General features: G+C 42.2%; 4 protein-coding genes across 5 annotated transcripts; 3 read left to right on the plus strand and 1 right to left on the minus strand.

Moving 5' to 3' along the window:
• Positions 1-4,472: 4,472 nt before the first annotated feature.
• On the plus strand, positions 4,473-6,656 carry JUNB (JunB proto-oncogene, AP-1 transcription factor subunit). The gene has a single exon (XM_051971623.1). It carries the CDS (start codon positions 4,936-4,938, stop codon positions 6,016-6,018), a length of 1,083 nt encoding a protein of 360 aa, XP_051827583.1. The 5' UTR covers positions 4,473-4,935; the 3' UTR covers positions 6,019-6,656.
• Positions 6,657-9,006: 2,350 nt separating this feature from the next.
• Positions 9,007-12,099, minus strand: PRDX2 (peroxiredoxin 2). Its single transcript, XM_051971627.1, has 6 exons — positions 11,959-12,099; positions 11,117-11,221; positions 10,806-10,959; positions 10,038-10,160; positions 9,457-9,587; positions 9,007-9,282 (listed from the first exon to the last, which is right to left on the minus strand). Exons 2-6 carry the CDS (start codon positions 11,217-11,219, stop codon positions 9,197-9,199), a joined length of 597 nt encoding a protein of 198 aa, XP_051827587.1. The 5' UTR covers positions 11,220-11,221; positions 11,959-12,099; the 3' UTR covers positions 9,007-9,196.
• Positions 12,100-13,256: 1,157 nt separating this feature from the next.
• Positions 13,257-22,503, plus strand: RNASEH2A (ribonuclease H2 subunit A). Of its 2 annotated transcripts, none has more exons than XM_051971626.1 (8): positions 13,257-13,346; positions 16,472-16,543; positions 16,659-16,785; positions 18,187-18,274; positions 18,357-18,494; positions 18,620-18,707; positions 21,862-21,985; positions 22,219-22,503. In XM_051971626.1, the coding sequence occupies exons 2-8, from the start codon at positions 16,477-16,479 to the stop codon at positions 22,376-22,378; spliced, it is 792 nt and encodes a 263-aa protein (XP_051827586.1). In that variant the 5' UTR covers positions 13,257-13,346; positions 16,472-16,476; the 3' UTR covers positions 22,379-22,503. The 2 variants fall into 2 exon arrangements, with proteins under 2 accessions (XP_051827586.1, XP_051827585.1); XM_051971625.1 differs by lacking the exon at positions 13,257-13,346 and adding an exon at positions 15,726-16,088.
• A 22,872-nt stretch (positions 22,504-45,375) lies between these two features.
• LOC127540677 (V-type proton ATPase subunit d 1-like) lies at positions 45,376-47,429 on the plus strand. The gene has a single exon (XM_051965515.1). It carries the CDS (start codon positions 45,548-45,550, stop codon positions 46,607-46,609), a length of 1,062 nt encoding a protein of 353 aa, XP_051821475.1. The 5' UTR covers positions 45,376-45,547; the 3' UTR covers positions 46,610-47,429.
• The last annotated feature ends 22,420 nt before the right edge of the window (positions 47,430-69,849 follow it).

Consider the following 69,849-nt stretch of genomic DNA (forward strand, 5'->3'; position numbering starts at 1 on the left):
TGTCTTTATAAATAATATATAATACAATCTCTAGACATAAAAAGATCTGTGGATCTTCATTTCTCCAATTTTTCTGTACGTTTCTGTATATTTTTTTGATGGTGTTGCATAGAATTTCTGAGGAGATCAGAGTGTCTCTCAGTTCCTTTCCTGTCTGTCTGCATCTGTACTACTGTAACTATTCTCTAACTCCCTCTATCTCAGTTTTTATCCCGAAAACAGAAATCTTAGTTGTAAGGGACCTTAGAAGTGAAGTAATAATTCTCCATCTTGGTATTTTTTGTCTCTATTTCTCTCTGTCCCTCTCTTTCCCTCCTTCCCTCCCTCTTCTCCTTTTTCTTTGCCATTGAGTCTTTTCCCACCTTTCTTCCTATCTTTACTTTTGTCTTTAGATCTTAGTCTGTTTTAGTTCTTTCCCTGTTTCCCATCCTTTCAACCTGATATCTGTCTCTTTAGCTGACCAAAGCCTGATGTGAGAGTTGAGTCACCAAAACCTCTGGTCCCTGCCCACCCCCAGCCATGGCTTGGAGGGGGGTGGTGGTTGAACTCCTGGGAGCAGGGGGTGGATAGTTTGAAAAGAGGACCTGGGTTAGCCAGTGAATGAGAGTCTGTACCCCTCCCCCAGCATTCATTTTACCCATCCTCTCTGTTGCTTTCCTCCACCCCCACCCTCTCCCTTCTCTCTATCATGGGAAAGCCCCTGCAGAGGCCCTGGCCTCCCCCAGCCCAATGGTCTTGCCAGGTGTCAGTCAAGGAGTCATTAGCATGGGCGGGAGACAGGGAGACTGGCAAAGTGCCGGCCAGACAGAGCCCAGCTTCCCCCCCCACTACCCTTAGATTCACCCCATCCCTCCTGGCTAGCCAGCCATAGCCTGGGATATATCCCAAAAGATAGAGACCAGGATGAGGGAGGGAATGGAGAAAGGGACCAAGTTGGGAAGAGTTGGGGAGGAGAGGCAAAGGAGGGGAAAACGTGAGGCTCTGGGCTGAGGTCCAGGTTGAGGGAACAGAGGTAACCCTGGGAATAGACATACCTAAACTAGACAAAGAAGTTGGGAGCTCAGAGTTGAGGACAGGGCCTTTGTCATCTTTTTTAATCTTCCTCATTACATTCTCCTGCTTCCTTCTCCCCCCTCCCATATGTATTCATTTCATTTTTTTTTTATCCTGTCTTTAACTCTGTATATATATCTGGTTCACTTAGTCTCAGTTTCTCTTTCTTTCCCCTCTTTCATTTTCTTACTCCACACATAAGCAGTCCTCTTCCTTTGGTTCCTCTGTTTGCCTGCATCTCCACCTCTCACTGTTTTTTTTTTTCCATCTGTCTGTTTCTATGTGCCCCTCCAGCTCTTTCTCCATCCCTGTCCCTTTGTGCATCCATCTCTGTGTGTGTGTCTCTGTTTCTGTCTGTCTCTGTCTCTCTCTTTAGCTTTCTATGCCTGCCCTCTCTTTCTGAACTTTTCTGTATGTGATCAGAAATTATTACCTAATTCTACTCTTTACAAATAAGGAAACAAAGACCCACAAAAGGAAAGTCATTTGCCCAATGTAGGAGCCGTGTCTTTATCTCTGTTTAAAGTATCAGTATTGTAAAGATGTCATCTTGTTCAGATCCTGTACTTTATTAATGGGGAAATCAGGACCCTCAGACGGGAGAGAGTCAGTCTTAGATTAATAAGTGGCAGAAATGGGTCAAAAAAACTCGACCTGAATCTGAGACAAGATTTCTTTCCTTGCAGAAGTCCTCTCTGGGTAAAAGTGGGGGCTGGACAGCTCCCTCCAAGTCATCTCAGCTTTTGCCCCTGGCTGCAGCCCTGGGCCTCTCTGGAAGGGAAGTGAGACTTCCTTTTTGTTCCAGACGCACACCCTGGCATCTGGGAAGTTCCACCGCTAGTCTGACACGATGCCTCACCATCCCAGTCCTACCCAATAATTCCAGCTGTCCTAAGAAATGGGTATTGTCACTCAATCCCTCCTCATTTAAAGCCCAAGGCTCCTCCGCGCCCCGGACCTTGTCCTCCTAGCTGCTTTGTTCCCTTCCCACTCACCCCAACCTCCGCCCCAGGATGGGGTGAAGTCTGGCCCAAGCCTGGCTGTGCTCCCCGGAATCCTGCCTCAGGGCAAGGGGACAGGACCTGGCTGGGTAGGGCGGGGTGGGGCAGGACAAAGCTGAAGGCCCAGGGGCGGATAAGGGGGGGCTGTCCGGGGGCGGTGGCCGGGGCTGGTTGGAACTAGCCAGAGAGGGGCCCGACTTGGCCCCTCCTTAGGACCTGGCAGGAACCGGGGCTTCGGGCTCCGAGCCCCGCCCCTTCCTGTGACCTTATTTGGATTTAGGGCAGAGACTAGGAAGGCGGGACCAGATAGATTGAATGGGGGGAGGGAGACAGGACCTAGGAGGACCAGCGGGGGAGACCCGGAGTCTGCGAGCCCAAGCTGGTGCTGGGGATGGAGTTTGAATCTGCCGGGACTAAGACTTAAAACACTAAGGGGAAGGGGCGGGGGGAGGGGATGAAATCTGATCTAGCAAGGACCAGAGAAGGCCGGAGGAAAACGACTCAAAGGAAAGATCTATGGGCCACTACGGGACAAAGATTCCAAGGCAGGGATGGGGAGTGAGTGCTCAGAATCCTGAAACTGGGAATTTTGAGGACAAAGATTTAGAGACCGAAGAATTCTACGGTGAAAGGGTCTCAAGGACTAGAAAGGAGATCTAGAAGTACAGGAAGAATAAGAACACCCGATGGGGCAGAGGTTTAATGGCCTGCAAGAAGGTCAGACTTTTGGAGAGGCAGGAGAATCTATTCGGGTCGCACTGTCCCTTCTCAGTCCCCCTCTTTCCTGGGAGCCAGGGGCAGACAATATGCTAAAGCCCCCTTCGGTTACTATAGAGACGCTGACAAGAGCTCTGCCACCCCGCCCCCATCTTCTCTCTGGTATTATATCACCCTAATCAGTGCTGTATTGGAAACCCCCTTAAAGCGATCCCATGACTAGAGAGGCCGTTTAGAGCCAGTCTCCTGCACCGTTTCCATCCGTGACTTAAGAAATGGATAAGAGTTGGGAGAGGGAAATGATCTCACAGGTGAATTAAACTGTACAATCAATCGATTTTGCTCTTCTCTCCCTTTCTCAAACTAGCCAATGGTGCAAGAGACTATAGATGAAGACAAAGGTGCTATGTAGCTCTCTGCTCTTCCCCCAAGTCCAGACCTTGTGCATCCCTCCAGCCCCATGAGATGCTTAGATATCTTGGAAATACTTAATAGTCTGACTATTGGGGATGCTTAGAGAAAGGTCTCACTGACTTTCAGAGACAGGTCTGAACCTGTTCTTGTGGGGAAGAAAGGTGGCTCTATCCCTGCCCTTGCTTTGGGAGAGCAGATCTGGAGGCAGGACATGTGCCCACTCCCTCAGCTCCTATCGTGTCCCAGTCCTTCAGAACCGTTGCCACATTTCCGGTTGTTAGCCCTTTCTTAAGCAGGTTTCCTAGGAAGAGAGTAAGGGACTGGAATCACCATGGGGAGTTGCCCGGATATCAACCAGATCCCAAGGGGAAGGAAGTAAGCTGAAAAGGTGCCCTAGGCTTGGAGTCAGGAAACCTGGACTCTAGACAGATCTCAGCTTCTTACTACCTTTGGACCTTTCTCTTTCAGCACCTCCTTTTGTAGAATATGGCAAATGAACTCAATGATTATTTCTAAAATGCCTTCTGGCTCTGATAATCTGTGACTCTGTGGGTGTGCTTCCATAGACTCATAGACTAGGAGAAGAACCTAAGCATCCTGCTCTTCCCTATCAGACCGTCTACTAGGGGAGTAAACAAGTCTGGGATTGGGAGATAGGAATGAAGAGGTCTAGATCCATGATAACCAGCCTCATTACCTCTCACCTGCCTGTTTCCCAGTTCTAGATCTTCTGGTAAACTAATATATGGCAAGTAGATAGGGGGTTCTGGATTGTGAGTAGTATGTTAGGGTCAAGCAGGATCTTCATTGATTACGCAGTGTGTGTGTGGAGGGAGGTATAGTAGGAAGTGGGGTGGCTCCAGGTGTCGGGAGCAGAGGGGTCGGTGAACTCCCTCGGGGATTTGTCACAGCAGCTTCTCGATTCAGGGATCGCCCTCAGTCCCCATCTCATATTTCAGACCTGGATATACTAGGCCCTCCTTTTCCCTGCTGTTTCCCAAGTTCTGTCTCTCAGCCGCCCGGTCTCCAGCCCCCTACTCCGGCCCCCAGTTTCCCTGTCTTTCTGGCCCATCCCAGTATAGTGCCGGCCCAGCCCTGTCCTTGCCCGGCCCTGTCCCGCCGCCGCTGTTTACAAGGACACGCGCTTCCTGGCAGTGACGCCAGCCTCCTCCTCCCCTTCCCCACGCCGAGCCCCGGCTTACAGGGCGGGGAGGGGGAGAGTGGGGTGCGGGAGGAGGCGGGGGCCTGGTTCTCTGGAACGACCAATCAGCGATCGCTTACGCAGCCACTGCCGTATAAAGGCTCCGGGGTACGCAGCGAGGCCGGCAAAGAAGCGGGGAGTCCGAAGGCTGTGGGTTCGGAACGGGAGCTTGAGTAGGACAAGCAGCCATAGAGCCTTGATCGCCCGAGCCAGCTAGCAAACAGGGTGCGGCGCAAAAGAGACCAGCTGAACCGAGCCAGGACTTGGGATCCGGCTGTCAGATCTGCCTCACTGATTCAAGAGCCTTGCCACTGTTTTCTGGAGACTTGGAGGGCTGGGGGCGGTCATTGAAGACTGAGTTCGAGAAGAGTGGGACACAGCAAGGGTACCCATCGAGGTGCGTTCCGGAGGCCAGTAGCGGCTGGTCTGACCTGAGCTTTCCAAAGCGTACCCCGAGGACACCTGGGCATCCGAGCTCGAGTGTCTCAGGGGTCTCCTCCTCCCTCTCAGGGAGCGCCGGTACTGCCGGCTGGGCGCGCGGGCGCCTGGATGTGCACGAAGATGGAGCAACCTTTCTACCACGATGATTCGTACCCGGCGGCAGCTTATGGCCGGGGAGGTGCCAGCGCATTGGGACTGCACGATTACAAGCTGCTAAAACAGAACTTGGCGCTCAATCTTGCCGCTGCCACTGACCCCTACCGCGGCCTCAAGGCGCCAGGGCACGGTAGGGGACCGGGGCCAGAGGACGCGAGTGGCGCCTACTTTTCGGGACCGCCAGCTCCCCCTCAGAACGAGGCCCCGGCTGGGCCGGCAGGCTCCTTAAAGCTCGCGTCTCCGGAGCTGGAGCGCCTCATAGCGCAAAACAGCAACGGGCTCATCACCACAACGCCCACGCCGCCGGGCCAGTACTTCTACTCGCGCAGTGTGACGGAGGAGCAGGAGGGTTTCGCTGATGGCTTCGTCAAAGCGCTTGACGACCTGCACAAGATGAACCACGTGACGCCCCCCAACGTGTCACTGAGCAGCGGCAGTGGCAGCTCCGGGACCGCAGGCCCCCCAGCACCTCCTAGTAGCGTTTATGGTCCTTCGGCCCTGGGCCCCGAACCACCTCCTGTCTACACCAACCTCACCAGTTACAGCGCCAGTGGAGGTAGTGGGGGCGCGGGCGCCGGAGCCGCAGGCGGCTACCCTACTGCCACCATCAGCTACCTCCCCCATGGACCGCCCTTTGCCGGGGGCCACCCGGCTTCCGTGGGACTGAGCGCCCGAGGTGCTGGAGGCGGGGGGCCGCTGGCGGCCTTCAAGGAGGAACCACAGACGGTGCCCGAGGCGCGTAGCAGGGACGGGACTCCCCCCGTGTCGCCCATCAACATGGAGGACCAAGAGCGCATCAAGGTGGAGAGGAAACGACTGCGGAACCGGTTGGCGGCCACTAAGTGCCGCAAACGGAAATTGGAGCGCATCGCGCGACTCGAGGACAAGGTGAAGACACTCAAGTCCGAAAACGCTGGGCTGTCGAACACCGCCAGTCTGCTCCGTGAACAGGTGGCGCAGCTCAAGCAGAAGGTGCTGAGCCACGTCAACAGCGGCTGCCAGCTGCTGCTGGCCGTCAAGATGCAGAACTTCTGAGCCCACGCGCGGCCCACCCACGGACCCGGCTGCGTGACTGACTCTCCCCCTCACGCCCCCGCCGCGCGTGATTCTGCCCGGGTATGGGCGGGCCGCAGACTCAGAGACGCGGGAGGAGGGCAGGGCCACCTGAAGGGCACTGGACTAGACTGAGGGGACCCGCCCAGCACGCCTGTCGGCTCGCTCTCTTCCTTCCCTACTCACCCTCTAGTTCCAATCTCGAAGTTTACAAGCCCCACCTTGGTCTGGGCCCCCACACCTCTGGGGTGACCCTCTGTACTTCCTGTTTTGTACGTTTTTTTGTTTTTGTTTTGTTTTTTTTTCTGCTGGAAACAGACACGATTCATATTGAATATAATATATTTGTGTATTTAAGAAAGAAGTTCTATCCCCGCGGCGGAGCTGGCCCCGCCGCCCGCACATGGCCCCAGCGGTGGCGGGGAAGGGGTTGGAGGGAGTCCCTAGGAAGGGATGCTCCGTGCCTGCCTACCCTGCCTGCCCCGAGGGTTCCATCGGGTTGTGTCTCCCGAAGCACTTGGGTTTTAAAATTTATTTTATCATTTTTGTGTATGTGTTTTTGTTGTTCTGACTTTTTATTGAATTTATTTAAGTAAAAAAAGACTGTTTATTATTTATTACTCCTGGCGTCTTAATTAAAAGGTGGGGGAGGGAATGCGAGGGGGAGGGAGAGCTAATTTGAACCTACCTTTTTACTGACTGCCTCCTGAAGCTTCCTATTATGGTTGTCTCTATCCCTATGCCTGGATGTCTCTGGCTCGCCAATCTCTGCCTGTTTCTCTCTGTTTCTAGGAATCTCTGGCTCTTTCCCGTCTCTGTCCCTTAGATCTAATTCCCTTTTCTCTCTGTTTCTCAGTCTCGGTAGCTACTCTGTGTATCTCTCCAGTATATCTGCTTTTAGGCTCTTCAATTAATCTCTTGGAGTGTCTCTGTTCCGGCAGTCTGTAGCCCGGAGCCGTTCTAGCCCAGAGGGACTGGCTATGACGTCGCCGGGACTTTTTCTAGCTTTGAAGCTGGACCCATACCTTTCTTTTGCCGAGAAAAAGACCCTACGGGGGAGCTGGAGCGGGCCTAGACTGCGCAAGCGCAGTTCCTCGCGCCAGGGGGCTTTTCCCGGTGACGCACAGGAAGCCATGCCCATATTTGGGCCGTTTCTGCCCAGTGACGCGCCGGCGGTCAGGCCTATTCCGGGAATCCCCTCCCACGTTGCCCGGCTGACCCTGAGCACCGGGAAGAGGGGCCGGGATTTTCCCAGAGCAAGAAGTGGGGCGGTGGCCCAACCCCGGGCCGAGCCCAGGCCAGGAAACCCCCCTCCCCTGTGGCAATGGGCGGGAAACAGAGCTGGGAAGCCAGAGCCTGTGGTATTACACGCGGTGTCCCGAGGACCAAACTCGGGACCCACAAAGCCAGAGAACCTGTTAGGTTCTGTGGCAAAGCTGCCCAGTCTGTTCTCCTCCCCCGCCCCCAGCCTGGCGCCTTAATCTTTGTGCCAGAACAGACCCTGAAGCCAGCCTGGGATTGGGGGAGGGGAGGCGGGGCTCTCCAATGCCCGGCTGACCAGGAAGGGTGGTGATTGCCTCCAGTCTACACTCCTTCCCACACCCGCCTTAGTCCCAGGTGGTGGGTGGTGCCAGCTTCCCATGCCAGGGCGTCCAGGTCTGGTCATGCCCTGTCGGCTCCTCACTGCCCCACCAGCGACAGGCGCCGCTGCAGCCTCGCCCACTCCCCCAGCCTGGGGCTCAGGCAGGGCAGGCCCAGCACCTGGGATGGGGGGAGGAGGAAAAGGGAACCCAATAGACTAGACACACAGGCGGCTACACATCTTCCCCAGGATTGTGCCCCGGGGGCGCACCAACCCTCTCCCTTCCCCCCAACCCCTGGGACTCAGACAAGGGTCTGGCACTTAATGTTGGCTAGGGAAAGAGACATCATCAGTCGGGAAGCATGCAGTTCAGGAAGCGATTGGGGGCAGTCTCTTCCCCCTGTGCCAGTGGACTATTGGCCTGGTCAGGTTACTCACTATCTTCACTCCACCAAGCCTTTGATTCCTTTTACAGATACCAGTCACAGGAGGGTATGGTAGACACATTGCTGGCGCTTCAGAGATTTAGGGGGCAGTTACATTTCCTCCAAGAACCCCCCCCCAAAAAAAAATCCCTGCCCCCATCTCAGTAAAGTGTGTGGGGCAGGATTACCACTTAGAAATGTGGCCTCAGAGATCTTTAGGAAGGCTTTAAACCAAAGCCCCATTACCTCTTCAGCTGAAGGAACAACTTTTAAGACTTGGGCTGGTGCCTTCTACACATAATTACTTGCCAACTACAGCATCTCCTTGAGTTTCTCCCTTTCCTTTCAAGTGTACCAGAAGTAGAGATAGGACGGGCACACTGCAGAAGGGTGTATATGAGGATTTTTCTCAGGGAGAACAAGGCTGTGGAGGTAATTCTCCCTTTTCTCTTATGATGAAGCCAGTCCTAAAATTTATCATTTCATTCCAGAGTCCAAACTAATGGTACCAATTAGATATATGCTGCCCTGGCCAAATAGTTTCCCACCCTGCCCCACCATCTCATCTTTTTTTCTTTTTTTTTAAGTCTATAAAACAAGGATGGCAAAATCACAAATATTCCTCTTAACTCTCCTTCCCCAAGCTTTGCCATTCTATGAAGCTCCTCCCGGAAAGTCATTTTTTCCCAGACCTCCCTCAGCTGTGGGAGCTTGAGACAAGGCCACCACCTGGTGGTAAATGAGAGAGCTGCATAAATCAGGTGTCTAAAGGCCTTGCCCTTCTTTAGTCACATGGGGTCAGGATGCACAGAAAAAGATGAAGGCCTGGCAGTTGTAAACTCCCTTTTCCTCTGGCCTTTGGGCATAATTCCAGGCCCACAGTAGTGCAACGGCTTATACATTTAACTGTCTTCTAAACTAAGGAACAAAGAAATCAGAGACCAACTCCACAAGACTCAATGGTATGTTTGATTTTCCCAGAGGTTTATTAGATGTAGACCTTTTTCTTCTCTTCTATACATGCCCCCTCCCTAAAGGGAAAAGAGACTAAGAGGGGATTTGGGGCAAGGGCCACTACCCAGGAGGGGCAGAAGCCTCCTTCAACATATCAAGGTTTGCCAGCGGGGCAAAGAAAGCAACAGCAATAGCTTTCTTAGTTGTTCTTAGAGAAATATTCCTTGCTGTCTTCTACATTGGGCTTGATAGTGTCTCCTCCAGGCCTCCAGCCGGCTGGGCATACTGTGAGGGTGAGAAAAAGGAAACAGAAGTGGTAAGGAGCAGGAGACAGGTATCCCAGCCCTTTGTCCTAGGAAGACCAACTCAAGTCTCAGGGGTAGGGTGGCCACCTAAGGGGGAAGGAAGTATAAAACATGACCTAAGGGTGGGATGGGATGGGGAACATGCAAGGCTCACCTTCTCCATGCTCATCTGTGAACTGGAATGCTTGCACTAGTCGCAAAGCCTCGTCCACTGAGCGACCCACAGGCAGGTCATTGACAGTGATTTGCCGGACAAGGCCCTTAGCATCAATGATAAAGAGGCCCCTGAATGAATAGAAAGGGAGTAGTTGAGACCCTGGAAGCCACCAGGCCTGGATAATACCTTGTTCAGTAGAAACAAGACTGGAATTTTATTTCAAACTCATTCTGCTACATCTATAAGGCTGCAATTTATTTTCTGTTAGGGTAGTCTCTGGATCCTAATAATTTTTACCCTAATCCCTCTACCCTAAGCCTGATTCTGGATCTGTACTTTTTACTTGTGGGACTTTATACATGTCCTTTCATTCCTCTCAGCTTCAGTTTTTACCCTTACAAAATGAGATTTGATAATATAATCTCCAAGGTCTTTTCTAGTTCTAAAGCTTTCCAACCCCCAGCTGTTGCTACATAGTCTTTTGCTACAAAAACTAAGGACAGTTCCAAAAGGGTGACTCCTAAATTGAAGATCAGGGACATAAAATGACACACTTATAGAGGGTCCCCCAGTTATACCTGTAAGCAATGCCTTCATCCTCCTTCAGTACCCCATAGTCTCGAGCTAGGTTTCTGGTTACATCGGCCAGCAGGGGGATTTTCAGAGGACCCAAGCCACCCTCTTTTCGAGGGGTGTTGATCCTTTTTAGGGAGAGTGAGAAAGAAGTTTCAATGTTACTTTATACCCCTTCTCCCAATCAGGAGCCATCTCTCCCAGTCTCCAAGGAAAGAAGGCCTCTCAATTTTGCTAAGAAGGCTCCTCCTCCCTTCCCCTCCAGGGGCTTGAGCAGGAGATAAGGACAGCTTCAAGGGGCCAGAGCAGGTGATAAAGGGGTGGTAGGCAGGGCTGTCAAAGCTCAAACCTACCACACCCAGGAGGGAGTGGTAAGACAGGAAGAGGAGGATGCTGTTCTATATTTCTGAGGAAGATGGAACAGAAAGTACAGCCTAGTATGGAAGAAAAAGCAACAACTAGACCTAGAATATGAAGCTCGAAGTTCAAATACCAGCTGGTACTTGGTGAATCAGCTGAATTGCTCTTAACCTCTCTAGATCTATTATCTTCTTTTTAATATGATGGGGGCTGAGTGAAATGTCTTCCTAAGCCCTTTCCAGTTCTAATTGCCACAGAGAGACTCTGGCAACCCAACTTTGGGAACACTTTTGTCCTTATTCAAGAGTAGTTACAGGGGCATGGGATATTGCATAGAAAAAAAAAAAGGAGGCCAATGGGAGAAGCAGAAAGTCACAGTCCCTCCCTCATCCTCCTCCTAGTCAAAACCATACCAGGCCAGATGGGTGAACTGGGAATCCACAGACACACCAAGGACTTCGCAGCCCAGCTTTTGGAAATCAGAGACCCGATCACTGAAGGCGATGATCTCAGTAGGGCACACAAAAGTGAAGTCCAAAGGATAGAAAAATATGACTAGATACTTCCCTACAACAATAAGAACAAAAGGAATAAGGAACAGGTGCTAAATAGGACCCCTCTTCCCACTCTCCAGGTGATAGGATCATCTCTCGGCTCCCTGACTTCCATCCTCCAGCAAAGGGGAAGATCCCAGTACCTCTGACCTCTAAGGCTGTTATCTCACCTTTATAGTCCGACAGCTTCACCTCCTTGAAAGCTCCATCGACCACGGCAGTGGCATGGAAGTCGGGGGCCGGTTTTCCGATGTGAGCATTTCCAGAGGACATGACTGGAAAAAAAAGATTTCCCCTTAGGGTCAATTAGGGCACCTGATCGGCACTTCACCCGGCTGTGCAACTCAGCACCACTTCCCCTCCCCCACACCCTTCCCGAGGCTAGGCTGGGCACGTGGGTCAGACAAAGATGGTCACATGCAGCCCCCCTACCCCTCCCTCCAAGGGCCGAAAACAGAGACTAAGGCACACAGGCCAGACTAGGCTGGACCAGCAGGAAAGGGCTTCCGCACACAGGCCAGACTAGGCTGGACCGGCAGGAAAGGGACAATTCAGATTCAGCCCTCCTGCCTCCCCCGCAGCACTCCCACCCCACCAGGGAAACAGGTCTGGGCACCCGGGCAAAGGCTGCAGGCTCTTCCACCTCCTCCCAGGTCCCGATGCAGGCTGAGTTAAGGCCTCTAGAGCAGGAACAAAGGTGCCTAGATTCCTCTCAAGCTCTATCTCCGCTGAGTGGGGGACAGGTGGAGGAAAATTCACCTGGGAGCAGTTCCTAATCGCCTACTACCAAACAAAGGCAGGGAACCAGAGGAGGGGGGCGGGGTTGCTTGCTGCTTGCCAGGGGAAGAGCCGGCAGAGTCGCAGACTAGGCTACAACACAGCCTGCCTGGAAAGTGGGATTCGCAGGCTGCCTCCATTGCTTCCCAGTCCCTCAGCCTACATCTGGACTGGCCCGGGTGCGCTGTCTCGTTTTGGACCTTACCGCGCCGTGCCGCACTGCACCGTACTGTACCTGCAAGGAGGGCGGGCTCCAAGCCTACAAAGACAGGTAGCGCGTGCTCCCTGACCGCAACAGTAGCAGTCGGGAAACCAAAAGTAGTATCCCAGTGGCCTCCGCCCGCTCCTTTTATCCGCGGCCTGTACCACCTACAGCCAGACTGTGGGGGGGTGGGGGAGAAGAGGAGGAGGAGTTGGGAGGGACGTACGGGAGCGCGCCTGGGGGCGGACGCGACACTCTTGGGCGGGCCTGCTGACGGCGTCGTAAGGGGGTGTGGGATGGGGGCTAGAGGGCTGAAGACTCCGAAGCTGGAGAGGAGACCTTTTCTTTCCCCCTTATCCCCTCCCCTCGCTTGACTCTTCTGACAAGCTGCTGGGATAACGGGGCTCCGGGAGAATGCTTGGACCAGCGACTAAGGGCGGTTAAGGGGGCGGTGACCGTGGATGGCCAGACCGCAGCTGAGGCTGCTTCTGCTCTTCCTACTGGCCTGGCCCCGAACCTGCCTAGGACCGGACTATCACTATTTCGGAGAGCGAGGCTCGGGAGATTCTTGGGAGAGAGAATTGAGTAAGGGATTGAGCTTCCCTCCATCCCCAAGGTCGCCAGACTTGACCTCTCCTGATGTTACCCATCTATGAACAATTAACTCAAGGAGTTTTCCCTTGCGGGCATGGGGGTGGGGTGGGAAGGATGCGGGGAAGGGTGCAGAGTGCAGCTCAGGTTTACAGCCAAAGAAGCTCGGAGGCTCTTACTGATATAATACCCTGGCCCTGAAATCACTGACCCTTCTGTCCTTAGCAGAGATTTACAACCCCTCTCCTCTCTGTCCCCACTCCCACAACGAAATCTGCCTGGATTCTTCCTCCAGATCAATAAATATCCTTAAGATGCTTCGCATATTGAGAAGGATTCCCTTTCAGGCCTGGAAATTTTGGGTGGGGAGGAAGCCCCACCAAGATTTGAGCTCCCTGGCTGACCAGTTTTTTTCCTCCCCTCAGAGCCTGAAGAATTGCCATTGGGTCCGTGGGGCCCGTGGATTTGCTACTGTCTCCGGGGCGTTCGAGAGCGGAGTCGGGATGTGGTAGGGACAGCTGTAGATCCTATATTCCTGGACAGGGACACCCTAGTGCAGCGCCAGCCCTGCGTTCACAACTGTCCTAGTTGCTTACCACACCAGTGTAATTGGAGGGCCCGAGGACACAGTGACCGAGGTCAAAGGCAAAGGCTGACCCCAGTGAGCCCAGAGACAATGAAAGGAAAATAGAAAATTGTAGGAGACTTGAGGCCCTTGCCATCCCATTTGGGTTTTGGATAAGGAAGAGAGAAAAATCTGAAGTTAGGAAAGGAACATCCTAAAGGGAAGGAAACTTCTGGATTGGCACTGCCCTTGTTATTTGCTGCAGGTGAGTTTTAATTTTTCCCCTGAGACCTATCCCACCTAGAATGCTTTGAAGATCAGTGTGGGATTATCTCTTATTATTACTATTACTATTAAACGTAATTTTAAACCTTGCTATAAAGTCACTTAAGCAGGTCCAGGAAGATCCATAGCCATACCCACTACATACCATAGCTGCTGGGTCAAGTAGAATCTACCCTCAGGTAGGAAGGCTACCCAGTTCGGATTTAGGCAGAGTCTGGTTCTAAGGGGGCAGGGCCTAGTCTACTAGGGTTGAGATAGCTGAAATGGAAAAGACAGTGTTGGTTGAGCTGGTCTGATCCTAGTGGTTCTACCTCACATTTTTCTTTAGTTCCTAAGAAGCCCCTAGTCTTATTAATGTTCCAGAGCCTAAAACAGAAAAGTCTGGTACAATGAAAAGAACACTAGCCTATTGTTGTTCCTCAGAAAATGAAACTGAGGCAAATAGAGTTAAATGACTTGGCCAGGGCCACATAACTAGAAAATGTTGGAAGCTAGAGGCCAGATTTGAATTCACAAAGATGAGTCTTCTTGACTATACCCACTCTCATCTCAGCACTCTATCCACTTCAGCACCTAACTGCTCTTCAGCCTGAGGTGAAAGAACTAGATTAGAATCCAGGTTGCAATTAATATATCTCTATGACATTGGGCCTGTTCTCTCTTTTTGGTTCTCAATTTCCCCACCTTTAAATGAGAAGGCTGGACTACAGCAATCCAGTGAATGATTATTCAATCAATAAGCCAATTAAATAGAAGCTAGAGATATAAACAAAAAGGAAAGTCCTTGTTCTCCACAATCTTATACTGTTGAGGAAAACCATGTGTATAGTTCACATATATATGTACCTATGTGTTTTACATATGTTTATATATAAAACAATGTAAGATGAATTCATTGGAAGGGATAGAAAGCTCTAGCAGAGCTGGGGGATCTGGCATGATCTCATATAAAAGATGGCATTTAGGTTGAATTGTGAAACTACAGATTCTAAGAAGTGAAAGTGAAGGATTGTACTTCAGGGCTATATAAAGTTAGGAGATAGAGAATATATGAGGAAAAAAAAGAAAGTAAGCCAGTTTAACTGGAGTGCATAAAGGGCAGTTTTGTAAAAAGCTTGGAAAGATAAATGTCAGATTGTAAGGGACTTTTTTTTTCTGTACTTATGGTTTTTTTTATTATTATTATTACTCTTTATTGACAGTACTTATGCATGGGTAATTTTTTACATTATCCCTTGTACTCACTTCTGTTCTGACTTTTCCCTTCCCTCCCTCCACCCCCTCCCCTAGATGGCAAGCAGTCTTATACATGTTAAATATGTTATAGCCTAGATACAATATATATGTGCAGAACTGAACAGTTCACTTGTTGCACAGGAAGAATTGGATTCAGAAAGTAAAAATAACCTGAGAAGAAAAACAAAAATGCAAACAGTTTACATTTATTTCCCAGTGTAATTTCTTTGGGTATAGCTGCTTCTGTCCATCATTGATCAATTGAAACTGAGTTAGGTCTTCTCTTTGTTGAGGATGTCCACTTCCATCAGAATACATCCTCAAACAGTATCGTTATTGAGGTATATAATAATCTCCTGGTTCTGCTCATTTCACTTAGCATCAGTTCATGTAAGTCTCGCCAGTCCTCTCTGTATTCATCCTGCTGGTCATTTCTTACAGAATAATAATATTCCATAACATTAATATACCACAATTTACCCAACTATTCTCCAATTGATGGGCATCCATTCACTTTCTAATTTCTAGCTACTACAAAAAGCACTGCCACAAACATTTTGGCATCCCTTTCCCTTCTGTAAGGGGCTTTGAATGCCAAAAAAAGTTATTTTGTCATAGAAGCAATGAAATACCTTGATGTGTGTGAAGCATTACAGAGCACTTCAAATAGTAGTCAGCCAAAAAAGCATTGTAGATGGATATGTGGATATAGGGTGAATAATTTTCTTTTCTTTTCTTTTCTTTTTTTTTTAATAACTTTTTATTGACAGAACCCATGCCAGGGTAATTTTTTACAACATTATCCCTTGCACTCACTTCTGTTCCGATTTTTCCCCTCCCTCCCTCCACCCCCTCCCCCATTCGGCAAGAGTCCTTTACATGTTGAATAGGTTACAGTATATTCTAGATACAATATATGTGTGCAGAACCGAACAGTTTTCTTGTTGCACAGGGAGAATTGAATTCAGAAGGTATAAATAACCCGGGAAGGAAAACAAAAATGCAAGCAGTTTATATTCATTTCCCAGTGTTCTTTCTTTGGGTGTAGCTGCTTCTGTCCATCCTTGTGGGGTGTATAATTTTCGAGAGAGATGGGATCAGATGATTTTTGAGCTCCCTTCTAGCTTGAAATAATAGGTTTCTGCCTTGCCAAGTCCTTTTACGATACTTAGCACATCTATGATTGACCTGGGATGCTCGGCTAGATGGCGCTCTTGCTAAGGAACTACAACTCCCAGAAAGCCATGCGGATAAAAAGCAAGTTCAGGATTGGCTTGGAAGTTTCCGAGGGCGGGGAGCGCGCCTAGACCCGCGCGGTTGCGGAATTTTCCAAGCAAGACTGCTTGGTTTGCTGCAAACATGGATCTGAGCGATTTTGAGCGGGACAACACAGGCAGCTGTCGCTTGAGCTCGCCGGTGCCGGAGGTCTGCCGTACCGAGGACTGCTGCCTGGGCATCGACGAGGCCGGCCGGGGCCCTGTTCTGGGTGGGGTTGGGGTCCGGGCTGGAGCCTGCGTGCTGGGGGAGGAGGATTGCTGCGGGCGGGGGGCTGCCCCGGTGTGGGTATTTTAGTTGTTGCAAGGATAAGCTCGGGGTTAGAGGCTGTTGCACCGGGGCTGGGGGGTGCGTCGGTTCCAGGACGGCTGGGTTCTGAGTCGGGGGCTGTTGCACCGGGGCTGGGGGGTGCGTCGGTTCCAGGATGAGCGTGGGCTGCAGGAGGGGGGGGTGGGACTGGGGGGTCGGGTGGGTGTGACAGATTGCCTGGAGGTGGACTCTGGTGGCGGCTGGATTGCTGTGGGGTCGTCCTCGGCTGGAGAGTGTGCTGTGGGGTCAGGATTGGATCTGACTCCAGCTCTCGCCTTTTGCCAGGCCCCATGGTCTACGGCATCTGCTTTTGTCCCTTGTCCAAACTGGGCGACCTGGAGGCTCTGAAGGTGGCAGGTGAGTTCAGCACCGAGGCTTTCCCCTAGAAATGGGGAGGAGCTTTCGGGACCTGATTGTGTCCCTGTGACTAAGTCTCTCCTCCTTGCGTGTCTTCCCTTTTCTATACGGCCAGACTCAAAGACCCTGTCGGAGGCGGAGAGGGAGAGACTTTTTGGAAAGCTAGAGCAGGCCCGGGACTTTGTGGGCTGGGCCTTGGACATTCTGTCCCCGAACCTCATTTCCACCAGCATGCAGAGGCGGTAAGGGCTGCTCACGGGTGGGCAGCAGATTGGCTCTTGTGCCACTCAGTGTAGGTGGAGGCAAGAACATTAGATTTGGAGGCACAGGGTCCCAGAGCTGGAAAGGGATCTTGGGCATCAATTAGCCAAAAGCATACCTTACCCAAAGCCCCCTCCACTGCCTTTCACTTTGCTTGTCAACTTCAGGTTGAGTAAAACTCACTCCTGCCTGAGGAAACCATTTCCCTTTTGTGTAACTCTAATTAGAAAGCACTTCCTTAGATTGACAGTGACCTTGCCTCTGCACAATTAAGGCTTATTGCTTCAGACCAGGAAGGAATCGTAGAAATTATCAAGTCCTTCATTTTACAGATGAGGCAATTTTTTTGGGGGGGGGGGGTGGGAGGCATTGGGGTTAAGTGACTTGTTCAAGATCACACAGCTGGTAGCTTTGGTTTGACTTGAACTCAGGAGCTCCCCACTCCAGGACCTGTGCTCTATCCACTGCTGCCCTCCTGTCCCCAGATAAAGAAACTGAGGCCCAGAGAGACTAAATGTCCATGGTCACACAGCTGTGGAGTTTCTCAATATATTTTTATTTCATGAAATATTTCTCAATTATATGTAAAACTTTTTTTTTTAACATTCACTTCTTAAATCTTTTAATTCTATTTGTTTCTTCCCCTTCTAGTCTAGTTCTAGTCCTAGAAGGGAAGCAATTTGATATAAATTATTCATGTGAAGACATACAAACCATAAGCGATGAAATTTCTAGGCAGAATTTGAATTGAGTTCTTCCCACTCTAAGAAACTATCCACTCCAAGGTGGATTACTCTTATCTCATTTTGTCCTAAGGAGCCATACAGAAAAGGGTTAGTCCTTCATTTTTAGCTTTTAAAATACAGTAAGGTTTCCAGAAATCTAATTCTGACTCCTATGGTTATAGATTTAGAACTGAGAGAGGCCTCAGAGGTCCCCTAATTTTACAAATAAGTAAAGTGGGACTCAGAGAACTCTTAACTTCTTGCTCAGGGCCATCTAGCCAGTACATATTTGAGGCAGAATTTGAATCCAGACCTCCCTGCTTCAAGTATTCTCTTTACTCCATGACATTGCTTCCCCTCTTTCTCCACTTAACTAGCTGTGTAACTTTAAACAAATTGCTTCCTCCTTTCTTTGACTCAATTTCTCCCATTGTTAAATAAGAGGCATTTGGCTGATGTCCAAAGTCTTTTCCAGGTGTAAATCATAGAGTTTTAAGACTCAGCTTTGAAAAGGCAAAGTAACATCAGGCTTCAATTTGGCAATAGGAATCCTTAAGTATCTTTAAAATAAGTAGCCTTAGCAAGGATACTCAGTTGCCATTTAATAAAGAGCTGGGACTATGTAGGGTCTGAGCACATTCATGTGTTTCCCCTTAGAGCCAAGTATAACCTGAACTCCCTTTCTCATGACACTGCTATGGCCTTGGTGCAGTTGGCTCTGGATCAGGGTGTGAGAGTCACTCAGGTCAGTGGGACCTATTGGGGGAGGGGAAGTTGGGCTGATTTGAGCTTCCTCAACTCTGACCCTCATTCTCTGGTTTCTGCAGGTGTTTGTGGACACAGTGGGGCCGGCTGACAAGTACCAGCAAAAACTTAAAGAGAGGTTTCCAGAGGTTGAAGTGACTGTTCGACCCAAGGCCGACTCCTTGTTCCCTGTGGTCAGCGCTGCTAGCATTTGTGCTAAGGTCAGTTCTCCCACCCTGTTGTCTGAACAGTCCAGACCCAGATAAGTGTCTGCTATACACCCACAAGAAAGTTGTATCAATCTGCCCTTGGCCCCATACCCACCTTTGCTTAGCCTACCCCCCAGGTTGCTCGGGACCATGTTGTGAAGAGATGGAAGTTTTTGGAAGACCTTGGAGACCTGAAAATGGATTATGGGTCTGGCTATCCCAATGGTGAGTGTCCCAGTCAAATCAGTGGTCTTTTCCCTGCCTCTTCCCTGGTGAAACCTTGCAATATGACCACAAGGGGGCATAAGACAAAGTGTGAGAATTACACTCTAAAGATGGAAATAAATGAGATCATATTGTCCTTCCAATGCCATATCTTTATAGATAAGAAAAGAGTAGCACAGAAATTAAGGGACTTCTCCGAAATCACCTAGAAAATACATGGACGCCTGATTTTGGAACTCAGAGATTCTCAGATTCTTAAACCATTGCTCAGCTCAATTCAACCAGTATTAAACAATTAAACTGTGTTCCTTGCACTCTACTAGGTGCTGGAGAGACAAAGACACAGATAAAATATTTCTTTTTCTTTCCTTCGAGTTTACATTGTGCAGTGTGGGATCAGGGAAGGCTTCCTGTAGGAGCCTTACAGAAAGCTAGAGATTCTCAGAAGTGATAGTGAGGAAGGAATGGGCTCCAGCCTTGGAGGAAGAGAGAGGGTTCAATAGCCTGGATTAAAGCATTGAGATGAAAGATCTAATGCGAAACGTAGGCAAGAGACAAGTAGGTCACTCTGATGTATGCCTGTAGGGAGTAGGTTGGGGAGTCCTATGGAGTATGTGGAGAAGATAGATGGGAGCCTAAAGGTGGAGGACTCCACTTAGTAAATTCCCCTAGTCACTTAAGAGTCACCAAAAGTTTTTGGCAATTGTTTGGACTATGGATTGAAGAAGGTAAGAGATTGGAAACCAAGGGACCAGTGTGGAGGCTATTGTACTAATTCAGGGAGAAAGTAATGAGGGTGGTAGCCACATGATTAGAGAAGAGGAGAAGTATAGGGTGATGTTATGGAGACAGGGTCAACAGTTGTACAAATGATTAGATGTGGGGGGTGGGAGAGAAGGAAGAGGATTGAGAAAGGTTGATCCTGGAAATCTGAGTTAGTTGTCAGAAATTTAAAATACAAAGTTTTAGAAATGGAAGGTGGGGGAGGCAGAGGTGTTGATGGAACAGTGGTGGTGCAATTCACCAGCTAGCAATTAATTATGTGAAACAGGAGAAAATTAGGATTGGATATATAGCTAACATCAACAGAGAGTGTTAAGGTTTGTATGTTAGCTTATTTGAAACTTACAACCACCTTGGCAAATAGATGTTATTATATTTATCCCCATTTTACAGATAAGGAAACTGGAGCATAGAGGTTAAAGGGTTTTGCCCAAAGTCATATAATTAATCAGTTACTGAGACTGGATTTGAACTTCCTGAACTTTCCTGAGTCTTCCTGGCTGAGATTTGGGAGTTAGGTGAAAGATGATAATGATTAATGTTAATTGAGCTCATGGGAACTGCTAAGATCCCCAAGAAAGTATAGAGAGAAGAGAAAAGAGACAGAACCTTGCATCACCTTTGCCTGCTCACTTTCAACTCCTCTACTGATTCACTTAGTTTTCAAATCTTGTTTCTACCTCCACAGAATCTCTTCTCTCTACTTTCGTCTCCACTCCCACCAAAATCATCTTAGTCCAGGCCCTTATCATCTCTCATGTGAAGATTGTAGTTCATTTAGATTACATATAGTTAGATTAATTGCAGTTTTCTTTCCCAATGTTGTCCCTGCCTAAATTCTCCCTCTCCACCTCCGAAACCCAGTCTTTACAGAGCTGACAAACTTTTTCTTAAAGCACAAATCTGACCATGTCAGTCTCCTACCTTAAACTCCAGTAGTTCCCTATAGCTTCCAGTATAAGTATTCTCTGCTCTATATTGAAAACCTTTTGCAGTCCTGGTCTCACCTGTTCTTTGCTTTCTTTTTGCAAATTACTTTTCTCTGTACATACTTTGGTTCAAGTAGATTAACCCTTCTTGCATTTTCTTATGCCTTACACCCCATATTTGGCCTTCCTGCATTTTCCCTGGCTGCCTCTTATTGTTATGATGTACTCCCTCCTCAGCCTTCATATGTCAGAATCCCAGCCTCTTGTTTTGTTCAAGGCTCAGCTAAAACCTTTCTTGGTGTTCTCCTGGCTGCTATTGCCTTCTTCTGAAAATCACCTTGTTTCCATAGGTAACTCTTCAGATATACCAGTAAAGAAAGCTAGATGGCATTTCAGATAGAATCCTGGACTTATAATAAAAAAGTCCTGAATTTAAATCCTAATTTTTATGCTTGCTAACTGTAATTCTGGTTATTCACCTGTTTGAGCCTCAGTTTTCCCATTTGTAAAATGGACTTCACAGAGTTGTTGTTGAGGCTAAAAAGAGATGACATGGAAAGCCCTCTGGGAACTCTTAAATCTTAGCTATTATTCCTTTGTATGTATATACCTGTATAGGTATGTGCTATTTTCCATATTGAGATGTAAGTTTCTTGAGGACAGGGTCCATTTTCTGTATTCTCTCTGTATTCACTGTGCCTACCATGTAGCAGATGTTTTTTGTTTGTTTTTATTTTTACTTAATAGTGTTTTATTTTTTCCAATTATCTATAAAAGTAGTTTTCAATATTCACTTTTATACAATTTGAGTTTCAATTTTTTTCTCCCTTCTCTTCCCTCAAGATAGCAAACAGTCTGATATAGGTTATACAGGTACAGTCATTTTAAGCATATTTCCTAATTAGTCATGTTGTTAAAGAAAAATCATAACAAAAGGGGGAAACCATGAGAAAGGAAAAAAAACAACAACAAAAGGTGAAAATAGTATGTTTAATCATAACAAGTGTTTTTAAATGATGAAAGATTTGAGGATTCATCAGATAGAAAAGGAACAACACACAAAGAGCAGAATTAAGGAGGTGGAATATCTCCAGGAGGGATAATTGATCATCACAAGATGCTCTTTCCAGTCTCTGAATCCCAAATTCTAGTTACCAGAGATCCTAGAAACATGTTGCCCTTCTACATGTAAGGAAATTGCCTTGTAGAGAGGTAGGAGTTCTCCCAGGGTCACATAGCAAGCTGGTGGCATCCTCAAGAATGATTGCTGTTCATGTCGCATCTTTTTTTCCCAGCAATTAAACCACAGGGGGAGGGATTTAGGGGGTGCATGTCAGTGGGTCCCAGAGTCTTGGTCCTCCAGCTCCCAAGACCTGCTGGTTCCATCTGGTTCTGACCTCTCCAATAGGGACTCTTCATTTGTGACCTTCCTTCTTCCCTAGATCCCAAGACCAAGGAGTGGCTGTCCCAGTGCTTGGATCCTGTCTTTGGCTTTCCCCAGTTTGTCCGCTTTAGCTGGAGCACTGCTCAGCTCATCCTGGATGGACGTGCTGTACCTGTGCGCTGGTGGGTGACCCTGAGCCCCTTTGGGGGAGGAACAGGGGAATCAGCTGGCAACATGTTGACATCAACACTCACCTACTCTTTGGGGGAATCCCAGCCCTAGGGTTTTGGCCTTGGAGGTAGAGCAGGTGGCAAGAAGTCATTCAGGACCCCAGATAGATGGGGTGGAGGGCTGGGGAGAAGAGCAGGGTGGGAGTGGATCAGCCTTCACTGTGGCCCATTCTTCCCCCATGTAGGGAGGACTCAGAGGAAGGGGCAGGAGGGCCACCAGCTGCTGGCAGAGGTTCTGGCACCCCCTCCCTTCTGTCCTACTTTGCCCGTACACAAGCTGCCACAGAACGACAATCTCACCGGTTTTTCCACGAGAGGGGATTGGAGACAGTTGCTAATCTATAGAAACTGTTGAAGAAAGTGGTGGAGAGGAATAGCAGCGCCTGGCAGGGATGGGAAGGACTGTTACTTTGTGTCTTTTTCTTCATCTTGATGTTAATTTGTAATAAAATCTCAGGAATAGAAATGAAGTATCTATCTTTGTCTGGATTCAGGAAGTGGATGAATGGTAGAGAAGGCTACTTAAGCCCAGTTAACAGCCTGAGAAATCATAGCTCTCTAAAACCTTAATGGAGCCTCCATTCTTTAGGCAGCCCTTCCAGGCTATCCCCCATGAATGGTCTGAGGTTAGAGTTGAACTCGGATCTTGTGACTGGTAAGTATTCCAGGTGTGGGAGACAGCATTGCAAAGGGGTGCACTTAAGGATGGGGTGTCCTATAAGGAATAGCAAGTAAGTCCTAAAATATGTGGAGAAGAAGGCTTAAATGTAAGCATCTTGGAAAGCTCGGAATGGGTCAGCTTATGAAGAACCTTCAGTGCTTTACAGACGATTTCGTATTCAATCCCAGGGAAACAGATTGGAGTTGATTGAATCATCCAAGTGTGCTATGGGAAAATCACCAAGATCTCACCACTTATGTGGCTACCACTTCTTGAATACCTCTCACCTAGATTATTACAACAGCTTCTTAATTGGAATCTCATTTCTCTAATCCACGCTGCACACTGCCACAAAGCTAATTGTTCTTAAGCGTAGCTATAACCATCCGATCCCCCAATTCAATCAATTCTAGGGTCTTCCAGTTGTCTCCAGGATAAAATCTAAAGCTTCTTTATCTTTAAATGCCCTATAAATCTGGCTCCAACTTAGCTTTTCAGAGTCCCTGTTCATCAATCTTCTTGAGCTAATGAATTCTGGGAAATTGACCTTCTCTCTTCTCTACATATAACTCTACATCTCCCAGCTCTCTCCCAGGAATGCACTATTTCCTACCTTGCACATCATAGAGTTCCTTTCTTTGGACACAGTTCAAGCACTAGTTCCTACAAAAAGACTTCCTCGTTTCTCCAACTATTAGTGTCCATCTTTCCAAACTATCTTTTATTTAGCTACTTTGCACATATGTGTATTTATTCACTTTATATATTTTAAATATATTTGCACAGATGATATGCTTTGCATATATTTCTATTTATTCACTTTATGTTTATACTTTATATATTTATACCCATTCTTATTTTCCCTACTTAGAATTTAAACTTCTTGTAAATAAGAATTGTTTCTTTATACTTGTAACTGCAATGTCTGGGGCAAAGCAGGTGCTCATTAAGTATTGATTGATTGGAGGATGGATTAGGCAAAGTGGAGAGAGACTAAAGCTAGGGAAGTCCATCAGTGGGTGATTGTAATTCTCCAGGTAAGAGATGATAAGGATCTGAATTAGATTGATAGCTTTATGAGTAGAGAGAATTGGAGATGTATGAAAGATGTTGTAAATGTAAAAAGAATAAGATATTGTCATAGATTGGTTTTGAAAGGTGAGTAGGGATGGGGAGTTGAGGTTATATAAATCTAGCATAACTAGGTGCTTTGGTGCTATTCTCAGTGGTCATAGGAAAGTTGGGAAGTGGATTGGATTGGGAGGTAAAGATAATGAGTTCTATATCCCAGTTAAGTTTGAGATTCCTATGGCACATTCCATTCTGTATGTTCAAAAAATAGTTGATTGATTACTATAGCTCAGGACAGACTAAGACTGAGAAGCAGCTATGGGAATCATCTGCATAAAGATAGGAATTGAACCCATGGATACCGATGAGATCATCAGATGAGTTTGTAGAGAGTGAAAAGAGAAAAGGGCCTAGGACAAAACCTTGAAGAACATCCACAATGGGTGTAACATAAATGAAAAGGCAAAAGAGACTGAGGGAAAGATCAGACAAGTAAGAAGAATATCAATGAGACCAATGTCCCAAAAACCTAGAGAGGAGATAATATCCAGGAGAACAGGGTGTTTTACAATGTCAAAAGTTTTCAGAGAACTCAAAAATAATAGGGAATGAGAAAAGGCCAGTAGATTTGACAACTAGATCATTGGTGACTGGAGAAGACAATTTGAGGTGAATGATAAGGTTGGAAGCTAGATTGCTGAAAGTATAGAAGAGAGGAAAACAAATAGAGTCTCTTAGTGGAGCTGACTTTAACAAGTTTAGCTAAGAATGGAAAGAGAGGATAAAATAGCTTTGCTTTTTTTTTTTTTTTTTAAAGCTATATGCATAGGTAGTTTTCAACATTCAGCCTTGCAAAACCTTGTGTTCCAAATGTTTTTCTTCCTCCATTCCTCCCACCCTCTTCCTTAGATGGCAAGTAATCCAATATATGTTAAATATCTGCTATTCTTCTATACGTATTTCCACATTTATTATGCTGCATAAGAAAAATCAGATCAAAAAAGAAATGAAAAAAAAAAACAATGAATCAAGCAAATCACAACAAAAAAAGGTGAAAATACTATTCTGTGATGCATACTAAGTCTCTGGGTACATATGGTTCTCTCCATCACAAGACCATTGGAACTGGCCTGACTCACCTCATTGTTGAGAAGAACCACATCCATCAGAATTGATCAGTCTTATTGTTGCCATGTACAATGATTTCCTGGCTCTGATCATTTCACTCAGCATCAGTTCATGTAAGTCTCTCCAAGCCTCTCTGAAATCATCCTGCTGGTTATTTCTTACAGAACAATAATATTCCATAACATTTATATACCACAATTTACTCAGCCATTCTCCAATTGATGGGCATCCATTCAGTTTCCAGTTCCTTGCCACCACAAAAAAGGCTGCCACAATCATTTTGGCACATGTGGGTCCTTTTCCCTTTTTTATGATGTCTTTGGGGGATATAAACCCAGTAGAAACATTATTAGATCAATTTGATAGCCTTTTGGTCTTAGTTCCAAATTGCTCTCCAGAATGGTTGGATTAGTTGGAAATTCCACCAACAATGTATTAGTGTCCCAGTTTCCCCACATCTTCAACATTCATCATTATCTTTTTCTATCATCTTAAACAGTCTAAGAGGTATGTATTATTACCTCAGAGTCGTCTTAATTTGCATTTCTCTAATCAATAGTGTTTTATGAGTATATGAGTAGAAATGGTTTTAATTTAATCTGAAAATTGTCCATATCTTGTGACCATTTATCAGTTGGAGAATGTCTTTTATTCTTATAAATTCGAGTAAATTCTCTATATATTTTAGAAATGAAGCCTTTATCAGAACCCTTGGATGATGCACAATGGCTTTTGGGGGAAATAGGATCAAGTGAAAGTTTTTAAGGATGAGAAAGGAGCAGGGAAGAAGCAAGGAGAGAGAGAGAGAGAGAGAGAAAGAGAGAGAGATTGAAGATGAGAGAGTGGGGATTATAGTGGTAGGGAGAATCTTTTTGGGGGAAAAAAATGTGATCAAGGAGAAAGACCAGCTGGTCATCTGAGTCTGGAATGGAGGAGTGAGTGAGAAAAGATATCTGAGTGATATCAAAGGGAGGAGGCAAGAGAAAAGAAATGACAAATGGCCTCAGTTTTTTTCCATGAAGCATGAGTTGAGGTTATTAGCAGAAAGGATAGAATGCTATGGGTGGCTTGAGAGAAAATATTTTACAACAGCCCTTCTAGAGAGTTAGATAGTGAATCTGTAAGTGAAGGTTAAAGTAATTTCCATGATGTAGTGAGGATCCAGTTGAGATTAGATAGCAAATTTGTAGCTAAGACTAGATAACAAATAACACTAGATAAAAAATAGTTTTGTGATTTCCTGGAGGAAATCAGTATCTGAATGAGGCAGATGGAGGAGTAACGCAGGGTTGGGGTTAGACAACTAGCTATAGGATAAGGAAGTAAAAGATTCAGAATGATATCATAGAATTAAATTGATTGGAGTTTGTTCATAACACTGGCTTCAGAATCACTGAGATAGGAAGCATATTGGAGGTAGGAGAGAGAGCCAATCAGTGAGAAGTAAGTCCAGGCAGAATAGCAGTAGTTGGAGAGAGAACCATTGAAGAATGACTTGGATATTTGAAGTCCCTTTTGTAGTTTCAGCTTCCAGGCAGATGGTAATGTGTTTTGTGAAAGCCCTGAAAGTCTGATTCATAGGATCATTCAGGCAGGGGAATTTAGTCAAGGAACAGCAATGCTGGACAAGACCCTGGAGTAAGTGGAAGAAAGAGACTGAAAGGAACTATTTTGGGGCAAAGCTGCATTGACAGAGTTAGGAATTTGAATCCAGATTTTCATTTCAGAGTTCCTTTTACCATTACTATTTTATGTCTTTTACTTTTTTTTTTTAGTAGGAAGATATTGATTTTCTTATTTTGCTCTAAAATTTTCATGACTCTTTCCATTTTAACCTTGGAGGTATTTTAGACTCTGCAACCAATATGCATAAGTTATATATGTGTGTGTACAAGTTATACTTTTTTCCTTTTTAAAATACTATTTTTTTCTATAATTACATGTTAAGCAATTTTTTTAACATTTTAAAAAAGTTTTCAGTTCCAAATTCTATCCCTCCCTTCCCCTGCCCTTTCATGAGACAGTAAGCAATCTGTTATAGATTATATATGTGCAATCATGTAAAATATTTACATATTAGACATTTTGTACAAGAAAACTTCAAAGAGAATAATAGGCTTCAGTGTGTATTCAGACAATATCAGTTCTTTTTTTGGAGTGGATAGCATGTTTGATGCTGAGTCTTTTGAAATAATCTTGGATCATTATATTGCTAAAAATAACTAAGTTATTCAGTTTTTCATTGTACAATATTGTTGTTACTATGTGCAGTGTTCTGGTTCTGCTTTGCTTCAATTCATTTTAGTCTTTCCAGGTTTTTCTCTGTCCCTATTTTTCAGAGATATGAATGGACTTCACAAGTATGGAAAATTGAATAGTCAGATTTTTCCAATGTTTGATTAGTTTGCTTATTTTCTTCTTCTTCCCTCCTTTCTTTAAAAATTTTTAAATTGTTATAAGGGGTGGTTTTAAAGGAGAGGAAAGCATACAGGGAGAAATTTGTTTTACTTTATTATAGCTTTTTATTTTCAAAACACATCCATAGATCATTTTTAACATTCACCCTTATAAAACTTGTGTTCCAATTTTTTTTCCTCCCTTTTGCCCACCCTCTCCCCTAGATGGCAAGTAATTTATGATAAACATGTGTGATGCTTCTATTCCTATTTCCACATTCCATATCATGCTGTACAAGACAAATCAGATCAAAAAGGAAAAAAATGAGAAAGAAAACAAAATGCAAGTAAACCACAAAAAGAGTGAAAATTCTAAGTTGTGATCCATATTCGATCCTCACAGTCCTCTCTCCGGATACAGCTGGTTCTTTCCATCACAAGACCATTGAATTATCATTGTTGAAAAAAGCCACGTCCATCACAACTGATCATCACATAATTTGTTGTTGCCGTGTACAATGTTTTCCATGTTCTGCTCACTTCACTTAGTATCAGTTCATGTAAATCCCTCCAGGTCTTTCTTAAATCATCCTGCTTATCCTTTCTAATACAACAGTAATATTCCATAACACACATATATTTATTCAGCTATTCTCCAACTGATGGGCATCCACTCAGTTTCCAGTTTCTTGCCACTACAAAAAGGGCTGCCATAAACATTTTTGCACATGTTGGTCCTTTTCTACAGGAAGAAATTTAGATGATATAAAAGTCAAAAGAACTGTTTTAAAAACATTTCAAGGATAGATACCGCTTTGCTTTTATTTTTGAATTCAGAGCAATTAGCCCAGTATTTGGCACATAAGAAGCACTTTATAAAATTCTTTGTGATTGATTGTTTGGGAGTCCACAGGAGAAGAATGAGATTTGTATCAGATAGAAATTGTGACAGTTCATTTTCCTGTCCTTTATTTATTTATTTATTTTTTTAAATTATTTTTTTTCCTGTCCTTTATTTTAAGAAAAGATTCTGATAGCATTTTGAGGAGTGGGTTTTGGAAAATGAAAGCAGTATTCAAAAAGTGCCAATAAAATATCTCTTAAAAAGAAAAATTGGAAGTGAATTACAATAGATAGACTGACAAACCCAAAGATTCTAACTTTTGGGATAAGATTTCATTATTTGATAAAAACTGCTGGGATAACTGGAAATTGGTATGGCAGAAATTAGGCAAGGACCCACACTTAACACCATATACCAAGATAAGATCAAAATGGGTCCATGACCTAGGCATAAAGAACGAGATTATTATTTTTTTTTGAGGTGGTTGATTTTATTTATTTTTTTTTAATTTTTATTTTTTATTTAATGATTACTTTATATTGACAACATTATTCCTTGCACTCGTTTCTTTTCCAATTTTTTTCCCCCTCCCTCCCTCTACCCCCCCCCCCCAGATGGCAAGCAGTCCTTTATATGTTGGATATGTTGCAGTATATCCTAGATACAATATATGTTTGCAGAACCGAACAGTTCTCTTGTTGCATAGGGAGAATTGGATTCAGAAGGTATAAATAACCCGGGAAGAAAAACTAAAATGCAGATAGTTCACATTCGTTTCCCAGTGTTCGTTCTTTGGGTATAGCTGCTTATGTCCGTCATTTATCAATTGAAACTTAGGTCTCTTTGTCAAAGAAATCCACTTCCATCAAAATATGTCCTCATACAATATCGTTGTCGAAGTGTATAATGATCTCCTGGTTCCGCTCATCTCACTTAGCATCAGTCCATGTAAGTCTCGCCAGTCCTCTCTGTATTCATCCTGCTGGTCATTCCTTACAGAACAATAATATTCCATAACATTCATATACCACAATTTACCCAGCCATTCTCCAATTATGGGCATCCATTCATTTTCCAGTTTCTAGCCACTACAAACAGGGCTGCTACAAACATTTTGGCACATACAGGTCCCTTTCCCTTCTTTAGTATCTCTTTGGGATATAAGCCCAATAGGAACACTGCTGTTCCTTTTTAATTTGATGTAATCAAAATTTTCTATTTTGTGATCAGTAATGGTCTCTAGTTCATCTTTGGTCACAAATTTCTTTCTCCTCCACAAGTCTGAGAGATAAACTATCCTATGTTCCTCTAATTTAATAAATTAAATATATTAAATTTAAATAAATTAAAAAGCCTTTGTACAAACAGAACGAATGCAAACAAGATTAGTAGGGAAGCAACAAACTGGGAAAACATCTTCACAGTTAAAGGTTCTGATAAAGGCCTCATTTCCAAAATATATAGAGAACTGACTCAAATTTATAAGAAATCAAGCCATTCTCCAATTGATAAATGGTCAAAGGATATGAACAGACAATTTTCAGAGGATGAAATTGAAACTATTACCACTCACATGAAAGAGTGTTCCAAATCACTATTGATCAGAGAAATGCAAATTAAGACAACTCTGAGATACCACTACACACCTGTCAGACTGGCTAAGATGACAGGAAAAAATAATGATGAATGTTGGAGGGGATGCGGGAAAACTGGGACACTGATGCATTGTTGGTGGAGTTGTGAACGAATCCAACCATTCTGGAGAGCAATCTGGAATTATGCCCAAAAAGTTATCAAACTGTGCATACCCTTTGATCCAGCAGTGTTCCTATTGGGCTTATATCCCAAAGAGATACTAAAGAAGGGAAAGGGACCTGTATGTGCCAAAATGTTTGTAGCAGCCCTGTTTGTAGTGGCTAGAAACTGGAAAATGAATGGATGCCCATCAATTGGAGAATGGCTGGGTAAATTGTGGTATATGAATGTTATGGAATATTATTGTTCTGTAAGGAATGACCAGCAGGATGAATACAGAGAGGCTTGGAGAGACCTACATGGACTGATGCTAAGTGAGATGAGCAGAACCATTTTGATGGAAGTGGATTTCTATGACAAAGAGACCTAACTGAGTTTCAATGGATAAATGATGGACAGAAGCAGCTACACCCAAAGAAAGAACACTGGGAAACTAATGTGAACTATTTGCATTTTTGATTTTCTTCCCGAGTTATTTTTACCTTCTGAATCCAATTCTCCCTGTGCAACAAGAGAACTGCTCGGTTCTGCAAACATATATTGTATCTAGGACATACTGCAACATATCTAACATATATAGGACTGCTTGCTATCTAGGGGAGAGGGGAGAGAGAGGGAGGGGAAAAATCGGAACAGAAGCGAGTGCAAGGGATAATGTTGTAAAAAATTACCCTGGCATGGATTCTGTCAATACAAAGTTATTATTAAATAAAATAAAATTAAAATAAAAAAAAAAACAATAGATAGACTGGCATGCATGGATTACATGTCTATGTCAGTAAGGCCCCAGGGAAGTCCATTAGAATATTGGAGAATGAAAATTTGAAAATTTTTTTCATGTATACAGTGTGTTAAAAGTCCAAGCATGTTACTTTTACTGTCCTTGCTAGAGAAAACATCTTAGGATAATAATTTTTTGCAAACGTTTTCCATTTTTCTTTTGTTTGTTGTTCTCTTCATGAGGGTACTGAGGGTTGAATATTCAAGGGTACCTAAAGTAGGGGAAAATACCCAAAACATCGAAAAAAATTAAGATCTTATACACACATACACAAGTGAGTAAACTATATCCACTTGGTCTCTGGTCTTCCATTGATACAAAATCTTTATAACAACCATCTAAATATGAATCAAAGGCCTCCTTAATGAGGGTGTATGTAGGAAACAAGAAGACTTTCTCAAGCAATATTCAACAGACTTTCTGTGTAACATTTCACAATCATCTGCCAGAGGTAGAGAATTTAAGATGTCCCTGTACTTTTTCCTTATTGTTTACTGGTTATAAAACAAATGTTTATTTGGTAGAGGAAAATAAACCTTGTCAGCCCCTTTTAGAGCAAAGCATCTTTCATCTACTTGTTAAAATCATTTAAAATTCCTTGAAAGGTGTAAGAAGAGAACAACCTTCGTCAATGATCTTCTGTTCCCAAAAACTAGTGGAGGAATAAAGTTAGGAAATGTACTTATGTTCACAAAGGTGTTGGCTACTGTGATAGAGGAGATATAGTGCATCATCCAAATTGAAAAGGTTTTCTGTGATTTGGGAGATTGTCCTGATCCTCCTGCAAGTGGATGGCATTGTACTTATTTCATCAAGCCCTGGAAAACTGAAGAGCCTCTTGGAAGGGATCTGTAATCACTAAAAACAGTTTGGCGAGGGGAAAAAAATGCAGGAAAGACCACATGGTCTTATCCAGAATTCAGAATGAATTTCTTTTCTTTTCTTTTCTTTTCTTTTCTTTTCTTTTCTTTTCTTTCTTTCTTTCTTTCTTTCTTTCTTTCTTTCTTTCTTTCTTTCTTTCTTTCTTTCTTTCTTTCTTCTTTCTTTCTTTCTTTCTTCTTTCTTTCTTTCTTTCTTCCTTCCTTCCTTCCTTCTTCCTTCCTTTCTTTCTTTCTTTCTTTCTTTCTTTCTTTCTTTCTTTCTTTCTTTTCTTTCTTTCTTTCTTTCTTTCTTTCTTTCTTCTTTCTTTTTCTTTCTTTCTTTCTTCTTTCTTTCTTTCTTTCTTTCTTTCTTTCTTTCTTTCTTCTTTCTTTCTTTTCTTTCTTTTCTTTCTTTTCTTTCTTTTCTTTCTTTTCTTTCTTTCTTTTCTTTCTTTCTTTTCTTTTTCTTTTCTTTCTTTCTTTCTTTTCTTTTCTTTCTTCTTTCTTTCTTTTCTTTCTTTTCTTTCTTTCTTTTCTTTCAACTTTTTGTTGACAATACCCATGCCAGGGTAATTTTTTACAACATTATCCCTTGCACTCACTTCTGTTCCAATTTTCCTCTCCCTTCCTCCACTCCCTCCCCCAGATGGCAAGCAGTCCTATACATGTTAAATAGGTTACAGTATATCCCAGATACAATATATGTGTGCAGAACCAAACAGTTCTCTTGTTGCACAGGGAGAATTGGATTCAGAAGGTAAAAATAACCCGGGAAGAAAAACAAAAATGCAAGCAGTTTACATTCATTTCCCAGTGTTCTTTCTTTGGGTGTAGCTGCTTCTGTCCATCCTTGATCTATTGAAACTGAGTTAGAGCTCTTTGTCGAAGAAATCCACTTCCATCAGAATACATTCTTATACAGTATCGTTGTTGCGGTATATAATGATCTCCTGGTTCTGCTCATTTCACTCAGCATCAGTTCATGTAAGTCTCTCCAAGCCTCTCTGTACTCATCCTGCTGGTCATTTCTTATAGAACAATAATATTTCATAACATTCATATACCACAATTTACCCAACCATTCTCCAATTGATGGGCATCCATTCATTTTCCAGCAGAATGAATTTCTTGCTTAAAAAAATTTTTTTTAATCAGCAAAAATTCTTCTTACAAACCAAATAGTCCCTCCCCAATTAAGAATAAAAAGGAAAACAAAATTCCATTACAAATATGTATAGTCAAGCAAAACAAACTTCTACATTGCTTCTGTCCAAAAAAAAAAAAAAAAAAAGGGTCTCACTCTGCCCTTTGAATCCTTCACCTCTCTATCATCATTAGTAGTCTGGAATTGTGGTTGATCATTACACTGATAAGATTTCTGCTTCTTTCAAAATCATTTGTTTTTACCATACTGTTGCCACTGTATAAATTCTTCTAGTTCTGTTCATTTTACGCTGCATTCATTCACGATCATCCAGAGTTTCTCTGAAATTGCACTTTTCATCATTTCATACCACAAAATAATATTCTTTCACATTTACACAGCATAATTCATCTATAACCCAATTTATGAGTGCTCCCTTAGATTCCCATTCTTTGCCATCTCCAGAGTTATAAATATTTTTGTATATCCTTAGAATTTGTTTTAATTAGGACTAATGTAAAGGGCAGGGACTTTGGAGAAATATACTTAAGGCTCAGTATGATTGATTTAGTCCTACAACAAGGTGTTAACTCAGTGGAATTGATAGGACAATGGTTATCTAGTTTTACATATATTTAGTACAAGATTGACACCTGAGATGATATACTTATAATAGAGTACATAAGAACCAATAAAGACATTCCATCTTCATCAGCCTCGTGGTGGCTGGCTTGTCCTCCTTCATTTCTCCACTGAGACCAAGACCTTTTTGAAGTCCCTCCAGAAAATTAGCTGACCCCCAGGCAAGGAGACAGATTGTGAAAAAGATAATAAAGAATTTGGACTTTATCCCTGGCTATTCTCATGGTGACTACTGAAATGAAGGTTGGTCCCAAGACCTCCAGAAAGCAAACCAGAACATTACAGACTAATCCTACAGTTTCACTTCCTGCTGATTCCCTATTTCCCTATTGAGTGAAATGCATTTCTATACCTGAATCTGTGAATGTGTGTGTGTGTGTGTATGTGTTCTGTTTTTTTTTAAATTATTATTATAGCTTTTTATTTACAAGATATATGCATGGATAATTTTTCAGCATTGACAATTGTAAAACTTTTTGTTCCAATTTTTCCCCTCCTTCTCCCCATCCCTTCCCCGGATGGCAGGTAGACCAATACATGTTAAATATGTTAAAGTATATCTTAAATACAATATATGTATACATATCCATACAGTTATTTTGCTGCACAAGAAGAATCAAACTTTGAAATAATGTATACTTAACCTGTGAAGGAAATCAAAAATTTAGGTGGACAAAAACAGAGGGATGGGAAATGCTACTCATTTTCCATAGTTCTTTTGCTGAGTATAGCTAGAACTCTTCATTAATGAACAAATGGAACTGATTTGGTTCATCTCATTGTTGAAGAGGACCACATCCATCAGAATTGATCATCATATAGTATTGTTTTTGAAGTATATAATGATCTCCTGGTCCTGCTCATTTCACTCAGCATCAGTTCCTATAAGTTTCTCCAGGCCTTTCTGAAATCTTCCTGCTGGTCATTTCTTACAGAGTGTGTTCTGTTCTTTAAACAGTTCAAATGAGAGTAAGGTTCAAATGTTAGCTCTTCCCTCACCCTCCTCCTAATTTGCATAGATGTCTTTCACACTTTGATTTTAAGATAATTTTCCCTGAAATTTCTTCTTCTTCTCCTTCTCCCATTCTCCTTCTCCCCAATGTAGTCCTTATTCTCTTTCTTTTCATTTTTCTCTTAGGGTCTGCAAGAAATAACAGAATTACTCTCAGACCTGGTCTAGACCCTTCCTATGACTTCTGATAATTATAAGTAAACATAATGAGAAGGCAAGAAAAACAAAGCCCACTGCAAATATGTATGATCAAACCAAAAAAAAAACATTCCACATTAAAATGTTTTTATAAATGAAATGAAAGTTTTAAAGGGAAAAAATAAGTTATATTGATGGCCAACATTTATACAGTGCTTACTATGTGCCAACTACTGTGCTAAGCATTTTACAGTTATCTCATTTAGCCCTCACAACATCCCTAGGAAATAGGTGCTATCATCCCCATTTTATATTTGAGATAGAGTTTAAATGACTTTTTAATCGTCACACAACTAGTAAATGTCTAAAATTAGATTTGTCTAAGATCAAGTTTTCCTGACTCCAAAGTCAATGTTCTAGTCACTGCATCACTTAGCTAATTACCCCAAAACGAAATGACGATTATAAAGAAAAGAACTGGAAAAAGAATTAACAGCTTGGTACAAGATATATAGATCCTTGCCCAAACTTCACATTCCATGGAAATTAGAATGGACTAAATAGAATCCATGAGACAAGAAAAAGTATTTAAAAACAAAATAAAGATGGGGGGGAGGGAAAGTATCTTACAGCAAAAGCAAAAGACCTGGGAAACAGATCAGAGGATTAATTTAAGAGTCATTTTCTTTTTTTTTTTTTAATTTTTAAATTTTTTATTATTATAGCTTTTTATTTACAAGTTATATATGCATGGGTAATTTTACAGCATTGACAATTGCCAAACCTTTTGTTTCAATTTTCCCCCTTCTTCCCCCCATCCCCTTCCCCTGATGGCAGGTTGACCAATACATGTTAAGTATGTTAAAGTATAAATTAAGTACAATATAAGCATACATGTCCTAACAGTTATTTTGCTGTACAAAAAGAATCGGAGTTTGAAATAGTGTACTATTAGCCTGTGAAATAAATAAAAAATGCAGGCGGACAAAAATATAGGGATTGGGAATTCTATGTAATGGTTCATAGTCATCTCCCAGAGTTCTTTTGCTGGTGTAGCTGGTTCAATTCATTACTGCTCTATTGGAGCTGCTTTGGTTCATCTCATTGTTGAAGAGGGCCACGTCCATCAGAATCAATCATCATATAGTATTGTTGTTGAGGTATATAGTGATCTAAGAGTCATTTTCTACCTGAAATCCATGATTAAAGAAAGGGTTAGACATATTTCAAGGAATGATAAAATAAAACTGCCCAAATCTTGTAGAATGAGAGGGCAAAATAGAAGGAATTCACCAGTTATCTCCCAAAAGAAACCCCAAGATGAAACTCCCATGAACATTATAATCAAAATTCAGAGTTTCCAAGTCAAAGAAAAATATTTTAAATAAAAAAGAATTCAAGTATCCAGAAACCACATCAGCCTTACACATGGTTTAGAATCCACCATTAGGAAGCTTAGAATATGATATTCTGAAAAGTAAGTGATATTGAGTTTCCAAGCAAGAGTAACATATCAAAAAAAAAAAAAAAAAAAAAAAAACCACACACACACACACACAATATAATCCTGGTGCGTATGGAGGATGAATTTTTAATGAAATAAGGAGTTTCAAGCATTCCTGATGAAAAGACCAGAGCTATATAGAAATGTTGTAGTACAAACAGTACTCAAAAGAAACTTAAAAAGGGAAACATGAAGAAACCATTATTAGGAACTAAAGAAGGATAAAATGTTTAGACTCTAATATGAGGAGATGAGACTTGTATTCCCTGAGGTGCCTATCAAGGAGTCTTAGAAAGGAGTCTGATTAGACAGAGAACCTGGGAGTAGTTTTGCTGTTTGGGGCCAGGGTGTAGGGAAGAAGGAAGAAGAAAGATGGAGGAAATTTTCTTAAGTGAATACCTAGAATAAATGTAGATTTATGCAGACAAGGAAGAATAGGGGAATGGGTGACACAACTCATTGTGATCTGAACTGGTAAAATGAGGGGAAAGTGCATGCACACATAGTGGAATACAGAAATGCATTTCATTCCATAGGGAAAGAGCAGGAAAAGTGAAGATAGAAGAGGGGGGAATAAAAGAAAGAGTAAAGTAAGGGAGCGAGTAGTTCTAAGCAAAAACAAACAACAACAACAAAAACTTGAGAATCTACACAAATTATATAGATAACAGTTCTTTTTGCAGTAGCAAAGTTTCGGAAACCAAAGGTGTGCCCTTCAATGAGAGAATAGCTGAAAAAGTACTGCTATATAAATATGATAAAATAGTATTGTGCTATCAAAAATGATGATGGATGTGTTTTTTGTGAAACAAAGGCAGCTAGGTGGGCCTGGAGTCAGGAAGGTCTAAGTTCAAATCTAGCTTCAGACTATATAACCCTGGACAAGTCCTAGTTGCGTGACCCTGGGCCAGTCATTTAACCCCAATTGCCTCACCAAAAAACCAAACCAAAATAAAAATTTTAAGAAACCTAAACCAATTACTTTTAAAGATAGTTTTCAACATTCTTTTTTTAAAATTTTGAACTCCAAATTTTTCACCCTCCTGTTCTATCCTTCCTCTCCCAAACAGCAAGCAATCTGATATAGGTTATACGTGAACAATCATGTTAAACATATATCCACATTATTTATATTGTGAAAGAAGAATCATAATAAAAAGGAAAAAGCGTGAGAAAAAAAAAACCCAAAAAAGTGAAAGTAATATGCTTCAATCTACATTCAACCTCTAGAGTTTTTTTATATTAATAGCTTTTTATATTTTAAAATACATGCAAAGAATAATTTTGATTATATTAAGTTAAAAAGTTTTTGTACAAACAAAACCAATGCAGACAAGACTGGAAGGGAAGCAATAAAGTGGGAAAAAAGTTTAACATCCAAGGGTTCTGATAAAGGCCTCATTTCTAAAATACATAAAGAATGTACTCAAATTTATAAGAATTCAAGCCACTCTCCAATTGATAAATGATCAAAAGATATGAACAGACAATTTTCAGATGAAGAAATTAAAACCATTTCTACTCATATGAAAAAATGCTCTAAATAATTATCGATCAGAAAAATACAAATTAAAATGACTCCAAGATACAACTACACATCTCTCAGATTGGCTAAGATGGCAGGAAAAGATATCATATTGGAGGGGATATGGGAAAACTGAGACACTAATACGTTGTTGGTGGAGTAGTGAACTGATCCAACCATTCTGGAGAGCAATTTGGAACCATGCCGAAAGGGCTATTAAACTTTGCATACCCTTCAAGATTTAGCAGTGTCTCTACTGGCCCCATATCTCAAAGAGATTATAAAAAAGGGAAAAGGACCCACATGTGCAAAAATCTTTGTGGCAGTCCTTTTTGTAATGATAAGAAACTGGAAACTGAATGGATGCCCATCATGGAGAATGGCTGAGTAAGTTATGGTATGTGAATGTTATGGAACATTATTGTTCTATTAAAAACAATTGACAGGATGATTTCAGAAAGGCCTGGAGAGACTCGCATGAACAGATGCTAAGTGAAGTGAGCAGAATCAGGAGATCATTGTATACAGTAACAGCAAAATTATGCAATGATCAATTCTGATGGACATGGCTCATTTAAAACAGTGAGGTGATTCAGGCAGTTTCAATGGTCTTGTAATGAAGAGTGTGGGGACTGAGTGTGAATCCCAACATAGTATTTTCACTTTTTTGTTGTTGTTTGCACTTTGTTTTCTTTCTCATTTTTGCCTTTTTTAATCTGATTTTTCTTGTGTAGCATGATATTTGTGGAAATATGTATAGAAGAATCACACTGTTTAACATATATTGCATCACTTGCTGTCCAGGGAGGGGGTAGGGATAACTATTTGGAACACGAGGTTTTGTAAGGGTAAATGTTGAAAATTATCTCTGCATATGTTTGAAAATAAAAAGCTTTAATAAAAAGGAATGAACAAATAATCGAGAATTATACAAAAAAGAAAAAATACATGCAAAGATAGCTTTCAACATTCATCCTTACATTATCATGGTACAAATTTTTCTCCTTCCCTCTCCTTTTCCTCCTCTAGACCGCAATAATTCAGCATAGATTAAACATATGCAATTCTTCTAAACATATTTCTACAAATATCCTGCTGTGCAAGAAAAAAAAATCAGATCAAAAGAGGGGAAAAAATGAGAAAGAAAAAAACCTCAAGCAAACAACAACAAAAATGGAAACATTATGTTGTGATCCATATTTAGTCTCCATAGTCTTTTCTTTAGATGTAGATGGCTCTTTCCATTACATGTTTATTGGAATTATCTTGAATCACTTCATTGTTGAAAACAGCCAATCCTTCACCAATGACCACTACACAATTTTCTTGTTGCTGTTTACAATGTTCTCTTGGTTCTATTCATTTCACTTATCATCAGTTCATGTAAGTCTTTCCAGGCTTTTCTGAAATCAATCTGCTCATCATTTCTTAGAGCAATAATATTCCATTATATTCATATACCATGACTTATTCAGCCATTCCCCAACTGAAAGACATCCCCTAAGTTTCCAGTAACTTGCCATCACAAAAAGAGCTGCTACAAACATTTTTGTGCATATAGGTTATTTTCTTTTTTTTATGATCTCTTTGGGATACAGACTCTGTATTACACTCAATATTTCCACTGCTGGATAATACAGGTTGCACAATTTTTTTTAGCCTTTTGGGCATAGTTCCAAATTGCTCCCCAAAAGAGTTGGATCAGTTCACAACTCCACCAACAATGTATTATAAATTCCATAGATCTCAATTCCATAGTTCGTTCTTTGTTTGTGGATTGCATTTTCTATCAGGAGCCTTTTGGAATTGCCTTGGATCATTGTATTGCTGAGAAAAACTTAAGTCTATCATTATTGATCATTGCACAGTGTTGTGTTAGAGACTTTCCTTCTGAGAATTGCCATGTATGCCATGTCAGTTGGTAGGGTGGATCCAGGAGGTAAAAAGGGGCTTGGCCTCTGAGGCAGGAGGTTGTGTCTTACATAGGTGTTAGAGCTTTTCTTAGGATGCAGCACTAACTCCAGGTGTCTCCTTTCTGCGGATCCACCTATGCAGTGCTGAGTGGGCTAGGCATAAGGTAATCCCAGAGGAGAGTAAATAAATGACCAGCTTTGCCATAGGCAAGAAAAGATGCAGAGAGAAGTAGAGATGTAGAGAGATTTAGAGATTCAGAGAAAGAGACATAAAGACATACATACATTTGCTCTTGCTTCCTGCTAATCCCTGCTGAGATTACCAATAAAGAAAGGCTGTTTGGCACTTTAACAACAGTCTTGTCTCCATGTTTATCCAGGAAGATTGGTATATATAGTCCTAGCAATCAGTAGCCTCAATGGGAGGTTATAGTGTTGCTGTTATTGTGTACAATGTTCTCCTGGTTCTGCTCATTTCACTCAGTATCAGTTTATGTAGGTCTTTCCAAAGTTTCTGAAAGTATCCTACTCATCATTTCTTTTTTTCTTTTTAGAATTTTAGAATTTTTTATTTAATATTTTTGTTTTCCCCAAGTTGCATGTAAAATAATTTTTACATTTGTTTTGAAAACTTTGAGTTCCAGAGGCTACTGATTGGGTATATATATATATATATATATACTCCTAACTGCCATAATAATGAGGAAGTTCTTATAAGTTACAAGTATCATCCTCCCATGTAGGAATGTAAACAGATAAACCCTTATAATTTATCTTTCCTGATTACTTCTTATGCTTCTCCTGAGTCCTATATTTGAAAATCAGTTTTTATTTTCAGCTCTAGTCTTTTCATCATAAATGCTTGAAAGTTCTCTATTACATTGAATAATCCACCTTTACCCCTAAAGGATGGTACTCCATTTTGCTGGAGAGGTGATTCTTGATTGTAATCCTAGCTCCATTGCTCTCTGGAATATCATATTCCAAGCCTTCTAATCTTTTAATGTAGAAGCTGCTAAAAACTTGTATAATCCTGACTGTGGCTCCAGAATACTTGAATTATTTCTTTCTAGATGGTTGCAATATTTTCTTTTTGCCTTGGGAATTCCATTATTTGGCTATAATATTCTGAAGAGTTTTCATCTTGGGATCTCTTTTAGGAAGTGATTGGTGGATTTTTTCAATTTTTATTTTACCCTCTGGTTCTAGAATATCAGAATAGTTTTCCTTGAGAATCTGTTGAAAGATGATGCACATGCTCTTTTTTTGGTTGTGGTTTTCAGATAGACCAATAATCTTAAGATTATCTCTCCTGTGATTTCAGAGAAGCCTGGAGAGACTTGCATGAACTGATGCTAAGTGAAATGAGAAGAACCAGGAGATCATTGTACATGGCAACAAGATTATATGACGATCAATTCTAATGGACATGGCTCTTTTCAACAATGAGATGATTCAGATCAGTTCCAACAATCTTGTGATGATGAGAGCCATTTACCCCCAGAAAAAGGACTATGGGAATTGAGTGCGGATCACAACATAGAATTTTCACTCTTTTTTTTGTTTACTTGCATTTTATTTTCTTTCTCATTTTTTCCCCTTTTGATTTGATTTTCTTGTGTAGCAAGATAATTATATAAATGTATATGCACATATTGGATTGAACTTATATTTTTACCATGTTTAACAGATATTGGATTACTTGCAATCTAGGGGAAAGGGTGGGAAAAGGGGGAGATTTGAACACAAGATTTTGCAAGGGTTAATGTTGAAAAATTGCCATTGTTTATTATCTAATATAATATATAATATATATTATATTATATACTTATAAAATTATAATGTTAAAAAATTAATGCATATATTTTGAAAATAAAAAGCTTTAATAAAAAAGAGATCATTGTTCCTGGATTAATTTTCCATCAGTTGTTTTTCCAATGAAATATTTTGATTTTTAAAAATTTTTTCATTCTTTTGGCTTGTTTAAGTGATTCTGATTTCTCATAAAGTCATTAGCTTCCATTTGCTCAATTCTCATTTTCAAGGAATTATTTTCCTCAGGAGATTTTGTACCAGATTTGGCCAGTTTTGCTTTTTAAGGAATTCTTCTCTTGATTGGCTTTTTATATTTTCTTTTGCATAATTCTCATTTCTCTTCCCAATTTTCCCTCCATCTCTCTTACTTGATTTTCAAAATTCCTTTTGAGCTCTTCCATAGCCTGAGACCAATTCTTATTTTTCTTGAAGGCTTTGGATGTAGGAACTTTGACTTTGCTATCATCATCTGAGTGTGTAATTTGATATTCTTTGTCACCATAGTAGCTTTCAGTGATCAGAATCTTTTTTCTGTTGTTTGCTCATTTATCTACTTGTTACTTGGCTTTTAACTCTTTGTTAAAGTAGGATTCTGTTTCCAAGGTGGAGGGTGCAATGTCCCAAGCTTCAGGAATTCTGGGCAACTGTTTTCAGAGATCCTTCTAGGAACCTGAATACAAATACTGTTTTTTGCCCTGGACCTATGAGAAGGGTCCCTTCTCCACTGTGGCTATAGTTCTAGTGTGCTAAAGTGGCAAAGTTCTTCTTCAGTGCTAATTATTGCTCATTATTTCTTATTGCACAATAGTATTCCATTATATTCATATTGTACAACTTGTTCAGCTTTTCTCCAATTGATGAACATGCTCACAATTTCCAATTCTTTGACACCACAAAAAGAGCTGCTATAAATATTTTTACATGTAGGTCCTTTTCCTGTTTCTAAAGATCTCTTTAGGTTATAGACCTAGTAGTGGTATTGCTGGATCAGTGGGTATGCAGAGTTTTATTTTTTATTTATTTTATTATTTATTTTTTTAAAATAACTTTTTATTGATAGAACTCATACCAGGGTAATTTTTTACAGCATTATCCCTTGCATTCACTTCTGTTCCGATTTTTCCCCTCCCCCCCTCCACCCCTTCCCCCAGATGTCAAGCAATCCTTTACATGTTGAATAGGTTACAGTATATCCTGGATACAATATATGTGTGCAGAACCGAACAGTTTTCTTGTTGCATAGGGAGAATTGAATTCAGAAGGTATAAATAATCTGGGAGGAAAAACAAAAATGTATGCCCCTTTGGGCATAGTTCCACATTTCGCTCCAGAACAGTTGGATAAGTTCACAATTCTACTTACAATGAATTAGTGTCCCAATTTTCTTTCTTTTCTTTTCTTTCCTTTTTTTTTTTTTTTGGTGTTCTAAAAACTCACATCTTCTCCAATATTTGTTATTTTCCTTTTCTGTCACATTAGCCAATCTGATAGATGTGAGGTGGTACTTCATAATTGTTTTAACTTGCATTTCTCTAATCAATAGCAATTTAGAGCACTTTTCTTTTCTTTTTCTTTTTTCTTTCTTTTTTAAATAACTTTTTATTGACAGTACATATGCATGGGTAATTTTTTACAACATTATCCCTTGAACTCACTTCTGTTTCGACTTTTCCCTTCCCTCCCTCCATCCCCTCTCCTAGATGGCAAGCAGTCTTATACATGTTAAATATGTTATAGTATATGATATAGTATAGTATAGTATATCCTAGATACAATATATGTGTGCAAAACCGAACAGTTCTGAATTAGAAGGTAAAAAGAAGAAAAACAAAAATGTAAACTGTTTACACTTATTTCCCAGAGTTCCTTCTCTGGCTGTAGCTGATTCTGTCCATCATTAATCAATTGGAACTGAATTAGATCTTCTCTTTGTTGAAGATATCCATTTCCGTCAGAATACATCCTCATACAGTATTGTTGTTGAAGTGTATAATGATCTTCTGGTTCTGCTCATTTCACTTAGCATCAGTTCATGTAAGTCTCGCCAGTCCTCTCTGTATTCATTTTGCTGGTCATTTCTTGCAGAACAATAATATTTTCCATAACATTCATATGCCACAATTTACCCAAACATTCTCCAATTGATGGGCATCCCTTCATTTTCCAGTTTCTAGCTACCACACAAAGGGCTGCTACAAACATAATCAGGTCCTTTTCCCTTCTTTAGTATCTCTTTGGGATATGAGCTCAGTAGTAACACTGCTGGATCAAAGGTTATGCACTTGATAACTTTTTGGGTATAATTCCAGATTGCTCTCCAGAATGGTTGGATTCATTCACAACTCCACCAACAATGTATCAGTGTCCCAGGTTTCCCACATCCCCTCCAACATTAATCATTATTTTTTCCTGTCATCTTAGCCAATCTGACTGGTGTGTGGTGGTATCTCAGAGTTGTCTTAATATGCATTTCTCTGATCAAAAGTGATTTGGACCACTCTTTCATATGAGTGGAAATAGTTTCAATTTCATCATCTGAAAATTGTCTGTTCATATCCTTTGAACATTTATCAATTGGAGAATGGCTAGATTTCTTATAAATTAGTCAGTTCTCTATATATTTTGATAATGAGGCCTTTATCAGAACCTTTAATTGTAAAAATGTTTTCCCAGTTTGTTGCTCCCCTTCTAATCTTGTTTGAATTAGTTTTGTTTGTACAAAAGCTTTTTAATTTGATATAATCAAAATTTCCTATATTGTGATCAATAATGATCTCTAGTTCTTCTTTGGTCACAAATTCCTCCTTCACAAGTGTGAGAGATAAACTATCCTATGTTCCTCTAATTTATGTATAATCTCGTTCTTTATGCCTAAATCATGGACCCATTTTGATCTTATCTTGGTGTACGGTGTTAAGTGTGGGTCCATGCCTAATTTCTGCCATGTTAATTTCTAGTTTTCCCAGCAGTTTTTGTCAAATAATTAATTCTTATCCCAAAAGTTGGGATTTTTGGGTTTGTCAAACACTACATTGCTATAGCTATTGACTATTTTGTCCTATGAACCTAACCTATTTCATTGATCAACTAATCTGTTTCTTAGCCAGTACCAAATGGTTTTGGTGACCGCTGCTTTATAATATAGTTTTAGATCAGTTACAGCTAGATTGCCTTCATTTCATTGTTTTTTTTTTATTAATTCCCTTGAAATTCTTGATCTTTTGTTCTTCCATATGAATTTTGTTGTTATTTTTTCTAGATCATTAAAATAGTTTCTTGGGAGTGTGATTGGTATAGCACTAAATAAATAGATTAGTTTAGGGAGTATTGTCATCTTTATTATATTCACTCTGCCTATCCAAGAGCACTTAATATTTTTACAATTATTTAAATCTGACTTTATTTGTGTGGAAAGTATTTTGTAATTTTGTGGAGCATTTTTTCAAATGACTAAATTTAGCTTTAATTTCTTCATCTAAAAATTGCCTGTTTGTATCTTTTGCAGTTATCAATTGGAGAATGACTTCTATTCTTATAAATTTGACTCAGTTCTCCATTTTCTACAGAAATTAGGCCTTTATCAGAAACACTGGTTTTAAAATCTGTTTCTCTGCTTTCTGCTTTCCTTCTATATCTTGGTTGCATTGATTTTGTTTGTACAAAATCTTTTAAATTTAATGTACCTAAAATTATCCATTTTGCATTTCACAATGTCTAACTCTTGTTTGATTTCTTCGCTTCTTCATCTATATGACAGATAAACTATTCCTTATTTTCCTAATTGGCTTATGGTATTACCTTTTAGCTTTAAATTGTGTGCCTATTTCAATCTTATCTTGGTATAGGGTGTAAAATGTTGATCTATTTTTATTTTTCATTTTCCCCCTCAGTTTTTGTGAAATAGTAAGTTTTTATCCCAAAAACTGGAGTCTTTGGTTTATTAAACAGTAAATATTATAGTCTTTTACTATTCTGTCTTGTGTACCTAACCAATTCCACTGATCCAGAACTATTACTTAGCCAGTACCAAATAGTTTTGATAAAGCAAATAACTTAGAAAGACTGGGGGGGAGAGGGGGAGGAGCAGCTAGTTGATGCAGTGTATAGAGTACAGAATTTAAAGTCAGGAAGGCCTGAGTTCAAATGTGATCTGAGACTCCTGTATTAGCTATGTGACTCTGGGCAAGTCACTCAATCCTGATTTATGTCAAAAAAAAAAAAAAAAGGTTTAGGAACTCTAGCCCTAGCAACGCATCACCTGATCCAGTGGGGGTGGGGTCTTGATTCAGACAGCGAGGCTACTACTGGCCTGCACTGCAGCCGCGATGTCGATGTTCTCTTTCCCCGAGCTCTACTTCAACGTGGACAACGGCTATGTGGATGGGTTGGTCCGGGGCTTCAAGGCCGGGTTCCTCAGAATGGCAGATTACCGTCAGTTGGAGCAGTGTGAAACTCTTGAAGATATGAAACTACATCTCCAGACCACGGACTATGGAAACTTCCTAGCGAATGAGATATCCCCATTAACGGTGTCAATCCTTGACGACAAACTCAAGGACAAGATGGTAGCCGAGTTCCGGCACTTGAGGAATCAGGCCTACCAACCATTGGCCGGCTTCCTGGACTTCATCACCTACAGCTACATGATAGATAATGTCATCTTGTTGATAACAGGGACCTTGCACCATCGCTCAGTTGCGGAGCTTGTGCGGAAGTGCCATCCTCTAGGCGGCTTTGAGCAGATGGAGGCGGTGAGCATTGCTCAAACCCCAGAAGAGTTATATAATGCTATCTTAGTGGATACCCCACTGTTTTCCTTCTTCCAAGACTGCATCTCTAAGGAGGACCTTGAACAAATGAACATTGAAATTATTCGAAACACATTGTACAAAGCCTATCTAGAGGCTTTCTATAAATTATGTAGCACACTAGGGGGTATCACAGCAGCTACCATGTGCCCTATCCTGGAGTTTGAAGCTGACCGCAGAGCCTTCATCATCACCATCAACTCATTTGGCACTGAGCTCTCCAAGGAGGAGCGGGCCAAGCTGTTCCCACGTTGTGGGATACTCCACCCTGATGGTCTGACCCTGCTAGCTCAGGCTGAGGACTACAAAGAGGTTAAAACTGTGGCCGATTACTACCCGCAGTATAAACTTCTCTTTGAAGGGGCTGGCAACCATCCTGGTGAGAAAACCTTGGAGGATCTATTATTTGAGCATGAGGTGAAACTGAATAAGCTGACCTTTATCAAACAATTCCACTTTGGCGTCTTCTATGCCTTCGTGAAGCTCAAAGAGCAGGAATGCCGAAACATTGTGTGGATTGCCGAATGCATCTCCCAGCGCAATCGGACCAAGATCCGCAGCTATATCCCCATCTTCTAGCATCCCTCTCTGATCCCTTGTTTCCTACCTTTTGGCCATGACATTCTATGAGCCCCGCTGAGAACAGGCAGTGGTCCCTCTGTCCGTGTTTGTAGGGTTCACTGTTTTGGCTTCTTCCATATATACTTGATATTGAAGAAGCAGGGCTTCTTCTCCCTTCCCCCTATCCCCTATCCTCTAGACTGAGACCTCTGGAGCTGTTAGGGCTAGAGTTTCGGGAGCTAAGATCCGGGTATCAGAGCTGACCTCCCATCCCCACAAGTAGTCTCTGTAACTTGTGTGGTTAAAAAAAAAACCCTGACCTAAAATAAAGATGAATAGAGGGGTACCCCTATCTTGATGTTTTTCAGCTGTTAAAAGAATCTGAGAAGCATTCTGAGTCATTTTGATATTTCTTCAGGAAAGCCAGCTTGATCACAACTTTTGCCATCCTCTTTCTCATCTATTCCAGGGCCAAATTCTCAGTGGAAATTCCCATTGTATGTATTAGGGACAGGGGAGTACCTCACATAGTCATTCTCTCCCTAACATACACCCATATATATGCACACATACAGACCTTTCCATTAACACAAGCCAGGGCTCTGGCTCTGGAAATTAAGGAGTCTTTCCTCTTCCTGTCATCCTTTACCAGGAGGCTTTGGTACAAAAGTCAGGGAACTGTGCAGAATTTTCTCTTATCAACTGGGATGTCTCTCTTCTCTCAAACTCATCTTAAGTCTGTGTGTATGTGTGTGTATATGTGTGTGTGTGTGTGTGTGTTTCTCTTAACAATGAAGTTTCCCATTCTGTGAAATAATAAAATGTTAAGAGATTTAGAAATTCTGATCAATGTAATAATTAAACATAATTCAAGAGGACTCATTTGATGAAACATTTTATCCATCTTCTGATAAAGAAATGAAAGATGGTGCAAACTAAAACATATTTTTCTGAAATGGCATAGGATTTTTGTTTGAGATCATTCAGAAACCTGAAAGCAAAAGGAAAGGGGTCACCAGTGAAATCAGCACAAATGCTCAGTAGCTTTCTAGTATGACCAGAAACAGGCCAGGAAAAAACACTGTTTAGGGTTCTGGGTCTGGAGGTGGCAAAAGCAGAAGCTTCCTCAAGAAAGCTCATGGGTTGTCTGAAAGCCCCCAAGTAGGAACCTTGGAAGGCCTTTGGGACAGGATAGCACTTTACTGCATCTGTATTCCAAAATGATCATAAAAAAGGGAAAAGGACCTATGTGTACAAAAATGTTTGTAACAGCTCTTTTTGTGGTGGCAAGAAATTGAAAATTGAGGGGATGCCTATAAATTGGAAAATGGCTAAATAAGTTATAGTATATTAATGTAATAGAATACTATTCTATAAGAAATGAACAGATTGACTTTTAGATAAGCCTGGAAAGACTACATAAATTGATGCTGAGTGAAGCTAGTAGAACCAGGAAAATAATAATTGTACCCAACAACAGCAAGATTGCTGATAATCAACTATGATAGATTTAGCTCTTCTCTACAATTCAGTGATCCAAGGCAATTCCAATAAACTTTGGATGGAAAATGCCATCCACATTCAGAACTATGGATACTGAATGTATTTTGAATGATACTATTTTCACCCTTTTTTTCTTTCTTGTGGTTTTCCTCTTTTACGATGATTTTTCTTAGCCAATTGACTCATATGGAAACATGATGCAAATGTATGTATACATGTAATCTATATAAGATTGCTTGCTGGCATGGAAAGGAGGGAAATAAGGAAGGGAGAAAATTTTGGAACTCAAAATCTTACAAAAATGAATGTTGAAAGTTATCTTTACATATAATTAGAAAAATACTATGCTATTAAAATGAAATTTTTAAAAAAGAGGAAAAGGACAGCAATTAATGTGATTCTACAATACTCAGGAACATTCCCAGGGCCAAGATTTCTAAGGTGCTGTGATGCTCTGACCTGAAATGCTAAAAAGGATCCTAAAGACACATCCCTCTGAACTTCAAAGATCCAGAGGAGCCTACCTAGGAGTTGGAGATTAAAGTAGGAACCCAAGGGATCAAAAATGAGATCAAGCATATATTACCTCCTCCATAAAAAGCACAAAGAGTGGAAGCCATGTTATGGCACATATCCCTAATTTAAGAGCTAAAGCTAGAGAGAATAAAACAGTAAAAAAAAAAAAAGTAAAATTTTCATAAATCTAGAGATATCCCAAAAGATTCCTGAAAGTAGAACCTCAAGGAGAAAAATTATTTCTCATAATTCCATGAATACACAGAAGAAATGAAATGAAAGTTCTAAAGAAATGAGGATAGCTAGGTGGTACAGTGAAGAAAGCACCAGTTCTGAAGTCAGGAGGATCTGAGTTCAAATCTGGTTTCAGAAACATCACTTCCTAGCTATGTGACCCTGGGCAAGGCACTTAACCCCAATTGCCTCAGCCAAAAAAAAAAAAAAAAAAAAAAAAAAAGAAATGGAAGAATCAGTGTTGAAGAGAAAGGGTTAAATTTTAGTCAAGTAATAGACTGAAAACTTATTATTCAATCATGTCTGACTATAACTCCATTTGAGGTTTTCTTGGCAAAGATGCTGGAGTGGTTTGCCATTTTCTTCTCCAGGTCATTTATAGATGATGAACTGAGACAGATAGGTTTAAAGTAACTTGCCCAGGATCACACAGCTTGGAACTATCTGAGGCCAGGTTTGAAACTCAGAAAGATGATCTTTCTGACTATAGGCCTGGCATTCTGTGCATTCTGTAAAATAGAACAGACCAAACAGAAATCAACAACTCTTTAAAACACCAAGAAATGTTAGAATCAAAAGATTGATCATGGCTTTTAGGTAATCCAATAACTCTTAAATTGCCTTTCCTGGATCTATTTTCTAAATCAGTAGTTTTTCCCATGAGATATTTGACACTTCCATTTTTTCATTCTTTTGATTTTCTTTGATTCTTGATGTCTCAGAGTCATTAGCTTTACTTGACTGATTCTAATTTTTAATTATTTTCTTCATTTAGCTAGTGTACTTCCTTTCCCATTTGATTAATTCTAACTTTTAATATTTATTTTGTTTTCTCCAATTATATATAAAACTTTTTACATTTGCTTTTTGAAATTTTGAGTTCCAAATTCTCCCCCTTTCTCCTGCTCATCATTTCTTATAGAACAATAATATGCCATCATACTCACATACCACAATTAATTCAGCCATTCCTCAATTGATGGGCATCCCTTCAATTTTCAATTGTTTGTCCTGAGAAAACAGCTGCTATAAATATTGTATAAATACTTATGTATGTGTATATAACTTTATGTATATAAATATATATTGTTTTCCTCTTTTAAAAAATTTTTCTGAGATTCATGCCTAGTAATGGTATTATTAGGTCAAAGGATATGCATGATTTTATAGACATTTAGCCATAGTTCATATTTTTGATCATTCATCTATTGGGAAATGGTTCTTGTTTTATATATTTTTAAAATAAATTTGATTCAGTTCCCTATACAATTGAGAAATGAGGCCTTCATCAGAGAAACTTGCTTCAAAACTCTTTCCCCAGTTTTTATTGCTAATTGTGTTTCCTCTTAGTTTATTATATTCTCTTTTTCTTTTCATCTGGTCCCTCCTTAAACGTATTTTGCTTCTGACCAATCCCTCCCCCAATAAGCTCTCTGTTCTATCAATCACTCTTCCCTCTTTATCCCCTTCCCCTCCTACTCTCCTGCAAAGTAAGATAGATTTCTATGCCCATATTGAATATGTAAATTATTTCTTCTCTGAGCCATTTCTGATGAGCATAAGGTTCACTCACTCTCATGTTTCTCTCTTCCTTCCTCCCTTTTATGGCAGATAATTTATACCATTCTACCTCTCCCTTTCCTTTTCTCCCAGTACATTCCTCTCTCACTTCTTAATTTGATTTAATTTTAAAAGATATTATCTTTTCATATTCAACTCATACCTGTGTCTTCCATATATGTGTGCGTGTGTGTATGTGTGTATATGTATATATATAATCTAGCTACCATAATAATGAGAAAATTCTTGAGAGTTATAAATATAATTTTCCCATGTAGGAATGTAAACAGATAAATATCAAATGTCTTCTGATATCCCTTTCCTGATTACCTACTTATGCTTCTCCTGAGTCCTGTATTTGAAAATCAAAATTTCTATTCAACTTTGAGATTTTCATCACAAATGCTGAAAATCCTTTATTTCAATCAATAATTCACCTTTTCCCCTAAAGGATTATACTCCATTTTGCTGGATAGGTGATTCTTAATTGTAATTCTAGCTCCATTGCTCTCTGGAATATCATATTCCAAGCCCTCTAATGTAGAAGCTGCTAAATCTTGTGTTATCCTGACCATGGTTCCAGAATACTCGAATTATTTCTTTCTGGTTGGTTGCAATATTTTCTTCTTGCCTTGGGAGTTCCAGAATTTGGCTACAATATTCCTTGGATTTTTCATCTTGGGATCTCTTTTAGGAGGTGATTGGTGAATTTTTTCAATTTCATTTTACCCTCTGGTTCTAGAATACCAGGACAGTTTTCCTTGAGAATTTATTGAAAAAAAAAAAGGAGAGTTTGTTGAAAGATAGTGCCATGCAGGCTCTTTTATTTTTGAACATGATTTTAAGTAGACCAATAATTTTAGAATTATCTCTCCTGGACCTATTTTCCAGATCAAATAGGATATTTCACATTGTTTTCTAATTTTTCATTTTTTTGGTTTTGTTTGATTGATTCTTGATTTCTCATAAAATCATTAGTTTTCATTTACTCAATTCAGATTTTTAAAAAATAGTATATGCTGTTGATTCTTTTACATAGAATCTTCATGCAAGCATTACATAGGTAATTTATTTACATCTAAAACATCTAGATAGGGGCAGCTAGATGGTGCAGTGGATAGGGTACCTTGAAGTCAAATATGACCTCAGACACTTAAAACGTAACACTTACTATCTGTATGACCCAAGGCAAATCACAACCCCAATTACCTCACAAAAAAAATTAAAAACAAAATCTAAATATTTCTTAATTCTAATCTTAAAGGAATTATTTTCCTCAGTGAGTTTTTGTACTTCCTTTTCATTTGGCCAATTTTGCTTTTTCAGTTCTCTTCCAATTTTTTCATCTACTTCTCTTATTTCATTTTGAGCTCTTATATGGCCTGAGACTAATTCTTATTTTTGTTGGAGGCTTTGAATGTAGGACCTTTGACATTTTCTGACTTTGCATTTTGATCATCCTTGTCACCATTGATACCTTGTTATCAGCTTTCAATAGCCAGAATCTTTTTCTGTTGTTTGCTCATTTTCTCAGCCTATTACTTGGCTTTTAACTCTTTATGAAACTAAGACTCTGTTTCTAGGGTGGCAGATGTAATGTCCTAAGCTTCAGGGGTTTTGTGTAGCTGCTTTCAGAGATCTTTCTAGGTATCTGTACTGTGAACCAGCATGCCTATTCAGATCTGAGTATGGTCAAAGCAACAAAGTAGTGCCTTTAGTGCTAGCAAAGAGGCTCCTGCAAGCTCCTTCTGACCAGTTTTCGGTCCCATCTACTTATGTGCTGAGATCTCCAGAAGCCACTTATTGCTGTTGCTGCTGCCCTCCTCTGTTGATTCACTGGTTCACTAGAATCAATTCTGAGCTGGGGCTCCCCTCACATCTTACTAAACCAAACCTTTTCTTCTGAATTGTCCTTGGCTTCCGTGGGCTAAGGAGTCTGAAGACTGAAGACACTGTGACCAAGTTAAGAGGTTTGTTCTTGGTTTACTGGGTCCTGGAATGTGCTGATAGGGCCAATTTCTTCTCAGAGTGGAGCTGAGATGGCAGAGTAAAGGTATGGACTTGCCTGAGTCCCCTCCAAAATACCTCTAAATAATGACTTTAAACAAATTCTAAAGCTGCAAAATCCACAAAAAAAGCAAAACATTTTTCCAGTCTAAGACAACTTAGAGGGAAGGCAAAAAAGGTCTGTTAAGCCATGGTGAGAGAATGGAGCACAGCCTAGCATACTTCACACCAGCACAGTTCCAGTCCCAGCAACTCAGGAGCAGTTCTTGGGAGCCAATGAATCATCAGTACCAGTGGCTGCTTCTGAAACTCTCAGCCCACAAATGGTAAAGAAATCAAACAACTGGTCAGAAGTAGATTACAGGAACCTGCTAACACTAAGTTAGGACTCCGTTATTTTGACCATTATTAGATCTAAGTCACAGACCTGAGTAGCAGTTTAAGGGTGAGGAGAAGCATTATCACACCAGAACTTAAGGCCACAAGAGCAGGAATATTCTCAGAGTTCTGAGGCAGAAAAGAGGGCTTGTGGTTACAGCTCAGAGCACAGGCCAGGAGAATAGTAAACAATAATAGTAAACCAACATCTCCTTAGAGCTTACCCCCTTGGAAGAAATGAAAACTTCCAGGTCCCTAAAAGTATCTCTGAGGACAGCTTCACAAAGTCCCTGCAATTTGGAATGGTGTACCCTTACCCTGCAAGCAGAGACCTCCTTTAAACAAAGAGTTGAAAGTCGATAATCTGAGAAACTGAGCAAACAAAAGAAAAAAATATGAAATATTCTTAGACCATGAAAGAATTCAAAAAAGATCTTGACAATCAAATAATAGAACTAGAGAAAAAATTGGTAAAAGAGAGTGATAATGTTATGGAATATTATTGTTCTATAAGAAATAATCAGCAGGTTGTTTTTCAGACAGGCCTGGAGAGTAAAGTAAAGTAAATAGAACTTTGTACACAGCAACAGCAAGATTATATGATGATCAATTCTGATGTACATGGCTCTTTTCAATACAGAGCCAATTCAGGCCAATTCCAATGTTCTTGTGATGAAGAGAGCCACCTATACCCAGAGAGAGGACTGTGGGTACTGATTGTGAATCACAATATAGTATTTTCACTCTCTGTTTGCTTGCATTTTATTTTCTTTCTCATTTTTCCCTTTTTGATCTGATATTTCTTGTCCACCATGATAATTATAGAAATATGTATAGAAGAATTGCATATATTTAATATATATAATTGCATATATTTAATATATTTACATAGATTTAATATATATTGGATTATTTGCCATCTAATGGAGGAGGTGGGTGAAAGGTAGGGAAAACATATTTGGAACTTTGCAAAAGTGAATGTTAAAAAATATCTATGCATATGTTTTGAAAAGATTTTTAAAAAAATTTTTAAGAAGAAATGAAAAGGGGCGGGTAATCAGTATAGTGGGTAGAGCATCAGCCCTGAAGTCAGGAAGACCTGGGTTCAAATATGACGCTTCCTGGCTGTGTGATTTGGGTAAGTCACTTACCCAATTGCCTCAGGAAAAAAAAAAAGGAAGAAATGAGAATGATATAAAAAAAAAACATGAAAAATCAATCAATAGCTGGAAAGGACACAAAAAATTCTGAAGAAAATAGCACCTTAAAAACTAGACTAAGTCAAATGGTAAAGGAAGTATAAAAAGCCAATGAGGAAAAAGAAGAATGCTCTTAAAAGGAGAATTGGCCAAATGAAAAAAAACCTCCTAGAAATATAAGAAAAGAAACATAAAAAGGTAAATTTATTAAAGCAACTAGAATAAGCTCTATGATAACATAGTCTTAATTTTCGATAAAGATGAAGAAATAACTTTTAATATCAAAGAGTATTGAGGAAATTAAAAACAGAAGACTTGGTGGTAGATTGGTTTAGTTTTATAATTTTAAGAGGAAAAAGGAAGATAAAAGTAATGTAGAAAAGGAAGAACAGGGTGGAACTTGGTATTTGTCAAAAGTAGGGTATGTGAAAAGACTATCCAACCTTTGAAGAAGGAGTGGGGAAATCAGATGAACCACACTCTTATCTGAAATGAACAAAAGAGAATTGAACACATACATCGTTTAGCACAGAAATCGATTAAACTCAACTAGGGAATAAGTGTGGGGATGGGAAGTATATGGCATGGTAAAAAGTGAGGATAATAATGGGGAGAGAATTTGTTTCAAGCAAAACAAATTTCTTGATTCTAAGGGGGGGATTAAAAGAAAAGAAAACAGAAAAAAACTAAGAGTCTAAAGGGATGTGGACCTTTGCTTGCTTCATAGGCTATCCAGGAATGGCTGCACAAATTGTAATATATGAATGTAATAGAATATTATTGTACCTTCGGGAATGATGAAAGAGATGATTTTAAAGAGCCCTGAGTAGAATAAATTGATGAAGCATGAAGTGAGAACAGTCAGGAGAAAAATTTATTCAAAGGCAATAACATTGTAAAGAAAAACAATTTTTGAATATTTAAAAATACTAATGTAATGATCAAACTCTTCTTTTGAGGAATGTAATGGAACTAGTTTTCCATTTTCTGATACAAAGAGAAATATGTTTTCAGATATAATCCTTGAGTAGATTTTTTAAAAATTATGCTTATTTGTCAGAAGGTCTTTTTTTTCTGCTTTTGCCCTTTTAAATTTGAATGAATAGAAGAGGTTAGTAATAGTGATGACAAAGAGGATTGTTGGTAGATTGTTGGGTATATTTTTTTATATACACAGAAGAAAACATAATCATGACTGTTTTGAGAATAGCCTGAAGATTTTCTGTACTTTAAAAATAACATGTGGCATGTATCTCCCAATTGATAAATGGTCAAAGAATATGAAGAAGAAATCAAAGCTATCAATAATCACATGAAAAAATGCTCAAAATTACTATTGGAGAGGCAGCTAGTTAGTATAGTGAAGAGAGCACCAGCCCTGAAGTCAGGAGGACCTGAGTTCAAATTTGACCTCAGATACTTAACCACTTCCTGACTGTAAGAGCCTGGACAAGTCACTTTACCCCAATTGCCTCAGGAAAAAAAATTACTATTGGTTAAAGATATGTAAATTACAACTATTCTGAGATATTATCTCCCATCTATCAGATTGGCTAACATGACAGAAAAAAAAAAGATAAATACTGGAGGGGATGCAAAAAAAAAATGGAGTTGTGAACTGATTCAACTTCCCAGAACAATTTGGAAAACAATGCCCAAGAGGCTATAAAATTACTTCAGACTAACTACTAGGTCTGTAAATCTCTTAAGAGATCAAAGAAAATCAAAAAGGCTTTTGTTCAAATTCATATGAACAAATGTTCATGTTCACAAATATTTAGAGAAATTCATGATGCCAAAGATTTGGAAATTGAGGGGATAGCCATCAAATGGGGAATGGGTAAATAAATAGTGATACATGGTTGTACATGACAAGCAGAATACTTTCAGAAAAAACCTGGAATGACTTATATGAACTAATGCCAAGTGAAGTGAGCAGAACCAGGAAAATGTTGTATTCAGTAATTGATATTACACAATGATTAACTGTAAATGACTTAACTATTCTCAGCAATTTAATGATGAAAAATGCTATGCCTCTTCAGAGGAAAAAAAATGGATTGGAGCCTGAACACAAATTGAAGCATTGAAGCATATTTTTTTAAAACTTTTTTTTGGAATTTGTTTTTGTTTTGTGTTTTCTTTCACTACATGACTAATATGGAAATGTTTTGCATCATTAGACATGTATAATACCTATATAAAATTATTTGCCTTCTCAATAAGGAGAAAGAATGAGACAATGTGAAACTCGGTTTAAAAAAATTGACATTTAAAATTATTTTTACATGTAATTTGAAAAATAATGTAATTAGGAAATATTCAATGATATATAAAATATATTTTATTAAAATATTAAATACAATATAAAATTATAAATATATAAAATATATTTAAAACATCTACCTTTTCATATTTAAATTTAGACTTTTATAATCTTAAATTTCAAAAAAAGAGAATATACTTCTTCTAGGTAAAACTGAGATTGCTTCTCAAAACTCTAGTTGCATCTTCTGCTTCACGGTTTCTTCCCTGAACACAATTGATGGAACAGAGATCTTGAAATTGACATTTCAAAGCTTGGCAATCTATATAGGGACTTAAGATGTCTAAAGTCATTGAATCTGGGTGCCTGGCAGCAGGCAATGATTTCTAATTTCAAAGAAGCAGGTGACCACCTGGTCAGGAGGACAAACCTAACAAGGCTGCCCTGACTTACCAAAAGGTCTGGACATTGAATGTATTGTTTGAATGGTACAAAGTCATACAATTTTAAAGCATCAACTTGCAGGGAGTATAGAAGTTATGAGTTACTGTTTCATGTTTTAAATAGTCATCAGTATGGGATTATAAGTTGTGTGTGTGTATGTGTGTGTGTTTATCATTTCTTTTGTGGAGGAGACAAATGTTTCCTATACTTTATTTAATCCCTTTTTAGATAGGATACTGTCACTCTCGGAGAAACCCTAGACATGAAATCTAAGATCTGTTTAAAAGATTTTCTCTGAAGTTCTTTTCTGGGGGTTGTTGTTATTGTTCATCCTTGGTTTTCAAAGTGGACCAATGATGTTACAAGCTGATGTTTTGACTTGTGCATGAATTGGAGGCAGAGTTGGGAGAATTGTCAGTCTTTTTGAGTCATCAAAGTTCAGTGGCAAGACAAAAGATGACTATCAATGGCCCAGAATGCAATGGATGTCCTTGGAATTTTCAATGTCTGACCAAGCTCTAAGAATTCCATAGTTCCTGCTTCAGCTGCCTTCATGGCCATTAGAACACATTGTTCTCATTCACCCATTCTGACAGGGCCTCATCTGAACTGTCAGAACTAATTAGTCAGGAATGGAGCCCCAGCATTCTGACTCCCAGCTCTGGACTTTTGTTCCCTTTTCTCACCTGTCTGTCTGGAGCTGACATCCTTCTAATTCACTAATAGGCTTAGGGCTTGTGAGTTATCTCCCACCTGATTTTAGCCCATTTACAGAAATTGCTTTATGGGATGTGGCCGCTGTGCATGCTGGGATTCTTGGAGCCCCAGGTGAGAATTCAGTGCCAGATGGACAGCAAAGATAGATGTGCATCCTTGAAAAAAGCTTAGCAAGCCTTCGTGCCCCAGGTCCTGTCCTCTCTGAACACCCCGCACATCTATTCTGAGGTAGGAGTATAATGATAAACTAGAGACAAAGAAGAAAAAAAAAAGACTTCTCTTTTAAAGACCAGACTCCCTCAAGATTTGATCCTGAAGGAATACAGAGTTAGGAACCATTAGTATCTGAAAAAAAGCTGGAATTTTTTGGATAAGGGCATATGGTTAATGAATTTTTTTGGATGAAGTGAGGGTGCAGGATAGAAAGGGGGTGGGGAATAGCCTAAATCAAAACATGAGGGAGCTATGGGGTAAGTCAGGCTTCTGAGAATGTAATTCAATCTCTTTTTACAAATGAGAAACCCAGGGAATCTAAATAACTTTTACAATGACATATAGATAACAACATCCAGCATTTGGATTCTAACCCAAGTCCTCTGAATTCAATTCGAGTATTCTTTCCACTATCTTAGCAAGGGAAAAGCCCAAATTGGAAGTGGAGATGTGTCATACCTGCAACATTTCATTGAATGAATCTTTCCACTTGCTGGGGCTAAGAACACGTACCTGAAGACTGGCGTAATATAGTGCGGAGTCCCAAGCCCCATCCACTGTCCCCCTGGTCACAGCCTGTGCCTCCCCAGGCTCTGCGGAGACCCCTAGATTACAATGCCTCCTAACTACCACCACTCTCTTCCCACTCCCCAAGAAACTGAGTCTTAGGCTCTGTAAGGGCATTTTATTCGAAGGGTCAGTGCTGTATACCATTTTCCTGCTGTTAACTCTGGGGTCCAAGAACAAAATCTGAGGGAGCAGCATGGGGAAGCCAGAGGCTGGAGTGGAGAGCAGAGGGCTGATGGGAGAGGACTTCTCATGGATTTCACCGCGGTACTGAGAGGCTTTCAGAGCTCACAGCTTCCCACTCGCGGTAGTCGGGCAGAGCGCACCCTCTAGGGGCCGCTGCCACTCCCGCTGCCGCTACCACTGCTGAGCCCCCCAGGCGGGAAGAGCAACGCGCGTCTGAGCCGGTTGCCCCGAAGTCCTCGAGGTGGGGGCTGTGGCCAAGCTGGACAGGCGATGCCAAATGTGATCTCTGGGCCAGGCGGCTGCGGGTCGGAGGTGGAGGGCTGAAGGCAGGGACAGGGAGCAGGCGCAGCAACCAGGTAGTCTCCAAGCGCAGAACTGCACAGGTCTCTGGCGTCTAGAAAGGTCTGTAGGACCAGCCAAGGTTAGAATAGGATTAATAGTGGATTCGAGGGCTGGGGCTGACTACATCCATATCTAGTAGGGGAACGGGGTAGGAAGATGAGACTAAGGTGAGAGGCTAAATTGCCACTAAATTTCTAAGACAGCAAGAGATAAGTCCCCATTCATAGAGTGAATGGCAGATATGGAATTGGGGGCAAGAGAGGAGATGAGGTTCAGATTTAATGTCTACAAAAGATCCAGACCAGAGCAAGCAAGAAAGGGCCTTGCTAATATTTGGAGGAAGGTGAGGTGTGGACCAAGACCATGGGAAAGTAATGGAGGGCCATGACCTGGCAGGATCTATGACTGCTTGAGAATGGACTTCTGGGGAGATTCTCACCTGATCAAAGGTGAGACAACCACCCTCACAACTCCCTCCTTCTGGTTGGGACAGCCAATTCCGACCACAGGTCAGGTCATTTTTGCAAGCCAAAAACCTGAGTAGGGAATTATGGTTTCAGAAATGGAAGGAATTTAGATACTCAACTTTTATCTCCACACTCCAGCCCAGAAAAGGCTTAATCTAAGCTGTCAAAACTAAACAGCCAGGAATGGAGCTCCAGTGTCCTGGACTCTTATTCCCTCTTCTCACCCGGATTATGAACAGCTAACCTCTCTCTGAATCCTGTCCTAAGCACTTATATCCTCCTTCCTGAAGTCAGACTTTGACCACATCCTTTCATCAAAAATATTCCATGTCTACAATAGGCATTCAAAAATGCTGGTTTATAGTTGCATTCATCCAACTTTGTTTCCCCCAGCCTCCCCAGACCAAACTCTCCAGGCTACATACCAATAGACAAGTCTCTATATCCCACCACAAAGGTGCCCCAATACTTCCTTGCCTTTGGAACTTAATCACTATGGCCCTACCTGAAATGACTCATTGGGGTCTTTTTGCCCTCTCTTTCAAAGATAAACCAGTAGCACCATCCTAATCAGGAGTGACTAGGAAAGGTCTTGAAAAAGCAGGCTTCAGTAAACCTTAATGAAAATGTCTTTTTTCACTAACCCTCAAGTATAGACTCATTCCTGCACCTTTCCCCATGTCAGATCCTTTCCCTAGAATTGCCCTACGCTCCTAACTACATTAGGATCCACTTCCTCATTAAGGCAAGTGCTCTGAAAGCCTTATCCATGCCCCTGGCTTTATCCCTATCTTACCATTGGTCACAGAAGGCAGAACAGATTGGCAAGGCCTGGATACTTCTGGACTTCTCCAGATGGGTCCAGTTGGCTGCCAGTGGTGAGCAGTGGAGGAAATTGGAGAGGCTTTGTAGGAAAGATTCACACCTGGAGAAGCCCAAGAGAGATCATAAATGTGTAGCCTCAGAAAACTGACTCCACAGAGGGAAGCTAGGTGGTTCAATGGCTAGAATACCAGTCCTGGAGTTAGGAGGACCTTAGTTCAATTTTAATCTCTGACACTTATTAGCTGTATGATCCTCATTAAGTCACTTAATGCAATTGCCTCCAAAGAAAAAGGAAAGAAAAAGAAAACAAACTATACAGATATATGCTGAGTTAGAGAAACAGGGTGTATAGAGGAGAAAGTATGCAAAGACCAGAAACGTTTTTAGGTTAGATTTAAAGTTATATGAGAAGTCTCTATGTTTGGGTCCCAAAGAATCTTTAAAACATATAAAAAATATTCAAAGCTTCTAGTGCATTAGTTACCAATCTATTTCAAGTTGATCCAGTAGTGAAAAGAATAAAAGGACTGAACTTACCTGGGGCTCAGACCCCCACAGCGATCCCAAATCAGGCAGATGCCTGCCATTATAGGAGAACCTGAGGTGGAAGGAAGAGAAAGGGTAAGTTGCACTGGAAGAGGACCTTGACAAACATGACTGGAGGACATCAGATGGACATGCTTTCCCCTGAAGTTTTTCAACTCTGGATCATATGAGAGGGGCTCCAAGAGCACTTGGGGCCTCTCTGGCTGGGAAACAAGATTATGGTGATCTGAATTAGTCATAGGGCACCAGCGTTGTCGCATTCTCTCTCTCTCTCTCTCTCTCTCTCTCTCTCTCTCTCTCTCTCTCTCTCTCTCTCTCTCTCTCTCTCTCCTAAATGAATCCAAGAAGGTGGGAAGTCTGGAGAGAAGGGAAATCATCTGTCTGGCCTAGGACAATTGGAAAGGGGCAGTATATCACTTACCAGTAGAATGGAGTCCACACCAACCTGGTGCCCCATTGAATTTGAGCTCCTCATTTACTTGCTTCAAACCTAGGCATTTGGGGTTATCAAAACCACCATCATTTCCAGCCAGCCTTGAGGTCCCTTGAGTTCCCAGGAGATTCATGGTCCAGGCTAGGCCTAGGACCCAAGCCACACTTCCTCTCATGTCCACCTGAGGATCAGAAACTGAGCTAAATTCCTGCATGGAGTCCTCCTTCATAGTGCTTTTGGAGATATCAGGTTCATTGTCCTGTCAGATTGTCTTCATCCCTCTCTACTCTACTACTCTTCCCCACCAAGCTGTACTACCTTGGGAGAGATGGAGAGGCCCCCACTTGCCAGATAAGGTCTTCATTGGACACATCGTTCATCCTGGCAAGAGTTCCAATTCATTCCTGGTTTCCTCGATTTTCAACTTTCAATCTCTTCCACCAGAGACCCTGGAGTAATGTCTCCCAGTCTCATCCTACCAGTAGGACTCCAGCTTTCTGACTTTCAGATGCCTCAGCTCTGCACTTCCATTTAGGTGTCTCCTCTGGACTAAGCACTGGTGACCTTGACAAGAGCCAGGGCCATGGTTACCACAACCCTCTCCCCCCCCCCCATCCCTCCTTCATTCTGCTGACCAAATCGGCTTAGCGGTGGCTGCTCACCCTCAGCCCTTCACCCTGTCTAGTCCACGTGTGGTCACAGAGAGTCCCATCTCTGTGTATAATTAGTTGCCTAACTCAGTTAGGGTTCAGGTTGCAAAGTGTGGATTAGCGAACTCCAGAGAAACCCCACTCCACAGAATCTATTTGTTCCTCTAAAGGAATCCTAGGACTCCTGAAAGGTTTGATCTCAAAGAGGGAATGAAGGGAGGGTGAGGACATGTTTCCTGCTTCCTTCAACCCTGGAGTCCCTGTCTAGTGGGATTTTACCTGGCTCCAACTTTTCCAGGTAGCACTGTCCAAGATTCGCTGCTCCCTGCTTCTCCTACAGTCGACTTAGTGAAGGCTACAGAATCCGGGAAGGGAGGGAGGAGCTGATTGGAGAGAAGGAGGGACCAGGTGGGATGGGGGCGGGTAGGGCAGGGAGATGAAGAGGTTAGGGCGGGGCAGGAGCCAACTAGGGCTTCCTCCACAGCTCTAGATTGAAGGTTTACAGGGACCGTTAAGAGTAGTCTGAAAAAGTGAACAAAGTGAACAATGATTGGATTTCAAAATGTGTCTCTGTGTGAGCCTCATTCTCATTTACTCTCTCTCGTTCGGGATGTGGGCCAGACCTGAGTCTTTGTCATCATTAAAGATGGGGGAGGAAAATGGAAAAGGCATCTCCTAAGTCGCTGTATGTGGATGTCAGTATAAGAGTGTATTGTAGCGTAGTGTATTGTGTAGCGAGTGTAACTATATATGTATCTTTGTTTATAGATATTTGTGACTGTTTCTTGTGTGTTCTCTGTTCTGGGGCTTCAAGCATCATCACAAGGCTAGAGGTCTGAGGTTCTGCCTTTCAGCCCCATACATTTCCCGTCCGATTATTCTGGCTGAAGGCCAGAGCAGAGAACAATTGAGGTGAGTGAGGAGGGATGAGATAGTTAAAAAAAAAAAAAACAACAACAACAACAACAACAACAACAACCACCTGATTTAATAGGATGTTCAAGAGACACCTTCTTCCTCCCTTCATTAAACTAGGAGGATCCCCTTCCCCCCTCCCCCCAAGTGCTTAGATTGCCTCTGGTTCTGACTGAAGAAAGCGCTGCTTCCCACTAGCTCCACACAACCATAGAGGGGGAAATCTGATTTCCTAGGTCTGAGGAAAAGGGAAGTGGATGAGATCAGCACCGCGGAGAGCGACAAGGAGACCTAGGAGAGGGTAGACAGAAACAAAGATACAGGGCAAGAGAGATAAATACCTTGAAAAATACCGAAAGAAGTGGAAGTCAAAGGCGCAGACATAGATACAGTAGAAGAGTCAAACAGAAGGAAAGGTGCAAAGGGAGACATGGAGAGAGATAGTGAGGCACCTATTTATTGGTACTAAAAGATTCAAAGGAATTGGGACAGAAGGACGGAAGAGACAGAGACAGAGGCACTCCCCCTCCCCCTCAGTCCTTCCCAGACCCCCGCGGTAGCTTCCGTACTGGCCAGCAGGTGGCGGTCGTGCACAAGGTGACCCCAATCTCTGACAGTTTCAGCTTCTGGGATCAGGGGTGTCATTCCCCTGGGGACCTGTCCTTGTGTTGGATGGATAAGGCAATTCCTGAGACCATATCAGCTCCTTTCTCGGTTCATTCTGCAGGGGCTCAGAGAATACAGTCTTCATACTAATTCATCTTGTGTTGGCTCGAGTCCTGAAATTCCATTAGCTGAGAACAAAAAGCTGGGGTCCTTAAATGGAAAGGAAATCCATTGGGGAAGGGAGAGGGAGGAGGAGGGAAAGGTGGTCCCGTTCATCCCAGGGAAGGAGCACTCAGGCCTACATTTTGGAACTAAGAACTGCTCAAAGGTGGCTGGATTGTGGAAAGGACTTCCTTAGTAAGTGGGGAAAGAGCACAGGGAAAAGAGCCTCTGATAAGCACCAGAAGAAACAACAGGAGTAACACGGGCAAGGAGATTCCGGGTTGACTCCTGGAATGGAGCCCTTTTCTCTGTATTTCCCAGGATGTTTACTCTCTCCATTTCCCCCAGTGAAGCCTAATATGACCTACAAATCCTGCTGGTCCTGGCCCGGGCTACGCCCAACTCACACTAATCCCTTGGGAGTGGGGTGGGGGTGGGTGTCCCTGTAAGAGAGTCAGTTTTTGAAAGAGGGTATGCCTTTCTTTGGAGAGGGGGGATGTGATGGCATTGTATGGGGAGAGAGAGGGTTTCTCCATTGGAGAGGTGTCTATGGAGACGTCTTTAGACCTTTGTCACAGGGCCCTTTTTCTGTGGCTAGGGGATCATGTCTTTTGTGAGGGGACCGTTTCTGTCTAGGTTGAGGTGTCTCTCTTGTGGTGGCCGTGGCTGCGGCTAGAGCTCCCAGACGCAGTGACTGTTCAGGCCTCCCCTCAAGGCTCCGCCCCCGCCCCCCACCTTCTCCCGCCGCCACGGCTCCTCCCTCCCCCCTCCCTCCCTCACAGGGGGCCGGAGAGCAGCCGCTCCCTCTCCCGCCGCCGCCGCTGCCGCTGCTACTGCTGCCGCCGCCGCCATGGACGATTCCGGCATCATCCGGCGCCGGAGGCTTCAGGTACACTGGCCCAGCATCACCACAGCACTGGCTCTGCATTCCCCGGCCCCGATCCAATCCTTCATTCCCTGATCTCCAGCCTCGTAGTCCTCTTCATTTCTCCCACATCCTGGCCCCGCATTCCCAGAGATCCAGTCTAGGCTATTCGTTTCCCAGCCCCGATCCGGGCCCCCGCCAGGGCTAGCTAGGTCCGCTGGGGCTGCAGGTCTGAGAGTGCGGAGCAAGCTATGGGTGGGAGGGGAACCAAGAATGAAGAGCTGAGAATGGGACTGGGGCCGACACTATTGGAACAGGGGCACTAGAACAGAGCTTGTGGGATTCGGCTCGGTTTGGGGTAAGGGGGTAGTGAGGGGCTGTGGTTGAGGACCAGGATGCTTCTCGATTCCTTGGGGAAATGGTCGGGTCAGGAATACAGAGCAGAATCTGGAGTTGGGGCAGTCTTCTAGTCATTAAGCTAATGGCCAAGCCATAGTGTAGCCCCTGCGACCCCGGCAAATAGCTTGGCCACAGCTACAGACTCACATTCTCCACATCTCTGACTCCTTGTTTCCCTGCTTCAGCTTTAACTCGAGCCCCTCCCAGGATTGGGTCCACCAAGGCTTCGGCACAGGGGCTGGGACTCGAGGTACACATTTGGGGCTGGGGCTACCGCCAGTTATTAGGGCAAGACCCGCCCAAAACACAGCCCTGCGTCCTGCCGCGCTAGGAGCCGCGGGGAGGTCCGCGGAGCCGCCTCCGCCTCTCTGGACAGGGTTCTGCCCCGCTATCAATCCGGGAAACTGAGGGCCCAGATAAAGGTGGAACAGAAGGTGGACCAGGGCCTGGATTGGGGTCATACTCTGGGTTACTGGATCCTGCAGAGGCACTGGGGCAAGGATAGCGGCTCCCTGAATCCCGAAGGTAATTGGACGGATTCGGGGTCTTCTTGAAGGAGGGGTCCAGGATATTTCCTGGGAGTACAGAGCTCGCTCTCTGCCTCCACTGTTAAGTGGAAGGAGAATGGAAAGTTATGGCCCTAGGGAACCCCTCCCCCTTTCTTCCTTGAGGCCCCCGGGGCCACCCTAGCCGCGCCTCTGTCTCTACGGCCGTAAACATGTTTGTGCTTTGGCTCTGGCTAAGCTGAAGGATCATCGACCCATTCAAGATCCAGGTCTGGGGAGCCAGAACTAACCATTAACTCCCCCTCCCACTCCCCACACCAGGAGGGGACAGGAGACCCCGCGCAACATTCATCCCCACTCCTTCTCCCCTACCCCCCTGGCCAGGCCAGCTGGCCGGTGGGCGGCAGCGAATTTTAGCTTCTCACAGTAGCGAGTCTCGAGGTCGAGCTGCGCACGCGCGCGGGGAGGGGAGGGGGTAACTGCCCATTAAGAACGGGGAAACTGAGGCCCAGAAAGAAGAAAGGGAATAGGCTGGAGCCAGGGTGATATCAGGTGTCTTTGACCCCTGGCTTCGTGCTTCAGTAGTTGGAGTGGTTGAGCAAGCATGAACTGGAAGATCCTTACTGACTCAGTTTTTCCTACAGAAGAATGAGGGTCGCAGGACTTTTTAAGAATTAAGGCAAAACGATGCTTTTGTATGTTTATTTTGGCATTGATTCTCACAAATCCGGTAAGGGAGGCAAACCGCGTGCACTCCTTGTCCCTTCTACACGATCACCTCCCTCTAGCCTTGGAAAGGATATTTGGGTTCACCATTCGAAAGACATTTGAGTTTGAGGAGGACAGGCTTCTGCAGCATAATCCCCCTATCCTCTTTTCACCATTTCTCCACCCAGTCACTTTCTAGCAGAAAGAAGAGATACTATATAGGAAAGACTCGGGAATGGGTTAGGGAGTGCCAAGGTGCGGGGAGTGTGGACCAATTAGATCTAGGATGAACAGAGCAAGTAGTGTAGCAGAAGAGAGTTCGGTCAGACAGCAATAAGAACATAGGGTGATGAAAGAAGGCAGCTTCAGGTAAGAAGGAAGACATTAGAGGTTATAGTGGGATGCGGGTAGGGGTCCTGCCTCTGGGAGCAGAGAAAGTAGTACCACCTCTGAAGAGCTGGAGGGTCAGCTACTGGGGAAAGGCAGGATACATATTAAAGTCGAGATTGAGGGAAAGGGCGAGGAAGAGAAGGAAAAATGCCTCCAGTTCTTGGAAGGGGAGGCGGCTGCGGCAGAGACAGTCGGCCTGGAGAGATGCCTACGTTTGGTATGGACTGAAACGCAGTCCCCCAACCAAGTTAGATGGAAGTTCGAGACTCAGTTCTGCTATGTCCAGGTTGAGGTCAGATGGAGAAGGGGTGGGGCCTGGAGGGGTGTGGTCCCATGACCCTCTCCCATTGGCTCAATGCCACGAGGGCTTCCTCTTTTCTGGTCCCGCCCCGAGTCTGAGATGGGCGGGGGAGGGAGGGAGCCGGCAGAAATAGGCGGAGCCAGAGGCTGGAGATTTGGGCGTGGAATGAATCGGATGCTTGAAGCCCTGTGGGACTGGGACTGGACTCCGACTTGAGGCTGAGGATGTGTGTGTGAGGGGAGAAGGGGGGAATTATAGGGGATTGAATATCGTTCGCAGGGATCGTTTTATTGGGGACTGAAGTCAAAAGGAGCCTGAGGGTGTCGGGAACTAGAAACAGTGGAAAGTTGAGGGGGTGGAGAAACCAGGCTTGCCTCAATCTGAGCCCCTATAGTTGCCCCAAGCAGTATATTTTCACACGGAAGAGTCTAGACGTCTCAGCTTTCGGAAGAGCTTTCATCCGCACGCCCACTTGAGTTCTCTCCGTCCTCAGCAATTCTGATAGTATGATTCTTTCCGTCCCCTCCTCCTCCCTCCATTCCCCCTACCCCGTCAGCAGCTGGGCTGTACATACCCTGGTCAAAAGGTGGAACTCTGCTTCCGAAGGGTGATGGTACGGGCCATGAGGTAGCATTAATTGGATGCTGAGAATCTGGAGTACTTCTCTGGTCCTTAACAAAAGGGAAACCCGGTCTTCGAACATCAAGTGGGGATATTTTTAAGTCAGAGCAACAGCTCCCTGACTTTTTGAGGATGGTGCTGACAACCAGGCCTCTTGGATTCGATCATTGATCCCCGTAGTTTGAAGATCCCCGTAGTTTGAAGATACTCGTGGCGTTAGAAGTAATATCATAATACTCCGAAGCCAAAGGTCCCGGGGTTCCAAAAAGAACCCCTAAACTTAACTCGACCAACCCCGCCCTCACCATCCCAGACGCAACACTCCCAGGGACTCTGTTCCGGGCCAGAATTTTGCTTAGGCCATTGCGGACGCCCTCCGGGTCCAGATTAACCTGGCCACGGCTCATTCACTCAAAGCTGATAAAGGCGCCATGAAAACCTGGCCTGGATTCAGGGTCCTCCCAGGCAGAAGAGGACTCAGGGACAGCAAGAGAGAGGAGATAGACTGGTGTGTTCTTAATGAACAAATCCTACTTCTCTGACCTGCCCTTTGGCCCCCTAAATTTTTCCTCCTCTTCATTATTTTCCTCCAAAGCAGGACTTTGCTACCCTGGCTAGTGGCAAAGAGTAGAGTCTGAGACACTCCTTGGTAGCTCTTTGGGTTCTAGGGGTCAGATTAGAGATGATTGGGGCCTTAAAGCAGCCTAGGGAGAGCAGAATTTGGAGTCCCGTATTTCTAGGTCTTCAGCTAACTGTGATCTTGGGAAAGCCATTCCTTCCCTTTAAGCTTTAGTTTGCTCTTGTATATTAGGGGGTAATTGTATTAATTAAAATTCCCTTTCAACACTGACACCTATTTTCTAGAAACTCTTCCTTATACACCTCAGAAGTCCCCCATATATCAACCTTTTCCTTTTGGCCTTGGCCTGGCCCAGAAAAACTATGGAAGGTTGAGACTTCCCTGACCCAGGATTTATCAAGCTGACCTTTAGCCTTCTCTTCATGTTCAAAACCCTCCTCCCAATCTGAGAATAGTTTCCCTTAGTCACCTCTTTCATCACTAGCATTCCTGGCAGCAGGGGAGTCTAGCTGGCCTCAGGGCTGACTCTGATAGAGGCCAAAGATGGAATACCTTTTCTTCTGTAGTCAAATCACGTTATAAAAAATACTAGTTTCAGTTCTAGCCTACTAGCAAGGACTCTAGGGCATGTTTGTCCAAAGAAAATTTCAAAGCTAGCAAAATTTTCCTTTCAAACTATTAAATATATTACATAGAAGTGCCTCGATTGCTTCTATCTTGCTTTAGTTTTCCCCATCTCCATTTTTTCAGAATTTCCAAGATCCCAGGCAATTTAGACTAGCATTAATGGGCTGCCTTAATAGAGATAACAGGACCAGGGTGTGAATGTGAAATGGACCAGGAATCAAGTGATCTGAATTCAAGTCTTAGTGATTGTGGGCAAGTTACTTCCCTTCTGTGACTCAGTTTCCTCATTACCTCCCGGGGTTGAAGTGAGGAAAGTACTTTGTAAATGTTAAGCTGCAGCAATTGGCAAACATGGCTTAGGGGAAAGAGTGCTGTAGTTGGCCTCAAGGGACTTGGTTTCAAACTCTGACATTTTCCAGATTTGTGACTTTGCTGTGTCACATCAGCTCTCTCTGCACTTTAAATTCTTCATCATTAAAAACGTGAGTTAAAATTTCCAGTTCAAAAAAAGAGAGATTCAGGAACTTTCACCTTTACTGAAACAATTCAGTTATCCACCCTTATCCTGTAATTGGCCAATTTTTGTTTTGTCTTGTTAGGTACCAGTCTATAGTTTCTCTTGGACTTGTTTAATGACTCATTGGTCTTCTTGCAGGACAAGGTCACTTTGAATTTGGAAAGCATTAGGGACCTCCACCATAGGGTGTGAAATGACGAATTTCCTCCTGGTCCTTGGCCTGATTCACCCTAAGCCATCCTCTGGGTCTATCTCTATTTTTACTTGGGCCCTAGCCCAACTGAACCATATTTACATTTCCTGGCTTCCCAAATGATAAAGAGAAAAGATTGGTTCTAGTCTGTGGGGGATAATAAAGGAGGAAATATTTGAGGGCCATTTGGTGGAGATCTCTGCTTAGAGTCCTGCCAAGGCAGCATGTGGATTAGTCAATGTCCCTGATACGCTCAGTATCAAAGCAAGTAGAGGAGCCTGGGAGAGGGAGAGAATAATGGGGGTGAGTATACAAGTGTCCCAACTGATCTTTCAGACTCATTTCCCTCATTTCCCCCATGTTTGCCTTTCAGAAGGACCTGCCTCTGCCCAGAAAGAGTAGCAGGTGAGTGACTGGAGGTTCCCAGGGGTCGGGGTGGGGCTGGGAGGAGATGAAACTAGAGCCTGAGGGAGCCAGCCTGGGGGCACTGGGGTCTGGAGGCACTTAAATCTGTGGGGTTCTAGGATCTGGGGCTTGGGAGCTCCCTGAAGCCAAAGGTGCTTTCTGAGGGTTTACCGCCTGGAAGCCATGGGACTTGGGAATGCCAGGAAGGACCCAGGCCTCTGACCTGGAAGGGGTCTCTTTGGAACTTTGGGACCTAGGCCTGTGTGCCCTGCGGGTGGAGGCCTAACCTATGCTTCCTGGGGGTCCTCCCTCATGGGAAAGGCTGGAGGCGTGTACACAGACAGACACAGACACTCGGGGCCACGTGCCGCCTGTTCAGGCGGGGCTTCCCCTCCCCCTCCTTTCCTCCC

This window comes from Antechinus flavipes, chromosome 1 (assembly GCF_016432865.1).
Source record: "Antechinus flavipes isolate AdamAnt ecotype Samford, QLD, Australia chromosome 1, AdamAnt_v2, whole genome shotgun sequence".
NCBI classification, from domain to species: Eukaryota; Metazoa; Chordata; class Mammalia; order Dasyuromorphia; family Dasyuridae; genus Antechinus; species Antechinus flavipes.

Excerpts from the sequence above, each read along its gene's own strand:
- JUNB (XM_051971623.1), top strand. The coding sequence starts at position 4,936 with ATGTGCACGAAGATGGAGCAACCTTTCTACCACGATGATTCGTACCCG.
- PRDX2 (XM_051971627.1), bottom strand. The coding sequence starts at position 11,219 with ATGTCCTCTGGAAATGCTCACATCGGAAAACCGGCCCCCGACTTCCAT. Across the intron at positions 9,588-10,037 it reads GATGAAGGCATTGCTTACAG|GGGCCTCTTTATCATTGATG; the intron begins GTATAACTGGGG and ends CTATTCATTCAG. Across the intron at positions 9,283-9,456 it reads CACAGATGAGCATGGAGAAG|TATGCCCAGCCGGCTGGAGG; the intron begins GTGAGCCTTGCA and ends TCACCCTCACAG.
- RNASEH2A (XM_051971625.1), top strand. The coding sequence starts at position 15,962 with ATGGATCTGAGCGATTTTGAGCGGGACAACACAGGCAGCTGTCGCTTG. Across the intron at positions 16,786-18,186 it reads TCCACCAGCATGCAGAGGCG|AGCCAAGTATAACCTGAACT; the intron begins GTAAGGGCTGCT and ends GTTTCCCCTTAG. Across the intron at positions 18,275-18,356 it reads AGGGTGTGAGAGTCACTCAG|GTGTTTGTGGACACAGTGGG; the intron begins GTCAGTGGGACC and ends TGGTTTCTGCAG.
- LOC127540677 (XM_051965515.1), top strand. The coding sequence starts at position 45,548 with ATGTCGATGTTCTCTTTCCCCGAGCTCTACTTCAACGTGGACAACGGC.